Raw genomic sequence first — 71,531 nt, forward strand, 5'->3', positions numbered from 1 at the left:
TCTCTGATTGGGGACCATACTTAGGCAGCCTATTGGCACTAGTGGGTTGTGGGATCTTGTTCCGTGTTAGGTATGTTGTTTGTGTACCTTGGACTTCACGTTTCGTTTCTTGTTTTGTAGTTGTTTATTCGAGTCAAATAAACATGTATGCATATCACGCTGCGCCTTGGTCTGACCCGTCGATGAACGAACGTGACAGAAGATCCCACCAGACCTGGACCAAGCAGTGTGCCGAAGAGGAGCAGAGAGGATGGACTTGGCAGGAGATGAGAGAGGATCTGGCAAGAAAGAGGGAGGCCCTGATCAGGGTGGAGAGGCAATCCCCCCAAAACATTTTTTGGGGGCACACGGTGTGGACGACGAGGCAGCAGGAGGCTGCGACAGGGCGGATCTGCTGGTTAGGAGAGGAGGCCACCAGATTACGGGGGCCATTGGTTCAGAGGGAGCAGAAGGAAGGTGTAGAGGCACGGCGAGAGGAGCTGGTTAGGCAGCAGAAGGAGCGGGGGTTAATAAAGGAACCCAGTCCCGCTCCTCGCACCAAGCAAGTGGTGCGTGTTCCCAGTACGGCCCGGCCCGTTCCTGCCCCTCGCACCAAGCCAAAGGTGCGCGTCGCCGGCCCGGCCTGTTCCCGCACCTCACACCAAGCAAGTGGTGCGTGTCGCCAGTCCGGTCCGGCCCGTTCCTGCTCCCCGCACTAAGCCAGTGGTTCGTGTTCCCAGTACGGCCCGGCCCGTTCCTGCCCTTCGCACCAAGCCAGTGGTGCGCATCGCCAGCCCGGCCTGTTCCTGACCCTCGCACCAAGCCAGTGGTGCGCGTCGCCAGCCCGGTCCGGCCTGTTCCTGTCCCTCGCACCAAGCCAGTGGTGCGCGTCTCCAGCCCGGCCCGGCCTGTTCCTGCCCCTCGCACCAAGCCAGTGGTGCGCGTCGCCAGCCCGATCCGGCCTGTTCCTGTCCCTCGCACCAAGCAAGTGGTGCGTGTTCCCAGTACGGCCCGGCCCGTTCCTGCCCCTCGCACCAAGCCAGTGGTGCGCGTCGCCGGGCCGGCCTGTTCCCGCTCCTCACACCAAGCAAGTGGTGCGTGTCGCCAGTCCGGTCCGGCCCGTTCCTGCTCCCCGCACTAAGCCAGTGGTTCGTGTTCCCAGTACGGCCCGGCCCGTTCCTGCCCTTCGCACCAAGCCAGTGGTGCGCATCGCCAGCCCGGCCTGTTCCTGACCCTCGCACCAAGCAGTGGTGCGCGTCGCCAGCCCGGTCCGGCCTGTTCCTGTCCCTCGCACCAAGCCAGTGGTGCGCGTCGCCAGCCCGGCCCGGCCTGTTCCTGCCCCTCGCACCAAGCCAGTGGTGCGCGTCGCCAGCCCGATCCGGCCTGTTCCTGTCCCTCGCACCAAGCCAGTGGTGCGCGTCGCCAGCCCGGCCCGGCCTGTTCCTGTCCCTCGCACCAAGCCAGTGGTGCGCGTCGCCAGCCCGGTCCGACCTGTTCCTGTCCCTCACACCAAGCCAGTGGTGCGTGTGTCCAGTCCGGCACGGCCCGTGCCTGTTCCACCGGTGCCTGGTCCGGCACCGGTCAGATGCTCTACTCCGGAGCCAGAGCAATCCGCTTCACTGGGGTTCAGTCCAGCTCCGGTCAGCGGCTCCACTCCGGAGCCAGAGTAGTCCGCTCCACCGGTGCCTGACCCAGCTCCGGTCAGCTGCTCCAGTCCGGAGCCTGAGCAGTCCGCTCCACCGGTGCCCGGTCCAGCTCCGGACAGCGGCTCCAGTCCAGACCCAGACGTCAGCCCCTCTCCAGGTTCGGGGTCTCCCACACTAGGGTCCAGACAGGGCTTGGAATATAGTGGGAGGAAGGAGAGGGGAAGCAACGCGCCGAGGTCTAGACCAGACCAGGGGCGCAACAGGGAGGCGAAGAGTGAGAGGTCGTCACGCCCTGAGCCGGATCCGCCTCCGAGGCGGAATGCCCACCCGGCCCCTACCCGGCTATGTTTATGTTGTGCGGTCGGAGTCCGCACCTTTGGGGGGGGTACTGTCACGCCCTGACTCAGAGGACGCTTATATGTTGAGTCAGGGTGTGTATTTTCCTTGTTGTGTTTTTCTATGTTGTATTTTCTATGTTGAGATCTAGTATGTCTAGATCTATGTTGGCCGGGGTGGTTCCCAATCAGAGGCAGCTGTCGCTCGTTGTCTCTGATTGGGGACCATACTTAGGCAGCCTATTGGCACTAGTGGGTTGTGGGATCTTGTTCCGTGTTAGGTATGTTGTTTGTGTACCTTGGACTTCACGTTTCGTTTCTTGTTTTGTAGTTGTTTATTCGAGTCAAATAAACATGTATGCATATCACGCTGCGCCTTGGTCTGACCCGTCAATGAACGAACGTGACACAACTACTGTTACGGTCATATTAATCCAGGGATTAAAAACATGAATACACATTTCCCTGTATCCTGGTCGCCTTGCAATCATAATCCTATAAAAAGCACCACATGGGAAACAATAACTGTTCACATTTGTACAATACAAGCTATTGACAGACTCATAAACGTCCCTGGTATGGATGTGGCATGGAAGATAACCAAGAGCATAACAACTGTACTGGGACGGTGGTGTAATATCATAGTTACTCACCTAGTGATGCCAGCACTGCCACTGCTATGATGAGGAAGGCAAAGAAACCGTAGAGCACTTTGACGGCCAGCTGCAGAGAACATGTCTGCTGGCATTTCACACAGCCACCTCTGGTTCTTCCTGTAATCAGAAGCATGGGGCTCTAGTCTCTCTTACATAACATCAGCTGGTTAGAGGGCAGAGGGGAGGGGAAATACCTGTCTTAACCCTGACACTGTGTAGACTGTGCATGACTAATTACTGGACTAGCGTCTGGTTTTGGTCAGCAGAGCTGCTGAAGTTGTGTGGAGAAGGACTAAGGAGGGATATCTATAACAGATGTACAATGCACGCATATAAACAAAGCAGTGATTACATACGTACTGTCTGCAGACACACGCAGGTCTTTACACACACGAACACTGTACACACATAGCCCAATGTGTAAACAATACGCCCTAGATGGATATTCTGCCGTTATTGTTCAAAGTGTTGTTTTTAGGGGACTCCAAAACCACTCCATAAAAACAAAGCGCTGTCTCGATTGCCCCAAATAAGTATTGCTTGCCTAGCCACATAACAAGGCACATATACAAAAATGCACAGCAATATAAAATGTCTGTGTGTGGTAGAATTTGGGCCATGTTTCTCACCTCTAAAGGAAGGCATCTCTTCCTCTTCCCCAGTAAGATCATCCTCTGAAAAGCAGCGAATAAAAATGACTGTTATGGAAATGTCTGATACCTCACGCAAGCTCAGCTCATGTCAGCATTCATTCACTTTTTACTTAAACACAGCTTCCCACTGGGCTCCTTAACCCTCTCCTTAATCCCACTACTTCCACCATACAGGCATGCAATAGTAGGCCTACTAGATTTGCCAAAACCAGGATATCAACAAACAGATTTGTCACACCATTCTGGCCAAGGACTAGAGGATAGTTTAGAAAACTGACATGCATGTTTATCCTCACCTTTAAAGAGATGGTTCTCGTATCCAGAATAGCTTTCTGGAAAACAGATGGAGAGACTTGAAATGCATGTTCACAGATTAAGGTCAATAGTCTATAACTTGAAGCTTTCTTGGGAGAACACACATTTTATTACTGTGCTAATAAATCACAAAATACGAGGCGAAAGTGAATAAGCCCCCTCAGCCACCTCTACCATTCAACTCAGGGCTCAATATGAGTGTGAGATCATACTTGACTGCCATCTTATATAAACATTATTACGCGAATAGAGAAAGTGTTTTGTTTTTCTAGTAAGTAGGGTCGGCTGGATTTAAAATGTATGAGCTGTCAGATAAAGGGCACCATAGCAGCCCAATATGAAACACTAGAGTGAGGCTGATTGTGTGTGTTGCTAGCTGGGCTGGATGTAATGGTGACACCCATTTCCAGTTCAACGTGGTAGAGGGGCCAGCAGGACACAGCAGACTGATGCCAAAGAGAAGCTTCAAGTCAAGACCTGAATTTGGATTGAATTTGGGTTTAAATGGCTTCTTGCTGGGCACAAATAAACTGGTAATGCTGACATAATAGAGCTATAACTTTACTGTATGTAATTTACTCTAACACAGTGCATACCTGTACACTGGACCTTCAACTGATTAATGGTATAAGCAGTTTTAGGCTACAAACCTCAGTAATCCTTCAGAAGATCCTGTCCACAGCTCCCTAACTAAGGTACAAGAGCCCCAAAAGTAAAGAACATCACACAGTTGAGTCTCTGTTCAGTCTTTTCCATCACCGTCTTTTTCCCTTAATATTAAATTCAGCTTATGATGCTGTATTATTCCAGCTCTGGAGACTTCATCTCTGCTGGGCTGGGCTTTGCGTGCAGGGGGAGAGGAATACAGTGAACTCTGAGGTGAGGGTGTTTATGTGTGCTGCCTGCTGGAGCAGCTGAAGTCAGGCCTGATGAAGAGGCTGAGTCTGAAATGCTGAGATGTGCGGACCAGTGGAAGAGGGAGAGAAGGGGTCTGGAATGGGCCCAGCTGCCTGCTGCAGGCCTCAGACTTGACATTTCCCAGTCAACCATACAGTGAGGGAAAAAAGTATTTGATCCCCTGCTGATTTTGTACGTTTGCCCACTGACAAAGAAATTATCAGTCTATAATTTTAATGGTAGGTTTATTTGAACAGTGAGAGACAGAATAACAACAACTAAATCCAGAAAAACGCATGTCAAAAATGTTATAAATTGATTTGCATTTTAATGAGGGAAATAAGTATTTTACCCCCTCTCAATCAGAAAGATTTCTGGCTCCCAGGTGTCTTTTATACAGGTAACGAGCAGAGATTAGGAGCACACTCTTAAAGGGAGTGCTCCTAATCTCAGTTTGTTACCTGTATAAAAGACACCTGTCCACAGAAGCAATCAATCAATCAGATTCCAAACTCTCCACCATGGCCAAGACCAAAGAGCTCTCCAAGCATGTCAGGGACAAGATTGTAGACCTACACAAGGCTGGAATGGGCTACAAGACCATCGCCAAGCAGCTTGGTGAGAAGGTGACAACAGTTGGTGCGATTATTCACAAATGGAAGAAACACAAAATAACTGTCAATCTCCCTTGGCCTGGGGCTCCATACAAGAACTCACCTCGTGGAGTTGCAATGATCATGAGAACGGTGAGGAATCAGCCCAGAACTACACGGGAGGATCTTGTCAATGATCTCAAGGCAGCTGGGACCATAGTCATCAACAAAACAATTGGTAAGACACTACGCCGTGAAGGACTGAAATCCTGCAGAGCCCGCAAGGTCCCCCTGCTCAAGAAAGCACATATACATGCCCGTCTGAAGTTTGCCAATGAACATCTGAATGATTCAGAGGAGAACTGGGTGAAAGTGTTGTGGTCAGATGAGACCAAAATCAAGCTCTTTGGCATCAACTCAACTCGCCGTGTTTGGAGGAGGAGGAATGCTGCCTATGACCCCAAGAACACAATCCCCACCGGCAAACATGGAGGTGGAAACATTATGCTTTGGGGGTGTTTTTCTGCTAAGGATACAGGACAACTTCACTGCATCAAAGGGACAATGGACGGGGCCATATACCGTCAAATCTTGGGTGAGAACCTCCTTCCCTCAGCCAGGGCATTGAAAATGGGTCGTGGATGGGTATTCCAGCATGACAATGACCCAAAACACACGGCCAAGGCAACAAAGGAGTGGCTCAAGAAGAAGCACATTAAGGTCCTGGAGTGGCCTAGCCAGTCTCCAGACCTTAATCCCATAGAAAATCTGTGGAGGGAGCTGAAGGTTCGAGTTGCCAAACGTCAGCCTCGAAATCTTAATGACTTGGAGAAGATCTGCAAAGAGGAGTGGAACAAAATCCCTTGTGAGATGTGTGCAAACCTGGTGGCCAACTACAAGAAACGTCTGACCTCTGTGATTGCCAACAAGGGTTTTGCCACCAAGTACTAAGTCATGTTTTGCAGAGGGGTCAAATACTTATTTCCCTCATTAAAATGCAAATCAATTTATAACATTTTTGACATGCGTTGTTCTGGATTTTTTTGTTGTTATTCTGTCTCTCACTGTTCAAATAAACCTACCATTAAAATTATAGACTGATCATTTCTTTGTCAGTGGGCAAACGTACAAAATCAGCAGGGGATCAAATACTTTTTTCCCTCACTGTACAGATGGCTCTAAGCTAAACCTGGGCCTGCACTGCTTTCCCGGCTCTGCCAACGGAGGAAAGGAGTGGGCCGCCCTGCCCTCCCTGTCTAAAGCCCGCGTTACCCTCCTTGGAAAACATGCCTCTCACGTCAATCAGGAACTCTAGCTCTCCAACCTACACAGACGAGAGCAGACCGCTGCCTGCCTGCAAGGCCACAGCAGCACTTCACCAGCATAATCACCAGACGTGTTTTTAAGATAGAATCAGGCACACAGTTGAGGGCTCTATTGGTAAGTGGTCATTAGAATGGAAAATATTTGATAGTTATTTAATGTGGTGGGTTTTAAGTGTATGTCGAGCCAGTGTTCCATTGCAAATATGAGCACAGGTACATTTGGAGGAAAAATCTTCATGAATCTCCAAAAACCTTTAAATATTTAGAGATGTGTCAGTGTGATGCGGTAGGACGAAGTCAGGCGCAGGACACAGAGCTAATCGAAAACGTACTTTACTCGTAGGTAACGTAAATAACATAACCTCCACGCAGGGAGGAAACAAACCCGCTCACCAGACGACAACCAAACATGAACAAACACGCACAAAATACAGTGGGAGCCAGAGGGTTAAATAGGGAAGTAATCAATACATAATGGGAACCAGGTGTGAACAATAAAGACAAGACAAGTAGAACACAGAAACATAGATCGGTAGCAGCTAGTACTCCGGCGACGACGAACGCCGAAGCCTGCCCGAGCAAGGAGGAGGAGCAGCCTCGGCTGAATCCGTGACAAGAACTTTGTAATACAATAACGTATATGCCGGGGGAGCGACATTTCTATATAGTATGTCCAGCAGGGATGTCCATCAGATTTTCTTAATTAGAGGGTCTGTCATTCTTGCAATGCTAAGCTAAGAACCCAAGTACCCACTTTGAATGTGCCTGGTAAAAACATCAAGGTTCTCCACTGAAAATAAAATCACCCCTACCTATCATTCGTTTTGCTAATAGATAATTTGGAATGTGAATTTGATGATGTTCTCTGTTTTGACAGTGTATACTGTATATAAAGCAGGGACCATGTAACCCTGTCACGGTTTCGGCCGAGGCTGCTCCTCCTCCTTGTTCGGGCAGGCTTCGGCGGTCGTCGTCCCCGGAGTACTAGCTGCCACCGTTCGATGTTTCATGTTTGTTTGGTTTTGTCTGTTTGTACACCTGTCCCTTGTTAGTGTTTGATTTGGTTGCCTATTTAGTCTTCGTGTGTGGGGGCAGGTGTTATGTGGTATTGTTTATTGTCAAGCTGTTGCTCTTTTTGTATTACTCTCGTGTTTGTTGTTTTCCGAGAGTCCGCACTGTGTGCGCTATCTTCATTTTACGCACTGTGTGTGTTGTGCGTAATTTGTATTTGGCCTCCCGGTTGGGTTGGCTGTTCGCCTGTTTGGTGCTGCTTTTGTTAACTAAAGTCTGTTGACGAACGCCCGTGTTTCCTGCGCTTGATTTCCTCACCGCATCTACACTCAGCTACTGACAAACCCTCTGTCCACTATAGTACTTGCCTAAAATACCTCTCAGGTTCTGTGCTATAGTTCTTAAACTGTGGTAATGTGTTAAAACCTTTCTTTAACTGAAAGTAATGAAAATAATCTTTATTAGGGTTAAATATTCATCAAAATACTTCAGGCATGCCTCAGCTACAACTATGGAGACGATTGAATTTCAACAGCTGATAAAAGTGTAAGTGGTGAGAAATTGATACAGCGATGGTACTGTATGGAGAGGATTAGAGATGAAAAACATTCAGAATGTTTCAGTTCTAGGGCATGAAAGAATAGCTTTGACTCTAAGAAGGAGGAAGCAATACAGTTAATTTGTCTCACGGCCAGATGTCTTACAGTACGCAGCCACCTATGAAAACACATGTTGAGCTCTGTTAAAACACCTCGGCAAGAACATTAGAGGCAGTGATTGCGTTATATACTGTAGTCCTCTTTGGTGCTACTCAAAATATAGTTGATTATTTGTAACCACATCCACATGAATACCTACGTAGTAGGTATGAGGGTACATTTGACAAGCTGGCTAATAATCTAGTTGTCACACATTAGGCTAAATAGTTTAATTATTTAACACTAACCTAGGGAGAGGAACTGGAGTCAGCAAAGGGGGTTCTGTTCTGTTTCCACAATAGGACAGCCACCTAGTAGGCTGACCCATATCTAATGATTGTATGGCTATATAATAGCATATTCCTTTGTAAGTCTAACCTGACACCTCCATCAGCATGACATGGCCCAATGTTTCTATTCCCAGTGCATTTGTTCTGCATATTAAATAATCACCAATGTGCATGTAAAACACACAGTGAACAAAGAGAAGGTTAGTGGTCTTTCATTGGCAACATGAAGTCTGTCCTCCCACACTCATTGTTATTGTGAACTTTGGGCCACACAGAGCAAGAACATGACACCAGTCAACTCGCTGCAAGTCCACAAACCTCATGATTTGTCAATGCTTGTGGTTACCCTACTGTGTTCCTTAAGTTTACATTTGGCAGTGGATTTTCAAACACTACACTAACAGTAATCTCTTCATATTAACCTGGAAAAGCTGCTGAATATGTAACCCACAGCTTGGATTTCACACACATTCAAATGTGGAGCAGGGAAAATTCAGTTTTGTTTGACTATTGACCTAAAGTACAAGCTTTGGCTCAAAAGGTTATGTTGTCCTGTCTTTTAACAGAGGCAACTGAACTGGCAATCCATCCTCCAAATGAACAAATGCCAAGACTGAAAACTAATTATATAGTGTACTGGTTGAAATGTCCACTTGATCGGAGTTGGCTTAAAGCTTTAACATGAATACCTAAAACCCCAAATTGAAAACAGAGAAACGAGATGGGGTTGCTCCAAAACCAAAGGGGCCTCAACTAATAAAGACAAGTGTCTCCCCAAGCCCCTGTTGACATCCAACTGTTTTAGATGCACTTAAAAGGGAATGTGTGGTTCCTTTCAAAGCAATGAAATGCCTGGAATGTGTTGATCCAAATGGTCTTGCTCCAAGTTATGGAGAAATGATCTCAAACACCCCCCTTTATTGTGGTTCCTCTGTAGTGGAGTGAGAGAGTTTACTTGAAATCAAATGACACCATAAACCTGCCCTCTTTTTTTCTCTAGGAAAACGTTTTGGACATCTCATGATAGAAACAGCCTGGTAATACTAACAAGGGTCTTGTTCTGTAATCTAACAAACTTATCTCCTGCAATCTCAGTAGTTTTGTATAATACCAACCTTTCATTTTCAAATCACCATCTGATAACTGTCATGTGCCAAAGAATTCTGATTGAATGTCTCTGTCGAAGGAATGCATCTGTCTTTCCAGATAAGACGTGCTGTGTTGAACAGTGCTATTCATGTACTTGTATGACAGTCTGTGTCTCCAGTCAGAGTTCTCTTTACTTTACTGTACTATATGTGCCAACCACACACCTGCTGCTTCCACTACCGAGGTGCCTCTTTCCTGTTTTACATTAGGAATGTGTTAGACTGCATGTTTAGCAGCCCGGCTCCAATGGAGCACGCTCCTAACAAGAGATGAGGAGACCTCCTACCTGTGTGTTCCTCTGTAAATACCTCAACACTTAATAAGATCTTCCAAAGCAAAAGTCACATGTCGCTACTCCCAAATTCTCCAAGAGGACTCCGCAGATTTCTTAGCCTCTTCAAAGCCCCTTAAGAGTCTTATATCATGCAATGTTGACAAAAGTTAGCAATAAAATGTTATCCTTTCAATAGGGCTCATATAAGATTTTTTTTAAAAGCCCAAAAGCAAATGTGTGGCTGCTGGAAACTGAGAGCTTTTGAAATAATGAGCTTTCAAAGCAAAGGGGTGGATGTTCCACATCCAAGATCAACAAACCAACGTTTTCACTGGATCCTGAGAGGTACTGGTCTTAAAAGCAAGCTGTCTGCACATTTGTGTGCAACCGGTGCACTTTCAAGTCTCCTACATAATATATTATATTCCTCCACAGCAAGCAGTAGTCTGAAGTCTAATAAAGCATCAACAGCGTCATCAAAAGCCACTTTACCTTTCATGGTGATTCTTCAAGGCAGCTTTGGTGAGGATGTGAAGAAGTTGTTGTCCAGACAACAGCCTCTGACTGTCCTAGTCTCTCTTCTCTGCAGCACAGTCTCCTCCTGGACAAGTAACGGAAGAACTGTGTCTAATTTACATTAACAATGTATACACTCATCCATAGGACTTACTTGTTAATTTACAACTGCTATATATCCAGCCAGACTTTTCTCTAAACAACTACAGTAGAAATTCTTCAAGCATGGGCTCTCTCTCTTACTAGCAACTTCTCACTTGAACTGCAGTTCACATACATAAAACAGTCTAGGTCTATTAGTGAATGGAGACTACCCATCTACATGCTACAGTTAATCTGCTTAAAGGCAGCTACTCCTCCTGCCTCTCTCCCTCAGAGCCAGAATAAACTAATACCCTGGACAGTAACCATATGCAGCTTGGGGAAACATGACTGGGAGGGAGGGAGGGAGGGAGATGGAAGGGGGACTGAGAGAGGGAAAGAAGAGGGAGGGACGGAGGGTGCATAGAAAGTCCGTTCTGCAGGTCAGGCTAATTGCTAACAAATGTTTTAACATGGAGGAATGGGCACCTTTACTGCCTATGGCCTCCCTCCGCTGTTTAAAATGAAATACTTTCCTCCATGTCTGACATGTCAGGGCTAATTCATGTCCAGAAGAAAAGAGGCAAACCTCAAGTCATTTCAGAAAACATGTAGTTGGATGGTTATAGACCACTTTAGAAGAAGAACATCAGCTTAATTCACTTATAATACAATGTATCCATCAATTTGTCTTGGAGTGAGATTATATGTCAGTAGACTTATTACAGCACATTGGATTTTCAACTCAGCCGTACTTACTTACATACAATACAAAGTATTACCTTTTATCCTGATTATGAGGGAGGAAAGTACATTTGCTCAAATTAAATCACCAACAGTCGTCTTTGATCATTGCAAGGACATTGGATATTATTTTGGAATTTAAATGGAATAGTTTCTCAGTATGCAGTTTCCTAATTAATAACAAATACCATCTAATTACCCTCCATATGGCTGCATTATTAGCCATGGGTCATGCAATGCCAACTATGGTATCAATTATTCCCAACAATGATATCATGATGCTATAATGTTAGCAGGCTGAACTCTTGCACCAGACCAGAGGAAGAGCAGATGCTTCTCTGTGAACCATATGGGCAGTAGTCACATCAACAGTCACCAAGACACGGATGACTGAGGAAGTACAGAGAGGATCTGGACAGGGCAGGAAGAAGTTATCCCATCACTGAACAATTTTAAGATTATTACTCTACCTAAATGAGGTCACTTTTCTCTAACCTCTAAGTAAACCTTTTGCTTGGCTCCTAGTACCTCAGGGCCCATACAGAGTAAATTATCTAGTTGCTCTATGGAGTCCATCTATACGTTCAAACAGAAACCCTTTCATTCCTTTTGTCCACTTTGGTCCATTCTCAACATATTTTAGTGATTGTTTTACATTTTTACATTTTAGTCATTTAGCAGACGCTCTTATCCAGAGCGACTTACAGTTAGTGAGTGCATACATTTTCATACTGGCCCCCTGTGGGAAACGAACCCACAACCTTGGCGTTGCAAGCGCCATGCTCTACCAACTGAGCTACAGTCTTATTCTGCTCTACTGATGTTTTTCTAAATGCAGTGACTGCACAAAATGTTGTGACCTTGGATGGGAATCCTAACAGCTAGTAAATCAATGGATAGATAAGCATTGCAAGATGCTCCAAGAATCCTTCGTTTGGAAAAGGTTCTGAAAGCAATTTGTTTCTTAAGAAATGGGTTCCAGCTTGATTTGATAAAGCTCCATCTTTAGAACATGAGCTGAAAGAGATTTCAGAAAGAAAGAGCGTGCGAGAGCGACAGCGACAGTTGTATGATTAAAGACATTTTACATTTTAGTCATTTAGCAGACGCTCTTATCCAGAGCGACTTACAGTTAGTGAGTGCATACATTTTCATACAACAGACATGTGTTTTTGCTTCAATCGCATAAGCACAAGGTAAGAGGTTGCCCTCTCCCCACTGTGAAATGGCCTTTTGAGAGCGGACATAATATTATAATCACTAGTATAATCTAACGATATGCATGATGTTAGCCCCTATGCAAACAGCTTCAGTCAGCATTCATTTAAACACTTTCCTCTGGTTATTTATCAAGTTAAATAGAACATCACATCTGTAGTTGAGATGAATAAACCAATGTGTTTTAAATGTATTTTCATTACTGTTACTGGGGCGGCCATCTTGTAAATAGCCTACATTCCAGTTTCATGAGTTTATTATGAGAGGCCCTTTGTTTCAATCCATAACAGATTAAATCAACGTAAAACTGCTATCAAATAAATAGCCTGGCCACTGATTAATGGGAAGTTCATGACTGGTTTGATTTGTCAGTGATGCAGAGAGAGGCCATATTGGCTAGAGTTTAGAAGCCACTATTTTTAACAAGTTTGTGTTTACTTACATACAGATGTTGAGGCCTGCATGTTTCTAATAGTAGCTGTAATTCAGCTGTTTGGAAGGAGATCTATTAACCCTATCAGTCCGAGACCCCAGCAAAAATCAGCTTTTCATTTATTTATCTGACTTTCATTTATATTTGCAGCAATTATATTTAGCCTCACGGACAACCAGGGCTACCAGTAGAACACAAAACAATTTGACATAAACAGTTGCATTCATGAGTTTTATTGGTAATAAGGTCTGCCAAAGCAAAAACCTGATAAAAATGAATTTATATGAATGAAGTAAGTACAGAAATTGTTTTGCTCACTGGAAAATGAATATCCAACTAGTCAGTGACAATTGTGTGGAGTTTGTGACAGCAAGTTTGTGAGCTTATTACAGTATTATAGACACTATGTCCTGGTTCTACATATGATATTATTTTTAGAAAAACCCCTTACCTGCTAATGACTCTTTTGAGCATCATAGAGCAAAACACGTTACATGTGCATGTGCATGAGGTTTGTAGCTCAAACCATTCGGACTCAGCCCCCGTTCATCATACAGACTTATGGTTGGTATCTACGGATGCAGAAGAAATAAACAAAGTCCAAAACGCGCAGGCGTCACGTGGGTCTGTGGGAGTTAATGACGTGTATAAAGGTCAGAACGCTATCACCCTTAGGTTTAAGACCAATAACTGAAGTTATGTAATGTAAACTATGGAGGGAACAGGAAATGTGGGACATTGACTTCCAATTATGTAATGTTATGCATTAGTACTGTAGGATACATTACAAAAGCAGTAGCTGGTAACACAATATTGAGCTAAACTGAGGACATGTGGATCTAAAGATTAAGTGTGAATATCAAGTTAGAGTTGTGACGTGTGATAGGCGCATAATTACTTCAAGAAGGACACTTTGATCTCAATGCCAAACTTCAGAGACTGTCAAAACAAATGGTCCATGCAGTCAAATTGAATGGCTTAACATGAGGGACTAGGCTATAACCCACAGTGATTTAAATGCCTTGGCCGATAAAACAGAACAGTGAGAGAAACAATCAAATAAAAAAACACTGTTCTGCTTTATAAGTACTGAAGATTACATTTTTGTAACACGTTTTGTAGCATTTTTATGGTTGTGTCTGGACTGCATTTGAAAAGAGAACAGTTTTGACACTCAGAGAGAGAGAGAGAGAGAGAGAGAGAGAGAGAGAGAGAGAGAGAGAGAGAGAGAGAGAGAGAGAGAGAGAGAGAGAGAGAGAGAGAGAGAGAGAGAGAGAGAGAGAGAGAGAGAGAGAGAGAAAACATAAACGTCTCAGCAATTCTTACATCAGATCTACTGCCACCCAGTGGACACTATGTGAAGTTACCAGGAACCTTGATTAATACTGTAGGACAATACATTATGACAACACTGAGAGTCAGCATGAATCAGCAGAAAATGTATATTACCATGTCTGTCCCTAAAAATAGATTTTGGCTTAGTGAGCATAGACCCTGATACTAATGGAAAGCATCATTGCCAAAGGCACTTGTATTACATAGACATCATAATCTTTCATCCAACCTGCCAGGAGAAGCCTGTATATTGAGGCTAAAAACCCACTGCTGTGATCAGCCACTGTATAACAAGGCATGATTAAGTAAAGTGATACAAATCAACAGCATGCTTTGCAATCAGTGTTATTATGAGAAGAATAGAATGCAACTGTTCTCAGAGGGAGCAGCTGTTGTGATTCCCAGCAGCACTTTATCGCTGTGAGAGAGACAGAGTATGTACTGCATGCCTCCACAGACCCCTGGCTGGGTCTCAGTCTGTGGATGACCTTGGCTGGTCACATACATTGGTGAGGAGAGGTGGATGTGAGGAAGGAGAGGAGGAGAAGGATGGAGACTCCGGCACGTCGTACTTAGCCGTGGGTCCGGCTGGAGGTAGACACTAAACTTGACTGGGTCCTTCTCACTGGGCACAGACGTCAATTTAACGTTTATTCCATGTTGGTTCAACGTCATTTCATTTAAATGACGTGGAAACAACGTTGATTCAACAAGTGTGTGCCCAGTGGGTTTTCTCTTCTAAAACGTACCTATGCCAAGGGCATTATTCAAGTTTGTTTATATATTATCTCACTTCTATGCTTAAAACTGTTGTGTCAAGTTCATACCCACATTCCCAAAAAAAAAAAAATATATATATATATATATATATATATATATAAAACTAGACCAATTGAGGTCTTGTTGCTAGGACACTCCAGCTGTAATGTCCTAGACAACTGAACTTTTACCTTTCCTCTTATTTGAAACCACAAATCAGCCCTTGAAGACTGCCGACACAGTGCCAAACCCTAGCAGTTATTCAACATTAGGGCCCAGAACTTATTATTCTCTGTGTGTTTTGGATGGGATGCAGCCAGAAATCTAGTTTTTCCATTTCCTCCTTTTAGATCATTTCAATTCTGAATGAGCTTATGTAATGATCTTGCGTCACAGGAAAAAATAAAGCATAGTCATAACTGGATACATCTGGTCACTGGCCTGACCGTAGAGCTCAGCTTGGCAACAGTACAATTAGGGCGTGAAGTAACAGATTTAACGAACCCTTTTATAACCTTTCAGATGCAGCAGGTTCCCACTCGAAACACACCATTCCCGTAAGTACATGTGCTTGGTCAAGCATTTGTGTGAGGCTGAAGCCTGGGACTGTTGTGCTTGAGCCAAGTGTGGGGATATGCTTTGAATTAGAGCTACAGGGTGTTACAGTAAATGTATGCACTTGTTTGGCTGATGCCATTATGATTTGAATGGGACTCATTTTGCACTATCCTTCTGTGTGTGTATGCTGATGCGTCCACGTTATTCAGTCATTCAGCCCTGAGTCATGGGGATGAGTGATAATATAAAGAGCAATCATCTTTAAAGCACCCTCCCCCACCCTTGTTTACTGACCCACACAGCTCACACAATCATCCTTCTATTTGGTTTGTCTCCCATGAGCCATGCAGAGAGAAGCTAGAGGGAGCTTAGTGACACACAGTGCAACACTGCCCACTCCTGGCTGCTCCATGGCTCAGCTCCGAGCTCTGGCCGGAGATTATACAAGTTCTAGAAAAGTCCAAAGCCACAGGGCATTTTATGGGAGTGAATCACAGTGCTAACATCACCGCTAGGTCCTGTATAAATACCTAGCGGCGGACAGCCTCACTGCGCTTCATCCGCTCTGAAGAGGCAAGATCCACAGGGAGGTGAGTGGTCCTTGGCTGCCTGGAAAATTGTGTCTCATGTTTCAGGGTACCAGCACTGTGTGCAGATGCCTTTTGCTGCATATTAGGATATGGTTATCGTTGGAATGCTAGATTTCTCTTTCGAATTCTACCTGGGGCTCAAGCTTTTATTGTACCATAGGTTGTTTATTATTATCAATATGTTTAACTCTTGACCTTGCAGAAATGTTGCACAGTGATGGGACTGTATTTCCTGATTCTTACTCATGGGTGACCTCTAGTATCAACACTGCTGCATCTGCCTGGAAATGACCCAGATATGTACTGAGTATATCAAAATATTTTAAGGCTGCAAGCTTTATCCAATTTGCTATAAAGAGTGTACACATTTGGATAATTCAGTTCACCATCTTTTGCTCAAAGGCACAAATTCACTCTGAGTTATAGAGAATTGTTATTGAGTTGATATTCTAGCTGCGCAGGGCAAGTTTGTGTGAGATGGACAGAGCAGAGAGTAATCAAATCTGGACGCTGCAATTCTCTGACCCCATGTTTTTCCCTGTTAGGAGGTTATTAACATGTGCAAATCCCTTCTAATACAGGACTCAGTCCATCTGTGTGATGGACCAGAATTCTGTGTTCTACTTTTGAGTTCTATAATTAGAGTTCCGACATACCATTGAATATCTGGTGCCAAAATTGGAAGGATGCGTCATTTTTTCTCCAAATGAAGAGGACTTTTGTTTCTCAATGATTCAGTGTTTTCTTGTAAATTGCACTGTGAGTGTTAAATACACAAGGGATTATAGGGCTGCCTGGAATAATCACAGAGATTAGTGGAGAAGGATTTGTTTGTTTCTGTTCCACTCCAACAGGAGGAACGTACAAACATTTATCTGTCAGATAAATGTCTCCTAATCCTCACATTGTATCCATGTCTACAGGGCTCGTCTGACTCTATTGTCTGTACCTTTATTAACACAATTTGAAAAGTATCAAACGTGACAAAGGTATATGATGTAATGCAGATTAAACGCACTGCATCCTTTGAATAACATTTGCTAACGTTAGCAAAAGGTTTTAAGTTATGCTGTGTCACACTTAGGGTTGCAAAGGGAGGGCATATTACTGGAAACTTCAGAAGTTTACCAGTAAACTACCAGAATTTTGGTATCTTTCAAGTATTTTATGTAATCTATCACAAGACATCTAGTGGCCTTTTGGGTACTTCTATCTCTGGCCTTCTGTGTGGCCTTCGCACATGTAAAATATATGAAATAATTAAATAAGATGATATTCAAATAAAAAATGTAATGACAAAGCTGTAAAACATTATCTTTAATATAAACCATCAACTTAGTAAATACCATTGGTGTTTAATATGAGGGTTTCAGAATGAAATATCCTTTATATATTTATTTTTTTCACACTTATTTATTTTACTATGTCAGTATGTATTTGTATTACCAAAGTTACGATAGATTGCCATAGATTTTCTCTTAATTACCAAAATTACTGAAGATTCCGGTAACTTTGTAACCCTAGTCACACTATTATTATTGTTAGATGTGCAACATTACCCTCTAGTGGGTATAATCAACATCACAACAACACCAAAGTCAGACGTGGACTATGAGGTCATTTTGCAGTGCTTTTCCTGAGGCGTAATCATTACATCCAAAATACCCTCAGCCCCAAGTAGCTTCCATAGATTTTCCCCCCCATAAATGTATTAGATCTAGATTTGCCAGTGACATTGTATCATATCTGTTTTTCAGGTTTGTACTGCATCAGTCACTTGGTATATGAGAAACAGTAAGGATGAAAGTCTTTGGGTCAATAGTGGGCCTCGCCCTGCTCCTTGTCTCTGCTCAGTGTCTGCTGCCTCCATCCAAGGACGATCTAAGCCGTAAGTCATCTGAGAACTAAGTATTTTTTAAATACTGATGCGGGATGTTCTGTGAATATTGAGTCCATTGGAGTCACTGTGGAGATTTATTTTTAAGCAACAATTCTTATTGGCAGAGATTTCCCTCCTTGGGATGAAGTACCTGGACAAGCAGATAGAGAATGCTATCAGTGGGGTGAAGGAGATGAAGACCATGATGGAGAGGTCTGGAGAGGACCACGAGAAGTTCCTGAGTGCCTTGGAGAAAACTACACAGCAAAAAGAGGTACAGTGCATTTGAGCATCATACTGGACATGTTGAGCTTTTGTCACTATTTTGGCCAAAAATAAGTCAGTGATCAACTTGCACATTGTGTAAGCAATTCATCACCTAATACAGGTTCCTGGGTGAGTGATTACAGTAGTTCCAAACCACTGACCCTGTTGCTGTGCTTGTTTGTCAGGATGCTCTGAAGGCAGCTCAGGAGATGGAGACGAAGCTGAGTGAGGAGCAGGAGGTGTGTAATGGCACCATGCAGTCTCTGTGGGAGGAGTGCAAGCCCTGCCTGAAGAACACCTGTATCAAGTACTACTCCAGGACCTGCAGTAGTGGCGCCGGACTGGTCGGGAGACAGGTACCGCCTCAACTACACAGAACTATCATCAATCAATCTCCACATTGGTTTGCAATTGTAGCTCAAATATGTTTTGTGAGCAAGACTTACACAGGGACATGCAGTACAGCTGATCAATGTGCTTAAGCTATTATTATACAATCCTTCCAAATAAAATAGGTCACTGTTGTACTAGCTGCTTTGTCCTGTCTTCTCTCAGCTGGAGGAGGTTCTGAACAGGACCTCTCCATTCTCCATCTGGATCAATGGGGAGAACATGGATGTTCTGGAGCGGGAGGACCAGGAGCAGAGCTGGAGGTTCCAGAACCTGGAGGAGCGTTACTCGAAGGTGGCCGATGGGGTGGACAGCATCTTCATGGACAGCATGAGGGTGTTTGACCACATGCGCTCCCTCAACCCTCCCATGTTCCCCAGCCCTTTCCGCATGCCCAGCATCTGGGGTCAGGGTGAGAGGGCCAATGAGAGAGCAGAGAGGGCAAAGGCAGGCGAGGTGCACTCCCGTGTGGTCAGGTCCCCTCTGCAGGACCCAGACTTCCATGGGTTCCACAACATGTTCGCTCCCATGATGGACATGGCCTGGAATATCTTTGGCTCCATGGGGCCTGTCATGGACACAGATGCTAACTTTGACATCAACCCCTCAGAAGGTATGCCTCAGTCCTAATTAAACAATTGTTATTAGACCATAATATGTTGTGAAGATTCACATAAAATTACCTTTGGGTCTTTTTTTCCACAGATGGGAGTGTGAATGAGGATGTTGTTGTGACAAAGCCTTCCGGTATGACCTGCAGAGAGATACGTCGCAATTCTGCTGGCTGCATTAAACTGCGAGGAGAGTGTGAAAAATGTGTAGCGATCCAGGATATTGGTAAAGCCCTTCAGATTTGTTTGTCTTTTCTCTTTTGCAACATTCACATAACCCAATATCTTCATAACTCAGAGGTCAGAACAGGTCTGAACAAAAGCAAGCAGGATTATCCTTGGCACTGACATCATAGGGAGTAGCATTCATCATGCAACATGCACTGGCTTGTACACCTACATTTTCAAGTCTCTATGATACCACAAAGCCATGCCTTGGCTGAGTCAAGTACAACAAGTTGCTATTACATCACACCAGAAGTTGCTGACATAGGGCTAAAGGGACACCAGCGAACCTGTTGACTATTTAGTTGTGTATTACATTAAGTGCTGTTCTCTCGTTCAGACTGCTCGGGGAAGAAGCCTCTGGCTGGTCCTCTGAAGGAGGAGCTGGAGCAGGCCCTGGCCATGGCTGAGAAGTTCACCCAGGAGTACAGCAGGCAGCTGAGGAGGTTTGAGGAGCAGATGTCAAACACCTCCAGCCTGCTGGACCTGTTCAGCAAGCAGTTTGGCTGGGTGTCTGCCCTGGCAAATAACACCGACAGCAAGGATGGAATCTTCAAGATCGAAACAGTGAGACTCCATAGTCTGCATGGGGTTTCTATTACCAAGTATCTTACATCGTACCCATTTCTTTGTATCATGGTCTTATGAATAGACGTATGTTTAATTGTCTTCATCTCCTCCAAGGTCATGTCCAAGGACACGGAGGCCCCTGAAAACCCAGGGGACACCAACGTGTCTGTGCAGCTGTTTGACACCCCTGCCATGACCTTCAGTGTGCCTGGAGACATTCCCTGGAACGACCCTAAGTTCTCAGAGGTGGTGGCACAGGAGGCCCTTGACCGCTACAAACAGACCACTGTGTGAGTGCTGCTCTGCTACTGGACAAATAATATTGCAAATCAAACCAGGCTTTATTTTAAAAAATGTGTTCAACTGCACCATGAGACAATGACAAGAAATGTATTTTAACTTACTTTATTCCCTCTCCAGAGTCGTGAAGTAGACATCGGAGGGCACCCCACCGTGCATCGCTAGTCAAAGCAGAATGTTCAGGATAATTTCACAAGTCAACTATAAGAGAAGAGAATAGAAGTAAAACCTATGTCCTCATCATTGTTGATATTACAAGTTATTGTATTGCTATATGTTCTGTGTAACTAGAGTTCATCCTGCTGTAAAAACCTAACTATAAAAGGCGCACCAAGTCCTGTTTTCGTGAGGAGAAAGAAGAATATAGTACTAATGTTACCCTTGACTAAAACCTGCTCACTGCTCCTCGTTTCAAGTGAATTGCTACTTTTCCTTTTGTATTTGTGCTCTTCTGCACAGCAGCTTACTACCAAGCAATACACATAAACAAATGACCTGACAAAAACACCACCACTTTCTCTGATTATTTTTTATGGTAGATCAGCTTTAATATTGTGGCTTCCATCAATGTAATTGTCTGCATCATTTCCAATCCCCCATATCTTTTTTTGTAAATATACAGTACCAGTCAAAAGTTTGGACACACCTACTCATTCAAGGGTTTTTCTTTATTTTTACTATTTTCTACATTGTAGAATAATAGTGAAGACATCAAAACTATGAAATAACACATATGGAATCACATAGTAAACAAAAAAGTGTTAAACAAATCAAAATATATTTTATATTTGAGATTCTTCAAATAGCCACCCTTTGCCTTGATGACAGCTTTGCACACTCTTGGCATTCTCTCAACCAGCTTCATGAGGTAGTCACCTGGTATGCATTTCAATTAACAGGTGTGCCTTTCCTTCTTAATGCGTTTGAGCCAATCAGTTGTGTTGTGACAAGGTAGGGGTGGTATACAGAAGATAGCCCTATTTGGTAAAAGATCAAGTCCATTTTATGGCAAGAACAGCTCAAATAAGCAAAGAGAAACGACAGTCCATCATTACTTTAAGACAGCCTTATTCTAAAATTGATTTCTTTTTTTTAATATCCTCAGCAATCAACATATAATATCCCATAACGACAAAGCTTAAACAGTTTTTTAGAAATGTTTGCAAATGTCTTAAAAATAAAAAACATAAGTATTCAGACCCTTCCCTATCAGACTCGAAATTGAGCTCCGCTGCATCATGTTTCCACTGATCATCCTTGAGATGTTTCTACAACTTGATTGGAGTCCACCTGTGGTAAATTCAATTGATTGGACATGATTTGGAAAGGCACACACCTGTCTATATAAGGTCCCACAGTTGACAGTGCATGTCAGAGCAAAAACCAAGCCATGAGGTCGAACGAATTGTCAGTAGAGCTCCGAGACAGGATTGTGTCGAGGCACAGATCTGGGGAAAGGTACAAAAAAAGGTCTGCAGCATTGAAGGTCCCCAAGAACACAGTGGCCTCCATCATTCTTAAATGGAAGAAGTTTGGAACCACCAAGACTCTGCCTAGAGCTGCCCGCCCGGCCAAACTGAGCAATCAGGGGAGAAGGGCCTTGATCAGGGAGGTGATGGTCACTCTGACAGAGCTCTGGAGTTCCTCTGTGGAGATGGGAGAAACTTCCAGAAGGACAACCATCTCTGCAGCACTCCACCAATCAGGCCTTTATGGTAGATTGGCCAGACGGAAGCCACTCCTCAGTAAAAGGTCAAAAGGCACCTAAAGACTCTCAGACCATGAGAAACAAGATTCTCTGGTCTGATGAAACCAAGATTGAACTATTTTGCCTAAATGCCAAGCGTCACGTCTGGAGGAAACCTGGCACCATCCCTACGGTGAAGCATGGTGGTGGCAGCATCATGCTGTGGGGATGTTTTTCTGCGTTAGGGACTGAGAGACTGGTCGGGATCAAAGCAAAGATGTACAGAGCAAAGTACAGAGATCCTTGAGCGCTCAGGACCTCAGACAGGACAATGACCCTAAGCAGACAGCGCAGGAGTGGCTTCAGGACAAGTCTCTGAATTTCCTTGAGTGGCCCAGCAAGAGCCCAGACTTGAACCCAATTGAACATCTCTGGAGACCTAAAAATAGCTGTGCCAAGAGTGTGCAAAGCTGTCAAGGCAAAGGGTAGCTACTTAGAAGAATCTCAAATATATTTTGATTTGTTTTAACACTTTTTTGGTTGCTACACGATTCCATGTGTTATTTCATAGTTTTGATGTCTTCACTATTATTCTACAATGTAGAAAATAGTAAAAATAAAGAAAACCCTTGAATCAGTAGGTGTCCAAACTTTTGACTGGTACTGTATACATATTGTATATGTGTATATATATTTATTTTTTTCCCCCTATCCCTACCACCCTTCCCCTAATTGGAGTAAACTAATGGACAACAACACTTAGGCTTATACTTCTAGCTTATACATACTATATATATTTTACTTGAGAAATGTTACATCAGAGGAGAAGTTATCTTGGATGTCAGACTGGAATGCATAAATTGATATCAAGTGTTAAAATGTAGCAATACACATGTTTGTAAGTTCTTCCTTGTGACTGCCTGAGTCAAATCAGCAATACAAAAAAGAAGAGTACTGGAAAAAGGCTGTTAAAATATTGTGCCATTTTTATTTTGTGTAAAAATCACACAGCTGCTAGTTCATTCTGCAGATACATCCATGCAGTTAAACATCTATGATCACACAGCCATAATATAAGCAATTAAATAGAATATTTGCTGTTAATCAGCAATTAATGCAAATGTACATATGAGATCAAAAGGTGTGTATCATATACAATATACAACATACCCCTTATACAGTACATCAACCTGAACAGCAGGGAAAAGAAGGCTCAACTTGGTTCAATACAGGGAGAATAGATTACAGCGGAAACCTGAACGCCAGGAGTAAGGCTTTTGAGGACAGGTTAAGAAAACACAGGAAGTTCCAGGAAAACAAAAATAGACCGTTATACAAGGTGTAAGTACCAACACAAATGTCAGACTAGGTAAGATACAGTATACAGGTAGAAATCAAGTGGTTTGTATTTAAGCGCCGTCTTCATACTAGATAAGAGCATGAACAACATGCAGGACAAAAAGAAAAAACGGGGGAAAAGTGCAGTCGTTCCATTCAGGTCTCACTTCCATAGTTGGTTATCATATCTCACAGGGAACTTTGTGTTTGGGGCAGGACTGATTCAGATTATGTTCCGTGGGAGGCACAGGCAGCGTCAGCATGAGCAACTACAGAGCCAGGAGCGAAAACAAAAAAGTGGTCTGTCATCTGGGGGTCAATCACTTTACATAGTAACACAGCTCATTTTGTTACAGATTAAATTGCAGAAGACTAGTGGAAGAAGAAAAAAATGCATACATACACTCGTTTCATCATGCCGTTTATGTAACCATTGCCTGCCCACATAAATCCACACACACACACACACACACACACACACACACACACCATACATACAGTACACACACGTATACACAGAGATGCACATGGACAGAATAGACCTCCACGTAGTGGGATGCTGTAATAAACTGGAACATGAATGAATTCCTGTCACATGATCAGTCCAAGGCGCTCCAGGATAGAGAATAATCTCCTATAGACTCCTCCCCTCTCCTCTCCCAATGCCTTCACTGGCATGATTATCTGTCCTCGACAGGCCCCAGGCGATCAGGCCCACACACAGCACAGGCAGACCACAGAGTGCTCCTCTACTGGACACTTGTCATCATGGGGAAGAATCGGGGAGGGAACTCGGCCTTCAGTACCCCATGACTCAAGTTCCAGTTCAGTGCCTGTCCGCCTGGCCTCGGGGCCTGTGCTATAGTATAAGGGATTGACGTCTACAATCATCTTTGTTATTTCTTTGATAAATAAAAGTGCCAATATTTGTAACATTCCCATCCCAGCCCCTTTGGAAAGACTGTTCTCTGTCTGATGAGAGCGACCGCCAGACAGTCAGACAGACCGCCAGTCAGTCAGCTAGTCAGTCAGACAGACCGCCAGTCAGTCAGACAGACCGCCAGTCAGTCAGTCAGTCAGACCGCCAATCAGTCAGTCAGACAGACCGCCAGTCAGTCAGTCAGACAGACAGACCGCCAGTCAGTCAGACAGACCGCCAGTCAGTCAGACAGACCGCCAGACAGTCAGTCAGTCAGACAGACCGCCAGTCAGTCAGTCAGACAGACCGCCAGTCAGTCAGTCAGTCAGTCAGTCAGTCAGTCAGTCAGTCAGACAGACCGCCAGTCAGTCAGTCAGTCAGACAGACCGCCAGTCAGTCAGACAGACCGCCAGTCAGTCAGACAGACCGCCAGTCAGTCAGACAGACCGCCAGTCAGTCAGACAGACCGCCAGTCAGTCAGACAGACCGCCAGTCAGTCAGACAGACCGCCAGTCAGTCAGACAGACCGCCAGTCAGTCAGTCAGACCGCCAGTCAGTCAGTCAGACCGCCAGTCAGTCAGTCAGTCAGTCAGACCGCCAGTCAGTCAGTCAGACAGACAGACCACCAGTCAGTCAGTCAGACAGACCACCAGTCAGTCAGTCAGACAGACCGCCAGTCAGACAGACCGCCAGTCAGACAGACCGCCAGTCAGACAGACAGACAGACAGACAGACAGACCGCCAGTCAGACAGACTGCCAGCCAGTCAGTCAGACCGCCAGTCAGTCAGTCAGACCGCCAGTCAGACAGCCCATCTGGTTCCCACAGAAGGGACAGCAGAATGCAGAGGGAGTGGCCAGTGGAGATAGAGGGAAACAACATGTGCATCACACAAAAGGCCTCTTCAGGTCTCTCCTATCTTCTCTCATGGACTTGTCCTCCTCACACACACAGGTTACAAATGGGAAAATGGTCTGAGCTGTTCCAGTTGAACCTCCAAAGATATCCTCTCTTCTAGTAAGTCCTATGAATTAAAAACAACAAGATAAACAACCCTCAAATTAAAATTAAAGGACTAAAGTTTAACCTTGTTAAAGACTTTGATTTCGTGAAGATAACATTTTCCAAAACAAGCATCAGGTTCATTTTAGTAACAGTAGCTCACATGCATGTATTTTTGTGATCACTCCTATACCTTTAGCTGTTGCTGTAATTCACTGTTGAGTCTGGCCAAGACTGTGTTGGTTTCCTTGTTTCTTCTGATAGAGGCTTGAATTGCTTTTTTATCCTTACCAATAGACCTGTAAAAAGTATTCAAGGGATTTTCATTTCGTTGCTAATGTCAATTACAAACTTTAATGTATAATCAACAACCACAGACCAGTCACTATTCAGATTCCTTTGAAACCCCTGTTCCTACCTGGGAATGGATGGCAGTGTAGCTAGAACAGTGGCTATGACGTTAGACTTCGGGGGGAGGGCCTCATCCTGGAGTTCGTCCTCGGACTTCAGTCTCCGGCGGACAGGCTTGGGTGGGGGGGCCATGATGGACCCTTTGGCCTGACAGGGAAAAAACAAACATACTGTAGAAATCATCTGAACAAATCAGGACATTTAGGCCCCCAGTATTGGCATCATGGTCTCAGTAAGTCCACTACTTACAGAGTTCACAGTAGCTGCAGCTCTCTCTTCCTGGTTGTCAATCTTCACAGTTCTCAAAGGCCCAGCCCCTTCTGTAGACTTCTCTCCCTGTGAACGGAGCACACACAGTCTGTCTCTTTTCTTATCACAGAGCACAGCTGATAGAACAGGTTCTGTATTGTACTGTATGTCTGACTCACTGGCAGACTCTCTGGGTGCTTCTCCTCGTCGTCACTGGGCTGATCTGAGGCAGCAAATGCCTGGAACTGACTGAAGTCAGCGAAGTTGGGCTGCTCTGGGATCTGCTGGGGCGAGGTAGTGGAGTGAGTTGCCAGGCCCTCATCTGAGCGATGCCCACTATGTGGACCAGAGGTCTGGGGACAAAGGGGATAGGATAGACAGAGTTCAGACTTAACACTGCATGTTGAAAACAACCTTGAACTGGAGAATACATGCTAAATGACTTTAAGTAGTCTGTGTAGAGTGAAGAGCGTACGAACAAGATAAAGACAAAGTGAGGAGATTTCAGCATTTCAATATGTACATTTCCTATAAAAGACTACCCAGAGGAGGCAACATCTCTTCTGCTATGAAATTGACTTATGTTTTGGCTTTCTACCTGCGTGGGTAGTGGTCTAGGAGGTATGGCTGGAGGGCAGGCCACGACTCCGGATTGCTGTGGCCCTGTGGGGTGAGCGGCAAAGTTTCTGTTCATGTCTAGCGAGGAGGAGCGGGAGTGGGAGGCGTTGGGTCTGGGAGGGGGTGGTGGGGGGGCAGCCACCACCTTTAGACCTTCAGGAGAGGTCCCAGAATTAGACCTACAACGCAGACAACACAGCTAGTGAGCTTAATGTTCAAAAGCTCTTCAATAAACAAAGCATCTATTATCGCCAGACATTGAGACCAACTTACCTTTGTCTTGTTACAACACTTGTAATTGGGTCTTGATCTGAAGTATATGAATCTGAACTGCTATAACCATCACCTTTAGGAGAGAAAATATGAGTATTGTATGTTAAACCATGCCTCAAGGAAATGCAATATAATTATGGTCACATGACATATTTTCTACAATAGATCTACCTACAAATTGCCACGGTCCTAAGTTCTTTATGATAATGACACATCCCTTGACACTTACCAGAGTTAGCAGTTACAAACTTCATAGAGGTGGCAAGCTTGGTTTCTTCAGAGAGCTCAGGTGGTTTAGCCATCAGAGGACTGGTAGGATGTGTGTGGTCTGCAGGAATGAGAAAGAAAAACAGTAAATTCCCTTAACAGTATTTATTTTATTTTTTTTAAGAAGAAGGTCCCTTCACTACTTCCCAGTAAAATTCTGGAGAGTTGCTAGTTGGAGTCTCAAAAGTGAACACTGCTTTAGAGGACAGAGCTCAGTGTATGTTTACGCGCTCTTATCATATGGGGAAACTATCTTACCACTTCCGGTTCTCTTCAGCTCCATCTCTTGCATATGGATCTTGCTTGGGGTCATGCGAATGGGAACAGGGTGGACAATAGCTGTATCCTGTAAGGACAAATGTGTCTTGTTTGATCATTAGCTCACAATAATAATGCCTTAAGGAATCTATCCATTCCCCTTCTGGCTGTAAAGATAACTATTTTCATACTGTCAGAACAGTTTATAAGGTTAGAAAAGGCTTATATGTGTGGCAATTATGCAGATTTAATAAACCAGAAGATATGGAAAATATGTTTCATACTGCTATAAATTATCAAATAGACCGGACCTTGACTTGCCTAGTTAAATAAAGGTGAAATAAATAAATATATTGTAGAGCCCACAATGTCATATTCTTAATATGGGACAGAAAAAAAGTAGAGTATCCAATAAGCTAAGCAAGCAAAATCACATTGACACCGGTGTTGGGGCAGATTCAGTAGAATTAAGTACATGCACTCTAAGAGAGAGATCTCAAGGGGCCAAGGGTTAATATCATAATTAATACTGAAACAGGCAAACTAAGTGATTGACTTACAGGGTCAGCTGGTGCAATGTTAGAATCAAATTGGGTCAGAGTTTGTGAGCTGGAGGAGCGTTCACTAAAAGTCTCCCACTGCTAGAGAGACAGAGCAGAAATAAATCAGCACCACAGGCATTTCAATGGATCATCACACACAGGATGATTCCCAACCCAGTTACAAACCCCACTGCTCTCCCACAGGAGGGGTGATGAACTGCATTTATCATCACATATCATCCATTAGTAGTGAGGATGGGATGGATGTTGGCTGAAACCTGGTTAGTGATAACTAGCTAAACGGAAATGGAGCAAACTGACTTTGGGACTGATTGAGAATATCAACAATTGCAGCTTTCTGACAAAACAGCTACAGTATGTAAATTAAGTAAGTACTAAGTGGTGTTTCTCAGAAACGGATAAGAAAGGTACTGAATCAGGAAAGTCCTGCAAGAGGATAGGTACTAACACCTCACAATGGAAAGAGCCTTTTTGATCACTTAATTGAGAAGTCATTTACAAAATGCTTGAATGGCAAAAGTTCAACTATGTCCATTTCTACAGTGATAACATGGGGTGATGCTGTGTCCAACCTCGTTGCCCTGGTTGAGATCAGGCCAGGTCTGGTTGAGTGAGGGCATGGGGGACTTGTTGGGGGTCACCTCCACGGGGGAGCCCGAGTAGCCCACATCAGGGGCCTGGTCTGGAACCTCTAGAACATGGAACATTTATACCATCAGGATGACTGTTCCATTCAATCACACTTATTTCTCTCCGTGTTTCATAAATCAACTGTCTGCAGCAGATGGTCCCCCAGGCCAGATTTTGACAGATTCTGAATATATAGCAGTAGGAGAGTACAAGCTATTACCTGCTGAGTCATCCAAGTCAATAAGCTTTGGCATAAGACTCTCCGGCAGCTTTTCGGGAAGGTCATAGCCATTTTTCCTAGCAACAACCAGATGAAATGCAGCACAGAACTCATCCAGTGTCAACGCCCCGTCTTTATCAAAATCTGACAGCTCCCTGTAATGCAAAGAATGTGAGAAAAAATGTTTTATGTAAAAACCCACTCATGCATTGCAAACTGCTGGAATCCCTTGTGAACTCATTAACTGAGCAAGAGGTAGCCAAATTCATTCATTGAAGAGGAGTTATTGAAGGTTATATTTTCCATTCTTTAGTATTGCTTCCTGGATTAAAACTAATATAATTTCATCATTACATATCTCACCTAAAGCCAATAGTACACCTTTGAATACTTACCAAATGTGGGATAGTTCAAGAATAGGTAGCTTTGATTTTGTGAAAAACTCTTTTGCGGCAGAACCTGAAATATAGACAAAGGGAAAAGGTCAGTTAGTGATAGGTCAATCACTGTAGTGTAACAGCCAGAGTCCCTGTAACCTTTAACAGGAACAAGTGTAAAAGGTGGTTCCAAACTAGGGTTGCAAAATTCCTGTAACTTTCCTTAAATTCCCTGGTTTGCCAGCAATCCTGGTTGGAAGATTCCTGATGTCCTGCTCATTCCCTGCAGATTCCAAGAATCCTCCAACCAGGATTTATGGAAAACCTGGGAATGTTGGGAAAGTTACAACCCTATTTCAGACAAAGCTCACTCTACTTACCAGGAATGAAACCGTTGAGGTCGGGCTGGATGGTCTTGAACTGATTGATGTAATACTGTCTCTGCTCGTCTGTGATTTTCCAGGGGTCGTCATAACCACTACTGGACTGTCTTTGGATTTCATTGGCTGTAGCAACAGACGCAACCGTTCGTATCGAAGAGTTCTCCTAAAGGCAGCCAAGTGAAACATTTAGAGGAAAATAACAGATTGAAACAATCCTTTGGAAGAGTCGTGATAGTACTAATAGGCAATGAATACACAGACTGTGGGACAATGGGAAATAAACAGAAGAGTAGCAGAAGAGGGTTTGCAAGTGTTCGTTTTCAAATACCTCAACCCACTTACAGTGAATCTTGCTTGTTTGGACACAGAACTGTTCCTGATTTATTGCAGTGAAATATGTATTTTTATGAGGGGGAAACTGAAGCCATCAAAATAGAGCATCTAGTGAAGTAGGCTAGACAAGAAGTTAAGCTAAAGCTCCATCTCTGCCTTTAAGCCATTACGTGAGAGAGATGACAGGTCCATGGAAGCATTTGCTGCACTACCTGGACCGGCGAGAGATGCATTGGTGGCAGTGTGCTGGAGGGGGGATGAGTATCTTTCAAACTGACCCAGCTTTCCTGAACGGGGGGAGGTGAGTGGGCAGACCACATCCCATCACCTGCCACCACAGGTCCTATGGAGAGAGGATAGTTACACAGCCTCAGACAGGGCAATTAGATTACACAAAGATCTTTCTAGCTACAGCAGAGAGCATACTCAAGAACTGCTGAAGGACTACAGAGACACTTACAGTGCCGTGAAAAAGTATTTGCCCCCTTTCTGATTTTCTCTATTTTTGATACTGAATGTTATCAGATCTTCAACCAAAACCTAATATTAGATAAAGGGAACTTGTTTACATATAACAAAATTGATACTTATTTGATTTATTTCATTAAAAAATAAGTTCTGCAACACCTAATTCCCCTGTGTGAAAAAGTAATTGTCCCCTTACACTCAATAACTAGTTGTGCCACCTTTAGTGCCAATGACTGCAACAAAATGCTTCCTGTAGTTGTTAATCAGTCTCCCACATTGCTGTGGAGGAATTTTGGCCCACTCTTGCATGCAGAACTGCTTTAACTCAGCAACATTTGTGGGTTTTCAAGCATGAACTGCTCATGCAACAACATCTCAATTGGGATTAGGTCTGGACTTTGACTAGGCCATTCCAAAACTTCAGATGTGTTGCTTTTTAACCATTTTCATGTAGACTTGATTGTGTGTTTTGGATCATTGTCTTGCTGAATGACACAGTTGCGCTTCAGCTCACAGACGGATGGCCTGTCATTCTCCTGTACAATTCCCTGACACAGAGCAGAATTTATGGTTCCTTCTATTAAGGCAAGTTGTCCAGGTCCTGAGGCAGCAAAGCATCCCCAAACCATCACACTACCACCACGCTTGACCGTTGGTATGAGGTTCTTACTGTGGAATGAAGTGTTTGGTTTTCACCTGACATAAATGGGACCCATCTGATCCAAAAAGTTGACTTAAGTTTGCCAAAAAGCACCTGGAAGCACCTGGATGATCATCAAGACTCTTGGAAGAATGTTCTATGGACCGAAGAGTCAAAAGTATAACTTTTTGGACAACTTTGTTTATGAAATAAATGAAATAAGTACGTAATTGTTGTGTTATTTGTTCACTCAGGTTCCCTTTATCTAATATTAGGCTTTGGTTGAAGATCTGATAACATTTAGTATAAAAAATATGCAAAAGTCTGGTTCGAGTCCAGGCTCTGTCGCAGCCGGCCGCAACCGGGAGACCCATGGGGTGGCGCACAATTGGCCCAGCGTCGTCCAGGTTAGGGGAGGGTTTGGCCAGCAGGGATGTTCTTGTCCCATCGCACACTAGCGACTCCTTTGGCGGGCTGGGCGCAGTGCACGCTGACACGGCCGCCAGGTGTACGGTGTTTCCTCCGACACATTGGTGCGGCTGGCTACTGGGTTAAGCGGGCATTGTGTCAAGAAGCAGTGCGGCTCGGTTGGGTTGTGTTTCGGAGGACGCACGGCTCTCGACCTTCACCTCTCCCATGTCTGTACAGCGATGGGACAAGACTAACTACCAATTGGATACCACGAAATTGGGGAGAAAAAAGATAAAAGATAAATATAAAAACAATATGCAAAAGTAGCTACAATTAGAAAGGGGGCAAATACTTTTTCACGGCACTGTATGACATCAACATCATTGTCAGGAAACAAAACATTTATGTTTATTGGCTGAACCTCTCATTTATTTAAGACATGCCATAGTTGCAGGATGGTGAAAGTCAATAAGATGCATTATTGGACATCTCCAACTGAAACATTGCCAGATTGTCATCTTCGCAGAGGATACAGTTTGCAGAGTAGTGTGTACCTGATTGTGCTTCTCTGAAAGGTGTCCAGACAGCACCTGCCACCACCACAGGAGGTCTCTCTAAGTTCCCCCCGCTGGCCTGCCGTTTGTGCTTCCTCCAGGCATGGGGCGAGGTGGGAGGGGACTGGTTGGGAGACACCACTGGAGAAGTGGTGTCGGGCTGCAGAGAGGGGTAAATAACATTAGATAGACATACAATGTTTAATCAAAGTTAGATCTGTCAGAGTTACAGTACTACTCTTTAAAAATTGATATAATACAAATTGTTTTGCATCAAATGCATTTCTCCACCAGAGATCTGTTGATAAGATAAATGTTTCTTGCCTTGCCTTTGCCAACATGTAGGCTTTCAGCACTATAAAAATAACAGCTCTTATTGGGCATGATATCTAGCCTACATCTCCAGAGGGGAATAATTATTATGACTGACCTGTGGTTCTACTGTGGGCACACAGGGCTGGATGACCTCGTGGGCAGACACCTTCTTGACCTGCCCTCGGCCCGGGGGTCGTGGAATCACACCCTGGTAAGGCCCCTGGTTCTCCAAGTCGGGGTACATGGCTGTGTGTCTGGCCTCCTGCTCATTTTTGGCCACAACAAAGCGAGGCAGAGGCAAGTCCTTGACTGTGGATGAGAAACACTATTAGATAACAGCACTGCCTCAAATCCCCTCCAGCTAGTTGTCTTGACTATGGGCTTGAATGGTCCGTTGTTGTAGTCTAGCATGGCTTATCACAACAAAAGTGTTGATATTGATAACCACATTTGTTTTTTAGCTGCATTATTAACCAGATCAAGTTAAGTGTTAGTAAACTGACTTAACGTACAGTACCAGTCAAAAGTTTGGACACACCTACTCATTCAAGGATTTTTCTTTATTTTTACTATTTTCTACATTGTAGAATAATGGTGAAGACATCAAAACTATGGAATAACACATATGGAATCATGTAGTAAGCAAAAAAGTTAAACAAATCCAAATATATTTTATATTTGAGAATCTTCAAAGTAGCCACCCTTTGCCTTGATGACAGCTTTGCACACTCTTGGCATTCTCTCAACCAGCTTCATGAGGAATGCTTTTCCAACAGTCTTGAAGGAGTTCCCATATATGCTGAGCACTTGTTGGCTGCTTTTCCTTCACTCTGCAGTCAAACTCATCCCAAACCATCCCAATTGAAAGTGGGTTAAGGTGGTGGGTTAAAGGAAAGAAAGACCACTACATTGTTTAGAAAAAGAGACGCCTCCTTAATACTAAAAGACTGTTTTGTCAAATGTGTGTGAGTGTGTGTGTGTGTGTGTGTGTTTGGGGGGGGGGGGGGTTAAAACAATTTTATATACAAAAATATTCATGTTCTGGGCAACTTTGAGTCTTTTCCTCCAATCTCACTGGCCCAGCATCCCGTTTGGGTTGTGCAATTTCCTGTTGACTTAAGTCTCTATTCTTCTCCTGTATCTTAAACCCTACAGGGATGCCTTTATTTCCTGCAAACTCACACTAATGCTCTACCTCTGATCCATCCATATCTTTGCATCCTGTTGCTTATTAATAGACTCAGATATGAGACTTGGGTGACTCGCATAACTGATGCACGTATCCTCCATGTTTTGACAGTATATTATGCATTTAAAAACAGCTCATCTCTAGGGAGAAAATTCAGTTCAATACCTAAACACACCTCATTTGTATTTTAGGCCAATTATAAGATAAAAAAACAGAAAACTTGAGCGTGCATAACTATTTACCCCCCCAAAGTCAATATGTTGTAGACCCACCTTTTGCAGCAATTACAGCTGCAAGTCTCTTGGGGTATGTCTCTATAAGCTTGGCACTTCTAGCCACTGGGATTTTTGCCCATTCTTCAAGGCAAAACTGCTCCAGCTCCTTCAAGTTGGATGGGTTCTGCTGGTGTACAGCAATCTTTAAGTCATACCACAGATTCTCAATTGGATTGAGGTCTGGGCTTTGACTAGGCCATTCCAAGACATTTAAATGTTTCCTTTTAAACCACTCAAGTGTTGCTTTAGCAGTATGCTTAGGGTCATTGTTCTGCTGGAAGGTGAACCTCCGTCCCAGTCTCAAATCTCTGGAAGACTGAAACAGGTTTCCCTCATGAATTTCCCTGTATTTAGCGCCATCCATCATTCCTTCAATTCTGACCAGTTTCCCAGTCCCTGCCAATGAAAAACATGGTGTTCTCGGGGTGATGAGAGGTGTTGGGTTTGCGCCAGACATAGCGTTTTCCTTGATGACCAAAAAGCTCAATTTTAGTCTCATCTGACCAGAGTACCTTCTTCCATATGGTTGAGGAGTCTCCCACACGCCTTTTGGCAAACACCAAACGTGTTTGCCTATTTTTTTCTCTAAGCAATGGCTTTTTTTCTGGCCACTCTTCCGTAAAACCCAGCTCTGTGGCGTGTACAGCTTAAAGTGGTCCTATGGACAGATACTCCAATCTCCGCTGTGGAGCTTTGCAGCTCCTTCAGGGTTATCTTTGGTCTCTTTGTTGCCTCTCTGATTAATGCCCTCCTTGCCTGGTCTGTGAGATTTGGTGGGCGGCCCTCTCTTGGCAGGTTTGTTGTGGTGTCATATTCTTTCAATTTTTTTATAATGGATTTAATGGTGCTCTGTGGGATGTTCAAAGTTTCAGATATTTTTTTATAACGCAACCCTGATCTGTACTTCTACACAGCTTTGTCCCTGACCTGTTTGGAGAGCTCCTTGGTTTTCATGGTGCCGCTTGCTTGGTGGTGCCCCTTGCTTAGTGGTGTTGCAGACTCTGGGGCCTTTCAGAACAGGTGTATATATACACTGAGATCATGTGACACTTAAAGTCCACCTGTGTGCAATCTAACTAATTATGTGACTTCTGAAGGTAATTGGTTGCACCAGATCTTATTTAGGTGCTTCATAGCAAAGGGGGTGAATACATATGCACACACCACTTTTCCGTTATTTGTTTTTTTGAAACAAATTATTATTTTCATTTCACTTCACCAATTTGGACTATTTTGTGTATGTCCATTACATGAAATCCAAATAAAAATCCATTTAAATTACAGGTTGTAATGCAACAAAATAGGAAAAACGCTAAGGGGGATGTAGTTCGGAAAATAAATAAATGTGACTCTGGATGACAACATAAGGATATTTGTTTCCAACATTGGGGCTGTTTTCCTAAAGAAGTTAAATCTGCTTGGTGTTTTGTTTCCTTGCCACGATACTAACGAGTATCACGACACTTGTATTGTCTTGGCCCTACTATGTGTCCATTGATTCAAAATGGGAAAGGGGATACCTAGTCAGTTGCACAACTGAATGCATTCAACCGAAATGCGTCTTCCACATTTAACCAACCCCAAATCAGGGAAGAAGTTGGTAAGTAAACCGTGAGCTGTGAAGGAGGTCGACACATTATTTGTGGTAGGTAAATGATTGGTTCTTTCATACTCTTTTATCTGAACAGATAATACAATCAGGAATGCATAGTGATGGGGAAACGAATGTGAAGCATTGAGGCTTTCCTGACAGTTGTGTAGGTTCGTTACACGAGGCTTTGATCAACACTGTAACATTTCACTAGTCAATGAGAGAAGTGAAAAATTATTCCTTAGTTGTTAATTTTCTCGAAATGTAAAGGAAAGGCACAACCTAGATTTGAGCCAATCTTTTATGTAGTTGAACATGTTAGTACTCCAACCTCGTGAAAGCGACAAACTGACACGTTTTAATTTTCGTCAAACACAACTTTATATCGAAGGACTGCCTTTGAGTCAGGGTTGCCAGGTTTAGCAAAAATGTCTAGCCCAAGACATTTTCCATCAATGGATTTCGATGTAACTTGTTTTGATTGCTATGATTAAGCAATAAGGCCCGAGAAGGTGTGGTATATGGCCAATATACCACGGCTAAGGGCTGTTCGTTGGGACATAGCCCTTAGCCGTGGTATATTGGCCATATACCACAAAGAACAGCCCTTAGCCGTGGTATATTGGCCATATACCACAAAGACCAGCCCTTAACCGTGGTACCAGCCCTTAACCGTGGTACCAGCCCTTAACCGGGAGACCCATGGGGAGGCGCACAATTGGCCCAGCGTCGTCCAGGGTAAGGGAGGGAATGGCCGGCAGGGATGTAGCTCAGTTGGTAGAGCATGGCGTTTGCAACGCCAGGGTTGTGGGTTCGATTCCCACGGGGGGCCAGTATGAAAAATAATGTATGCACTCACTAACTGTAAGTCGCTCTGGATAAGAGCGTCTGCTAAATGACTAAAATGTAATTGTAAATGTAAATGTAAGTGTAGGCTATCCTTATTCCATCTTTGAAGTTATGCAAACAGCTATGCTCTTGCAACGTTTGAAGACAAATAAATGTCATTGTAAAGAACACATGACTATGCTACTGTCCCTTAAATATCGTCAGGTTGATTTTAACTGAAACCGCACCAAACCAAAGGCAAACAAAGATTTAAACATTGTCCGGTGCCATACCCTGCCTCATATTTTAGGGGTCCATTTCTAATAGATGGAGAATTCTAGACATGTTTACTCACCAGAATTTAGGCTCTCTACCCGGAGAGGCAGTCCAGACTGGGCTACAGCGATGAGTTTCAGTGCAATGTAAAACTGGCTTCTTCCAAAATGGCCCAGGCGAGTGGCTCCACAGAGCTCTGTTATCTGAGACAAAGTATTATCAACATACAGTTGAAGTCGGAAGTTTACATACACCTTACCCAAATACATTTAAACTCAGTTTTTCACAATTACTGACATTTAATCCAGGTAAAAATTCCCTGTCTTAGATCAGTTAGGATCACCACTTTATTTTATGAACATGAAATGTCAGAATAATAGTAGAGAGAATGATTTATTTCAGCTTTTATTTATTTCATCAGAAGTTTGCATACACTCAATTAGTATTTGGTAGCATTGCCTTTAAATTGTTTAACTTGGGTCAAACGTTTCGGGTAGCCTTCTACAAGCTTCCCACAATAAGTTGGGTGAATTTTGGCCCATTCCTCCTGACAGAGCTGGTGTAACGGCCACTCCAATACCTTTACTTTGTTATCCTTAAGCCATTTTGCCACAACTTTGGAAGTATGCTTGGGCTCATTGTCCATTTTGAAGACCAATTTGCGACCAAGCTTTAACTTCCTGACTGATGTCTTGAGATGTTGCTTCAATATATCCACATCATTTTCCTTCCCCTGATGCCATCTATTTTGTGAAGTGCACCAGTCCCTCCTGCAGCAAAGCACCCCCACAGCATGATGCTGCCACCCCCGTGCTTCACGGTTGGGATGGTGTTCTTCGGCTTGCAAGCAACCCCCCTTTTCCTCCAAACATAACGATGGTCATTATGGCCAAACAGTTCTATTTTTGTTTCATCAGATCAGAGGATATTTCTCCAAAAAGTACGATCTTTGTCCCCATGTGCAGTTGCAAACCATAGTCTGGCTTTTTTATGGCGGTTTTGGAGCAGTGGCTTCTTCCTTGCTGAGCGGCCTTTCAGGTTATGTCGATATAGGACTCGTTTTACTGTGGATATAGATACTTTTGTACCGGTTTCCTCCAGCATCTTCACAAGGTCTTTTGCTGTTGTTCTGGGATTGATTTGCACTTTTCACACCAACGAACGTTCATCTCTAGGAGACAGAACGCGTCTCCTTCCTGAGCGGTATGACGGCTGCGTGGTCCCATGGTGTTTATACTTGCGTACTATTGTTTGTACAGATGAACATGGTACCTTCAGGCGTTTGGAAATTGCTCCCAAGGATGAACCAGACTTGTGGAGGGCTACAATCTTTTTTCGGAGGTCTTGGCTGATTTCTTTTGATTTTCCCATGATGTCAAGCAAAGAGGCACTGAGTTTGAAGGTAGGCCTTTAAATACATCCACAGGTACACCTCCAATTGACTCAAATGATGTCAATTAGCCTATCAGAAGCTTCTAAAGCTATGACATAATTTTCTGGAAACTTCCAAGCTGTTTAAAAGGCACAGTCAACTTAGTGTATGTAAACTTCTGACCCACTGGAATTGTGATACAGTGAATTATAAGTGAAATAATCTGTCTGTAAACAACAGTTGGAAAAATGACTTGTGTCATGCACAAAGTAGATGTCCTAACCGACTTGCCAAAACTATAGTTTGTTAACAAGAAATGTGTGGAGTGGTTGAAAAACAAGTTTTAATGACTCCAGCCTAAGTGTATGTAAACTTTCGACTTCAACTGTAGAGCAATATAAACTCATTCTGTTAATGCACTACTGTTTTGTGCCAAATAGTTTATAATGGGGGAGAATGTTGCAGTCTCTCACAGAGAAAGTTCCAAGGACGTTGCTTCCTAACACAGGAAGAAAGCTGTTGCTTTGTGTGCTTACTGAGCAATGTGACTTGTGTCTGCACAAAACGGCCTGTCATTTCTAAAAGGGACATGCACGATCTGAATCTGGAGAGGTATATGACTTTACCATTGCGGTGCTATAAGGTAAGACCAAGGTTGGTAAGAAATTATGTTACAAGCCTAGGCCTAGTGAGTCAGCATCATTTCAATGGGAAATAGGCTGTCAAACTGACCCAGGAAACATTTCACATCTTAGATATGGATCATGTATAAAGCCTATTCTTCAGTATACTAAACATCCATAGCAGAAACTATTAGTCTTGTGTTTCTGAAGGAGGAAGAAATCATGGCCCACAAAATAGCAAAGACACAGTAAATGTTTAAAACAAAAGTGTGAGTCAGAAATACAGACCCCTTCCTATCACATGAATTCTATACACCAGGACAAGTGGCTTAGGAATTAGACTGAGCTGGTCAATAACTGACACTTTGAATGAAAGACAGCCCAGCAATCCTTCAACTGTGACAGTAATGTTGATGTTAGCCCGCAAATGGATAAATTGATAATAGCATGAATATACAAAGAAATAGGCAAGCTGAACATTCCTATGTTCAAGTAACTCAGTCTGTGCTACAATGCACATTATACGGACTTCACATCTTGGATTTGATAAATCATTCAAATGAGCACTTTTGACTTTTGGATAGGTCATTATCAATAAACCGTCACAATAAGGTGCAGCATGTTCGATTTGCCTGCTGGGGGGCAAGGAGACCCCCGGCTCAGATAAAACCATTGACAACAGCGTGCCGTTTTCAAGGGATTGTTCAATAAATGTTAACTATTTGGTTGTAATATAATCACCTCTTGAAGAGCATAGTCAGAATTACACATTTCATATTATTCCATGCAAAACAAATACGCACATTTATCTCTAGCCCAAGATGTACTCTTAAGGAGCCTACCGTTATTTCTTAAGGTCCAAGGACCTTATATGTTATTTTCAGAGGTAGACTGGCTCTGGCAGCCAAAACAGCCAAATACTCCACCTAAACATGAATCGATTCTCAATTGCGATACGGTTCTAGAAACATAAATCCCTTTACTTTTATATCACACCAAAATAATTTCACAAATGTTTTAACCGGCTTTATCACAGTTGCAGCTGACAGTATTTTTCAGTGACTACAAATTAGAGGCCTTCTTGTGTTACACACAGGTGTTAGGAGCCTGCTAGATAGCTAATTAGCACAGGTGGTCCCTGTCTTCCGTAAACACGCGTTGTAACATGGAGATATGGCAGTGTGGGAACACTAACCCTATAAAAAAGGTGTGTATGAATTTAACCTTTCCTTTATTATTATTTCTCGCTGATATTAAAGATACCGTACCGCAAGTGACGCATATTAATGTTCAGCCCAAACTTCTGGGCTCTTAACATTTAGCTACATACCAAATTGATAGGCTACCCTCACTTATCTGAAAATACATGATCAATGGATGTTTACTGATCATGATTAAGCATGCAGTTACTTGCTGATTAACTCTGATAGAGCAAAACATTTGGAATAATCGTAAATGTGTATTTCTACGTTCTTCAATAGGTGATATTAAAACCAAATAGTTCAAACATTTATTTAACAATCCCTTGAAAACGACACATAGTTGTCGTTTATAACGATGTTGGGGGCTGCCTTGCCCCCCAGCAGCCCAATCGAACGCTCTACACTGTATTATGTTTTATTGATAAGGACCTATAGAAACAAGGTGATACAAATAAGATTGTGTCCGTATAATATGGACAATATTATTGTAAACTTTGTATCCAGTCCAGCAAGCAACAAAGTATTAAATGCACAAGGAAGGAAGTAGGCTATCGACTGTTAACTGACAGCTAGGTAGCTAATTATTCAAATGTTAAGACTATCAAGCATAAAGATAGTTAGAAGAACATTGAAAATAAATATGGTGTTGAATATCTATTGACATCAGTTTGCCCATGTAGAAAGTGTAATGCTAGCAACTTGCTAACTTCCTTCTGGGAAGCATACTTGGCTAGCAGTTAGCCAGCTGCAAAGCTCCTTTTCACTTTGCTAACTGGCTAACGTTAGTAAAAGGTGTCTTGTCACGTTCACCAGTCAACAAGCACGCTACATACAACATGTATCTATCACATTTTACAGATTGATACATTAGCTAGCTTAATTTAGGTAGCCTAAGTTACCTGCAGGACAACCTCACTGGGTAGTTGGGCCGCCCGGAAAAGGTCAAGAACTTTGCCGTTGGAAGCCACTTTCTTGGTGTTGTCCGTATCGCAATAAACGAACAAATCAGAGTAATACTTCTGCTCCACATCAGTTAATGTTAAACTTTCCATTATGGCATCAAAAGTACGCTATCAGCAGACTAATTGGCTGTTTTGTTATCCTTACTTGTGAGAACTGGACTCAAAAAAGGCGAGAGAGGAGCGACGTTGCTGGTTAGCTTTGCTAGTTTCTCAGCTTAGCTAAGTGTTACTGTAGTTAGCTAGCTATGGCAAGAATGGGTCTTCGTGAATGTCCTCAGAAACCAGCCTAGTAGCAATATTACGTACCGACTAATTAGAACAATGATTTATTATTTCGGATAATTATTAATGTATCAATCAATACAATTATACTAAATAATGACTGGCGTTAATACCAACGTTAGCTAAACAAGCTAGCTACAGGCTATTAGCTAGCTGTCTAGCCAGGTAGGTAGCTTAACTAACAACGTTAGACTCAAGTCAGCAGTGCCAGTAGTAAACTTCCCGAGACTGGACGTCGGTATTGAACAGAAAATCAAACGGAATTCGAGTTATTCTGGTTCTATTCCATTGCCGTATGTTGCTTCAATCAATTTTGAATCCTTCTTAATGATGTTAGAAGTAAAGTTTCAGGGTCTTTTGGCTCTTTCCTCCATCAGCCAGAGCCGCCATTCCTATGCCCCGTGATGTCATCGTACAGACAGTGAGAGTCAGCGCGTGTCTGCATGGCAGGGGGGACTAACCGTGTCCCGGATGTCAACCATAGAAATAGAATGAATAGAACGGGGCTCCCCAATCAATTCAATGGCCTTTTCTCATTTGAAAAAGTCCATCCTTCGCCGTCTGTCCTTCGCCTTGTCTCCTCCGTCCTCTCTCCTCCGTGACCCGGAAACCGATAAGTGTTGTGGTCGAGGAGTTGTTTCAATTCGTTTGTAGGCAAACCGAAGACGGTCCTCCCCTCCTCGATAGCCTCCTTTTGTCGAGGAAGCAGAATCGTATTCTACCGGAGTCCTGCCACACCCCCTTTGAATCAGTTATTGTTTTCTCGAAGGAATGCATGCAAACATTAAAAAACGATATGTTACTTATCCTTTTGTCTAGAAAATGTATTGCACAACTAGCTACATTTATTTTTTATGACTTTATACATTTATTTTGGGGTTCCACCCTCTAAACGTTATTTGCCTGATGACACGCGTTGGAGAAGGAGAGTCTCATTTCATACAAGTACATTTTCGTCCACTTTCCCCTCTCCTGGCTGCCTCTCCTTTTCTCAATTGGTTTGCTTAACTCCTGCGTCCACTCTAGTCTCCTTTTGAAAAGGGTCAAAGGTAATCGAGGAAAGGCAGCGAGGAGAGGGAAAGTGGACAAAAATGTGCTTGTATGAAATGATACTCTCCTTCTTCAATCATGAGGGTGGAAACAAACCCAAAATAAATGTATAAAGTGGTCCCTTCACACAGACAGTGTGGTGAAGAAGGCGCATCAGTGCATCTTCAACCTCAGAAGGCTGAAGAACTTGACTTGACCCCCAAGACCCTCACGAACTTCTACCAACGCACGATTGAGAGTATTCTGTCATCGGGTTGTACCAGCGCCTGGTACGGCAACTGCACCATCCACAACCGCAGGGCTCTCCAGAGGGTGGTGCGGTCAGCCCAACACATCATCGGGGGCACACTGCCTGCCCTCCAGGACATCTACAGCACCCGGTGTCACAGGAAGGCCAAGAAGATCATCAAGGACCCCAGCCACCCGGGCCACGGCCTACCATCTAGAAGCCGGAGACAGTACAGGTGCATCAAAGACTGATAAACAGCTTCTATCTCCAGGCCTTCAGACTATTAAACAGTCACCACTAGCCGGCCTCTGCCCAGTACCCTGCCTTGAACCTCAGACACTGTCATTACCTGGCTACCACCCGGTACTCAGCATTAAGGAGATATATTGGGGGTAAGGCCCTGCGATAGACTAGAGTCCTGTCCAAGGGCTATACTTGTACATCAAGCTGCATCGCGCTACAGAAACAGCAGATAGGCTCCTGCCCTATGAGCCGTTTCAGGTTTGCACAAGCCAAGGCTTGTGCAAGGCTACTTACACCCGGTACTCTACCCTGCACCTTAGAGACCGCTGCCCTATGTATATAGAGTCATTGAACACTGGTCACTTTAAAATGTTTACATACTGTTTTACCCACTTTACATGCATACAGTGTGGGAAAAAAGTATTTGATCCCCTGCTGATTTTGTATGTTTGCCCACTGACAAAGACATGATCAGTCTATAATTGTAATGGTAGGTTTATTTGAACAGTGAGAGACAGAATAACAACAACAAAATCCAGAAAAATGCATGTCAAAAATTTTATAAATTGATTTGCATTTTAATGAGGGAAATAAGTATTTGACCCCCTCTCAATCAGAAAGATTTCTGGCTCCCAGGTGTCTTTTATACAGGTAACGAGCTGAGATTAGGAGCACACTCTTAAAGGGAGTGCTCCTAATCTCAGTTTGTTACCTGTATCAAAGACACCTGTCCACAGAAGCAATCAATCAATCAGATTCCAAACTCTCCACCATGGCCAAGACCAAAGAGCTCTCCAAAGATGTCAGGGACAAGATTGTAGACCTACACAAGGCTGGAATGGGCTACAAGACCATCGCCAAGCAGCTTAGTGAGAAGGTGACAACAGTTGGTGCGATTATTCGCAAATGGAAGAAACAAAAAATAACTGAAAAATCTCCCTCGGCCTGGGGCTCCATGCAAGATCTCACCTCATGGAGTTGCAATGATCATGAGAACGGTGAGGAATCAGCCCAGAACTACACGGGAGGATCTTGTCAATGATCTCAAGGCAGCTGGGACCATAGTCACCAAGAAAACAATTGGTAACACACTACGCCGTGAAGGACTGAAATCCTGCAGCGCCCGCAAAGTCCCCCTGCTCAAGAAAGCACATATACATGCCCGTCTGAAGTTTGCCAATGAACATCTGAATGATTCAGAGGAGAACTGGGTGAAAGTGTTGTGGTCAGATGAGACCAAAATCGAGCTCTTTGGCATCAACTCAACTCGTCGTGTTTGGAGGAGGAGGAATGCTGCCTATGACCCCAAGAACACCATCCCCACCGTCAAACAAGGAGGTGGAAACATTATGCTTTGGGGGTGTTTTTCTGCTAAGGGGACAGGACAACTTCACCGCATCAAAGGGACGATGGACGGGGCCATGTACCATCAAATCTTGGGTGAGAGCCTCCTTCCCTCAGCCAGGGCATTGAAAATGGGTCGTGGATGGGTATTCCAGCATGACAATGACCCAAAACACACGGCCAAGGCAACAAAGGAGTGGCTCAAGAATAAGCACATTAAGGTCCTGGAGTGGCCTAGCCAGTCTCCAGACCTTAATCCCATAGAAAATCTGTGGAGGCAGCTGAAGGTTCGAGTTGCCAAACGTCAGCCTCGAAACCTTAATGACTTGGAGAAGATCTGCAAAGAGGAGTGGGACAAAATCCCTCCTGAGATGTGTGCAAACCTGGTGGCCAACTACAAGAAACATCTGACCTCTGTGATTGTCAACAAGGGTTTTGCCACCAAGTCATGTTTTGCAGAGGGGTCAAATACATATTTCCCTCATTAAAATGCAAATCAATTTATAATAATAATAATAATATGCCATTTAGCAGACGCTTTTATCCAAAGCGACTTACAGTCATGTGTGCATACATTTTTACGTATGGGTGGTCGAACCCACTACCCTGATCATGTCTTTGTCAGTGGGCAAACGTACAAAATCAGCAGGGGATCAAATACTTAATTCCCTCACTGTATATACTGTATTCTAGTCATGGCTCATCCTATATAACTACTGCTATCCACACCTTTTCTATTTACATACTGTCCATACTGTATATACACAGCATTCACATACTGTACATCCAGTATATATTATTTATATTCTGGAATCCGGTCCTGAAGCAAATTTTCTGCAATTCTATCCATCCATGTGTACTCTACCAATAAACTTTGATTTGATTTGAAAAGATGTGCCAAGTGTGGAGGGGAACATGATTATGGTTACTGTGGGAACAATGTGAAGTATAAGTGTTGTAATTGTGGGGGGACACAGTGCAGCATTTGGTGGATGCCAGGTGCAGAGAGAGGCTAGAGAGTCCCAGAGATATATACTGAACAAAAATATAAGTTACAGTTTATATGAGGAAATCAGCCAATTGAAATAAATAAATTAGGCCCTAATCTATGGATTTCACATGACTGGGAATACAGACATGCATCTGTTGGTCACAATGGGCCTCAGGATCTCGTCACAGTATTGCAATTGTGTTCGTTGTCCGTAGCTTATGCCTGCCCATACCATAACCCCACCGCCACCATGGGGCAATCTGTTCACAACGTTGACATCAGCAAACCGCTGATGACGCCATACACGTGGTCTGCGGTTGTGAGGCCGGTTGGACATACTGCCAAATTCTCTAAATTGACGTTGAAGGTGGCTTATGGTAGAGAAATAAACATTCCCCTCTCTGGCAACAGCTCTGGTGGACAGTCCCATAGTCAGCATGCCAATCGCATGCTCCCTCAAAACCTGAGATATCTATGGCATTGTGTTGTGTGACAAAACTGCACATTTTAGAGTTTCCTTTTATTGACCCCAGCACAAGGTGCGCCTGTGTAATGATCATGCTGTTTAATCAGCTTCTTGATATGCCACACCTGTCAGGTGGATGGATTATCTTGGCAAAGGAGAAATGCTCACTAACAGGGATGTAAACAAATTTGTGCACCACACAAGAAATAAGCTTTTTGTGCATATGGACATTTTCTGGGATCTTTTAGTTAAGCTCATGAAACATGGGACCAACACTTTACATGTTGCGTTTATATTTTTGTTCAGTGTAGAATCAATCATGATCTCATATGCAGAGGCTGTAAGGCAGATTGGTGGAACTACTAGGCGGACTGATGGAGCTACCATGGCTGCTCCCATAGTAAGTGGACCTATTGTCAGAACTGGTGCTTCTACTAGTACTGACATGGTTTCGAGGCCTGTTCAGAAATCTTGCTCCCATAAATGTGCTTTGTCAAAGGACACTTTGATAGTAAATAAAATTGACTTAATAGCTTTTATTGGAAAGGTTATCAACACGACTCGATTATTATGGATAGGGCAACAGAGTTATTAGGGGTAACATGTTACTGTCGACATGATTTCTGAAATGCTGAATAATCCTAAAGATGGATTGTCTCAGCATGATAGAGATAAAGTTTGAATAGGTCGGATGGGGTTGGGGGGGTTTGGGAGGGTTTTTTGGGAGGGGGAGAGTTTGTTAGAAGTTAGTAGGGATTTATTTGTTTATACATTTTTCTTAGTAGTACAGAATTAGGCAAACCATGATTAATCGCATAAACCAGCACAGTTGGTGGCGGCATGCACCTGTTCCAAGCCCACTCTATTAATTATATTTATTTTATGTCAACACCCCCCCATCTGCGTGGTTCTGGTACCGGTTCCGACCGCCATGTTCGCTTATAAATTGATCTGTGGACACCGTAGATCGAAATGGCTTGCATTGAGCGATAGCCCTGGTTCCCACAGACACAGAGTATATTTTTGGAGCCTGTGTGACATAGGATATGAAATCTGAAATCACTTGAAGCTGGGATGTCCCTCCTACCATTTAATTCGCTCTTCCGACTGTCCATCAACTCTTGGCTGAACCCTATTTAACAGCCACTGACAAAGCACATGACTGCAATCATTACATAGTAGTGCAGCAGGAGAAAGTGGTTTCATCATGATAGCACATTCAGAGATCGATTTATAGCCATTAATCTATCTAAATAATGTATAGATTTTCAACAAAACAAAAAAACTTTCTGTTTGTCATAGACAGACAAGATTAATATGAGATGAAAGGCGAGTTCCTAACGAGTTCAGAAAGCCAAGCTAGAGCTCTGTGAGGCGTTACAGCGATAGGGGCAGACATTTTGCTCAAGAGAGACCTTTAGAAAATATGCACATTTTCTCTAACACTAAACATACAAATATGTTTTTTACAGTTATAAGGAAGGTGAAATCTTATAATTAGTAGTTTTATAATTTGACTATACTATGTTTAGAAAGCACATAAGTCATTTCAAGCCGTATTCATACAGTTTTGTTGAATAGGAAAAAATATTTCAATATTTCAGATTTTAACCTTTCTTTGAGTATGCAGCATTATTAGTTATTGTTTATGGCCCTCTCATAAAAAATAATTACTTTTGGGGATTATGTAGATTACATTTTCGATTAATTTAGTTACATTTAACCGGTTTTAAAATGGACCAATAGAAGTATAAAGAGGGGTTCCTGCAGATGCAGGAATGCCCACATGCAGGAACGCCCCGAATAAAGGGCTGCAGTTCTCCAACATTCTGGAATACATCCTTTAAAGAGGGATCAATTCCACATGTGTTTTCCTGTCGCTCATTAAAAGTGTGTTTGATGTGGCAGTTACTCATGTTTTTCCCCCATGAGTCACCATAGGCACAAAGCCAGTATCAATTCCTGACAATAGTCAAAATGAATCTAAGATAACTCAAGAAATCTGTAATTCATTTTTTCCGAGGAGGTTTTAGTAGAGCAATTTGACATCTAGCTAAGGTGTTTGGTGCAGTATTTCTCAAGTAAAAAAATTAGCGACGTGTTGTCTTATGTAAACAAAGTCCGATTTGCTGTGCTGCTGGGCAGGTCTGTTTCATTAACTAGGTTTCCATCCAACCTTTTTATGCGAGTAAAGTACGTTGGATAAAACATTTGATGACATGCCTGATGGAAACAATTTTTTTTGGTAAACTTTCCAAATGTTAACAAAACAAAATACGCGAGACATGGTGGGATCATTTTGTGTCTGTAAAATGAATTATGCCAGAGCTGTCGGTGGAAACGCTTGGTTATTATATCAATACCCTTACAAAAAAGATTGCTGTTTTGAAACTGCAGTAAAAGTGCAGTAACTGCAGTCAACTGTGGTATTTTGGACGCAGTAATTGTAGAATATCTGCAGTTATACTGCACTCTGACTGCAATCTTTTTTCGTAAGGGTATTTTTATGCGCAAATATTGATATAATAACCATCATGTCGAAGTGAATTTGGAGTCAAGTGATGACATGTCTTGTGGTCCTCCCACTTTGACTCGTTGGGAAAGCATGCAGTTTTTTAGGCTACAGATTAAATAAATGATGATGAACTTCACAGGGTGGTGAAAGTGCAAGGTGATGAGCTTGATGCTTCTTTCCAGTAAATATCGAGGGTCTTATTCTGGTGACATGATAATCAATGTTTGGCTGCCATTTGACAAATAAAAATAATCTCGCTCTTTTGTCCATAATAATAATCACATCCATAATAATAATCACATCATGTAGGCTTTAGGTGCGCTCTAGCCGGCTAGAGCGCATCTGCCAACACCAACATGTTTTGTGAGAAAACCATCAGTAGAGTTGAAAATTCGATGGAAACCCATTTAACTTCCATCCACAGTTTTTATGCGAGTAAAGTCATACCGTAAAAAAAAAAATATTCATGACAGCTTTGACGGAAACAGGAAGTTTCAGTACAATTTTATAAATGCTGACAGATCATTTGTTTGCTCGACATGGTGGGATCTTTTTGTGTCTGTAAAATTAATTATGCGAGAAACATCTTTATGCGCAAATATTGATATAATAACCATCATATCGAAGTAAAGTTGGAGTCACATGATGACATGATGTGTGGTCCTCCCACTACGACTCAGGAAACCATGCAGTTTATTAGGCTACAGATGAAATAAATTATGACGAACTCCACAGGTTGGTGAAAATGCATAGTATGAGGTTGATGCTCCTTTCCAATAAATGTCAAGAGTCTTATTCTGGTGACACGATGATCGATGCTCGACTGCCGCTTTGACAAATAAAAACGTATCTATACAGTCTCATCATGTAGACTAGTCGACCCACACAGCCTACCCACAATGAATCTGCAAGCTGTTGGCTAGATCGCAGCAGTGGCGGCTCCTGAAAAAATTCTCAGGAGGGGCAATTTTTCTGATGATTTAGGTGACCTACACACATTTTAAAAAAGATATGTCCAGCAACAACATGAAGACAGGGGCAGCATATAAGTCAATACCAGAAGCATTTATTGACTGATCTGGGGAGATGGATTCCAGTTTCTGTGACAGATTATAAATAATCTCTGATGCCTTTGTTATATTAGCTTTTGGTTGAATGTACTGTCGTAGTAAATATATAATGTTATAGCTTGGTCTGACTAAAATCTTGTGCATGACCCATTTTGTGTTGGGCCTTTGTATTCAATACAATGAACAAGAGTCCTATCTTGTCAGCCTTGTCAGCAGGTGGCTAAGGATAACACCCACGCCATAGGTCTCTCAGTTCTTCCAACTCACGAGTTCTTGCCCTGAGGACACACACACACACACCCACCCACACACACACACACACACACATCATCACTGATAAACACACACACACACATCATCACTGATAACAAACACACACACACACACACACACACACACACACACACACACACACACACACACACACACACACACACACTGATAACAAACACACACACACACACACAAATCCTCTTCTCTTAGGCTGAACATCTGAAGACAGAGAACCCGACTCAGAGCCAATGCAACAGTGACACTAGCCTGGAGGTGACCTCGCCCAACTCATCAGGACCAATCAGAAGATCAGAACTACTAGATTCAACCTACTTCATTTTATTGTATAAAATGTCAGCACACAATGTTTAGGGGCTCTTCTGATAAACTCCCTACGAGTTTGACGAACGGGTCCGTGCACGCGATTCCAGATATCTTTACCTCTGAATAAACTGCCTTATATTATACAATTATCCACCTTGTCCAAAAGTCTCTACTTGGTCTCCGTTCTCCAGTAAACTTGTTTTATCAACAATAGTAAGGTTCAATGACACAGAAAGCAGTTCAATGTCGGGGTACAGAGTCGCTCTCTTACCAGGATCGCGGTCCGCTCTGACCAGGGTGAAGCCGGCCGGCTCCACCTCTCTGTCCGGGACTCTGTCATCCAGCCAAGTATCCCAGCTGTATTGGGATTCCGCTGCCAGCAGCGTTTTCATTATTTAGTCCGTTCGTAGCGGGTATGTACACGATCAACAAGATCAGTCCAAAACCGAAGATCAGTCCAAAGCAGAATGTTTGCAGAATGTTTGTAAACTAAGTCTACAAATTAAAAACATAAAATAACGCCACACTGCAGGTCGCAACATAGACGCTGTTAGCCGCCATTGTCTTAGTTACGTTCAACGTTACGTCACGTATGACGAAAGCGCGTAAGTGCATGCCCACAGACACCCATAGAGAATGTATTGAAAGCTTTGAAATTTGAAAAAAATAGATTTTACATGACAGGCTATGAGAGACTTCTGGGCGATTTTCAACCTGACTGAAATCGCCCAAAAAACGGGCGGGGCCATTTGAAGCACGACTTTAGCCTGATTTGACATTTAGTGGCTGGCAGATCAGACGTGAACACTGATAACTGCTGTTGCCGTGATATAATTGATTAGAAAAAAAATCCCTTCCTTTTCCCGTTTGGCAGTGCGTCGCCCATATCGCCCTATTGAACAAGCCGTCCCTGGATCGCAGAGTAGGCACATTTGCTATTTAAAGCAACAGTAGAGTTGAAAATGCAATGGAAACACATTGAACATTAGATTTTTATTCGGTACATGAAAACAAGCGAAAAGTTAATTTTGTGTGCACTACGTCAGCACACACTGATTTTTATTTGCAACAAATCCGTTTGGTGGAAACACACCACTGGTGGGAAAATGCGCATATTGTCTTTATGCAGATTTTTGAATATTCGCATGAAATCTGTCGCCAATTGGATGGAAACCTAGCTAATAGCTATGTTCCCATTAACTTGTCCTGTGATTTTTTCCTGACATTTAGAAAGTTTGCATAGAAAATAGATACAATTGCCTGCTAGGGTGTGTTTCCATTTAACTATCGTGTCGATAAAAACAGCTGGACGTAATGATGTCACACCAAAAACCTACAGTGTTGAATAATTTTTTTGTGATTGAAGTGTTTCCATTACTCATTTAGGCAAATTGCGCATTAATACATCGGTGACTGCCCTCCCACCTATCTGTTTCATGTCTCAGGTAGCCTTATTCTAATAATTCAAGTGCCAACGTATTGGCACGGTCCTTCAAATTGTGAAACTTGCATTCCTGTAGATCTGAAATAATTGAATGGTAAAACAATTCAGGCATTCTTGAAAGAGAAATATAATTTTTTATAGTTGCAATTCAATGTGGAGTGGAGCTTTATAGTTACGCGGTGACGTCACGTGTACCTTCCAAAATATTCAGCAATCATCCTTTATTCGAAAAAAAACTGTTTCCATCATAATTTGTCTTCGACATTGTCGAACGGATAAAAATAGCTATGTTTCCATTAACTTGTCAAGTGATTTTATGTTGACATTTAGAAAGTTCCCATAGAAAATTGCCTGCTAGGGTGAGTTACAGTTGAAGTCGGAAGTTTACATACACCTTAGCCAAATACATTTAAACTCAGTTTTTCACAATTCCTGATATTTAATCCTAGTAATAATTCCCTGTCTTAGGTCAGTTAAGATCACCACTTTATTTTAAGAATATTGAAATGTCAGAATAATAGTAGAGAGAATGATTTATTTCAGCTTTTATTTATTTCATCACATTCCCAGTGGGTCAGAAGTTTACATACACTCAATTAGTATTTGGTAGCATTGCCTTGGGTCAAACGTTTCGTGTAGCCTTCCACAAGTTTCCCACAATAAGTTGGGTGAATTTTGGTCCATTCCTCCTGACAGAGCTGGTGTAACTGAGTCAGATTTGAAGGCCTCCTTGCTCGCACACAGATTTTCAGTTCTGCCCACACATTTTCTATAGGATTGAGGTCAGGGCTTTGTGATGGCCACTCCAATACCTTGACTTTGTTGTCCTTAAGCCATTTTGCCACGGAAGTATGCTTGGGGTCATTGTCCATTTTGAAGACCAATTTGCGACCAAGCTTTAACTTCCTGACTGATGTCTTGAGATGTTGCTTCAATATATCCACAAAATGTTCCTTCCTCATGATGCCATCTATTTTGTGAAGTGCACCAGTCCCTCCTGCAGCAAAGCACCCCCAAAGCATGATGCTGCCACCCCCGTGCTTCACGGTTGGGATGGTGATCTTCGGCTTGCAAGCCACCCCCTTTTTCCTCCAAACATAACAATGGTCATTATGGCCAAACAGTTCTATTTTTGTGTCATCAGATCAGAGGACATTTCTCCAAAAAGTACGATCTTTGTCCCCATGTGCAGTTGCAAACCGTAGTCTGGCTTTTTTATGGCGGTTTTGGAGCAGTGGCTTCTTCCTTGCTGAGCGGCCTTTCAGATTATGTCGATATAGGACTCGTTTTACTGTGGATATAGATACTTTTGTACCGGTTTCCTCCAGCATCTTCACAAGGTCCTTTGCTGTTGTTCTGTATACCTTCAGGCATTTGGAAATTGCTCCCAAGGATGAACCAGACTTGTGGAGGTCTACAATTTTTTTTCTGAGGTCTTGGCTGATTTCATTTCATTTTCCCATGATGTCAAGCAAAGAGGCACTGAGTTTGAAGGTAGGCCTTGAAATACATCCACAGGTACACCTCCAATTGACTCAAATGATGTCAATTAGCCTATCAGAAGCTTCTAAAGCAGGGGTGTCAAACGTCCGGCCCGCGGGCCGGATCAGGCCCGCAAACGGGTTTAATCCGGCCCGCGAGATGATTTTGTAAAGTATAAAAATGCGCTGCAAATTTTCTATAAAATAAACTGCTGTTCCAATTGCGTCCACTGGATGGCGCAATAGCAATTGTGTTAAGCAAGCAAACTGTTTATACCGGGGCAGAGCAAGTAGGTCAAGTCTGTGTTTACTCACAGCCGAGACATTGTGACGCTGCAGTGAAAGCTAGCTACCTCATTGCTAATGAAATCGCAGTGGCTTCAAAACCATTTAGTGAGGGTGAATTTGTAAAAACATGCATGATGAAGGCAGCGGAGATTGTGTGCCCTGAAAAGCGTCAGGCTTTTGTAAATATCAGCCTGACAAGAAACACAGTTGCAGACAGGATTTCCGATCTTTCAGTGGATTTGGACAGCCAGTTGAAGCAAAAAGTAAAGTCATTTATTGCGTTTTCGGTTGCAATTGATGAAAGCACGGACATTACAGATGTTGCACAACTGGCCATTTTCATCCGCGGAGTTGATGACACATTGACCGTCACCGAGGAGTTCGTGGAGTTGGTGCCGATGACAGATCCAACGACAGCAGCTGATATTTTTACCGCACTCGTCGGCGCGCTGGACAGGGTCGGAGTGGACTGGTCCCGCGCTGTCAGCCTGGCTACAGATGGTGCGCCCTCAATGATCGGGAAAAAAGCAGGCGTTGTGACAAAGTTCAGAGAGAAAGTGCAATCTGCAAATGGAGGACGTGATTTTTTGACTTTTCACTGTATTTTGCACCAGGAGGCTTTGTGTTGCAAGTCATTAAAGATGGATAACGTCATGAAGGTGGTCATCCAAACTGTTCATTTCATCCGATCCAGAAGCCTGACTCACCGTCAGTTTGACAGCCTTCTCAGAGAGAAAGACCACATCTATGGCCTGCCATACCACACTGAGGTAAGATGGTTAAGCCGAGGTGCTGAGGCGTTTCTTTGATTTACGAGAAGAAATTGAACAGTTCATGGAAGAAAAGGGCAAACCAGTGTTAGAATTCCATTCCGCAGAATGGATGCAGGACCTTGCATTTATGGTGGATGTTACAGAGCACCTGAATAACTTGAACAAACAGCTGCAAGGGCGCAACAAAGTTGTCACGCAGTATTATGACAGCATACGTTCTTTCAAGTTGAAGCTGTCATTGTGGGAGACGCAACTTGCCGGTGGTGATGCAGCTCACTTCCCCTGTCTGAAAAATGTGTGCGCGACCCAACATGTGGCAGACATGAAGCGGTTCAAAGATAAAATAACGGGACTGTTACGGGAGTTTGAGCAACGCTTTCAGATTTTTGGTGAACTGGAGAAAGACTTCAACGTTTTTTGCTCGCCAATCACCGTGAATCCCTCTGATCTGCCCGTCAGCATCCAACTTGAAATAATAGACTTGCAGTGTGACTCGGATTTGAAGGGCACATTTGCTGCAGCTGGCTTGGACACATTTAATCAGAATCTCTTGCCAGGTTACCCCAACTTGACAGCCCTTGCTGCAAAACTGTTGTGCATGTTTGGAACCACATATCTTTGTGAGCAAGTTCTCTCTGTAATGAGCATAAATAAAACAACGCTGCGCTCAAGGCTCACGCACATGCACTTGAATCACATCCTGAAGTTGGCTGCCACTCAGGATTTGACGCCTGATATTGATGCGCTGGTGAAAGCTAAAAGATGCCAGGTATCAGGAGTCAAATAAACTATGCAACCCCACTTAAAGTGCTACATGAGACACCCTGATATAGTTCTGTGATCTGTGATATACTTCTGTGAATCACTGAGGCATTGTGTGTTTGTGTGTTCTTTGTCCTCAGAACTTTCAAATAACTTGAGGTGTTTTATGATTAATAGTGATGTTGTGCTTTTGGACACACTGTCCTCAGGCTCCAGCTTTATGTTTATATGTTTTTATGTTGATGTGCTATTGTTTTTAATTGTTTTTATTTTATTTGTATATTTAACCTATTCTTGACTCTGTGGTTCTTGCACTTGTTTGGGGAACAGGATTTCATTATTTTTTATCTACATTTCTGCCTGAGAAATGACCCCCTGATATAGTTCTGTGATCTGTGAAACAGTTCTGTTAATCACTGAGGCATTGTGTGTTTGTGTTCTTTTTCTTTAGAATTTTCAAATAAACTTGACGTGTTTTATGATTAATAGTGATGTTGTGCTTGTACTATTTTGGACACACTGTCCTCAGGCTCCAGATTTATGTTGTATGTTGATCGTATTAAAACAAAGAAAACAATCTGAAGTTGTTGTTTTTAAGTTATATATACCATGATTTTTCCGGTCCGGCCCACTTGGGAATAGATTTTCCTCCATGTGGCCCCTGAGCTAAAATGAGTTTGACACCCCTGTTCTAAAGCCATGACATCATTTTCTGGAGTTTTCCAAGCTGTTTAAAGGCACAGTCAACTTAGTGTATGTAAACTTCTGACCCACTGGAATTGTGATACAGTGAATTATAAGTGAAATAATCTGTCCATAAACAATTGTTGGAAAAATTACTTGTGTCATGCATAAAGTAGATGTCCTAACTGACTTGCCAAAACTATAGTTTGTTAACAAGACATTTGTGGAGTGTTTGAAAAACCTAAGTGTATGTAAACTTCCGACTTCAACTGTAGGTGGTGTGATCCCTGCAATAGGGGATGCACTGTATTTTGAAACCTATAAAATTCTCTCCAATCAACAGGGTCTGCAGACTTTTTTCCAGCTAAGTTCCAACACGCCTGATTCAAGGCCTTGGTGGATTGTTGAATCCGTTAGTACTGGGCTGTAACCAAAGTCTGCACACAATGTGGATCCACAGAATCATAATGCTATTAATATCTGTAATTAATTAGTACATTAAAAGTAAGCCTGTTTTGTCTTCATTTGGACACTTGCTCTTTATCCTCAGGCATTGCAGCAACCGTTTGTGAACTCATCTCGGGCTGTTCCACCTCATATTAGCTCCACTACCTCATGCTCTCTCCTGCTGTTGAAAATCCCCTGGCTTTAATGTTTGTTTACAGAGCCATGTTTCCCCTTATTTGCTCCTCAGCTACCACAGCCTATTTTGGAGTGTATCGTTTTAGTGTGATCCACTGTTTATCTGAACTGTATATACTAATGATGAATGTTTCTGAATGTTTTGGTGGGGAGATGGAGCTAGGTGGGGAAGCCCTGCCATTACCATGCAGTGTTAGAGGAAACTAAACATAATACCATAGACGTTCACAGGAGTTTTAGGAAAGTTGATTTATCCTCACGCCTCTCCCCTATTTGACCTAGATAGTTTGTGTGTATGTATTGATATGTAGGCTACGTGTGCCTTTAAAAACATGTATGTAGTTCTGTTCTTGAGCTGTTCTTGTCTATTAATGTTCTGTATTGTCATGTTTCATGTTTTGTTTGGACCCCAGGAAGAGTAGCTGCTGCTTTTGCAACAGCTAATGGGGATCCTAATAAAATACCTAAAATACCTTACTGAACCTTGCTTTGTTTTACACATGCAGATGGACAAACTAGTGTCAAATTTGGTGTCCTGTTCAATGACGATAAGTGTGTCAATATCTTTGAGGCTTTAGTTGGGACTCTGAGGGCTGCCAAGAGGAAAAAGATCATCGCATTTGAAGGGGAACTGTTGCTGCAAGGTGCCATGACAATGTTGACATCACACTCCTACAAGAATGAAGCTGATGGTGATCATTATTCTATTCAGGTGATAAGTCAAGCGTTTCTTTGAGGCGTTACTATTACATCTACCAGGGATCCAGTGGCGGCTCCTGAAAAAATTCTCAGGAGGGGCAATTTTTCTGATGATTTAGGTGACCTACACACATTTAAAAAAAGATATGTCCAGCAACAACATGAAGACAGGGGCAGCATATAAGTCAATACCAGAAGCATTTATTGACTGATCTCAAAAGTGTTGGCTTACCAGGGTTGGTGGAGCCCTCAGTTTCATCTTTGCCTCGCAAAGCTAACTCAAACACTCCGCAAAACTTCACACACTGGATTAGCCGGCTGAGGATGTGGCGGTTCTTGCTAATGTCGTAGTAAATATATTTGTTATAGTGAATATGGAATATGATATGTTGAGTAAAATGTTGTGCTAAGATCTATTTAGGTCAGGAGCTGGTTATAAGTTCTGTTCCTATCCAATAACAATGGACAAAAGGGTCCTATCTTGTCAGCCTTGTCAGCAGGTGGCCAAGGACAACACCCACGCCATAGGCCTCTCAGTTCTTCCAACTCACGAGTTCTTGCTCTGAGGACACACACACACACAAACACACACACACACACACATCATCACTGTTAAACACACACACACACATCATCACTGTTAAACACACACACACACACACAAAAATCCCCTCTCTTAGGCTGAACATTTGAAGACAGAGAACCCGACTCAGAGCCAATGCAACAGTGACAGTAGCCTGCAGGGGACCTCGCCCAACTCATCAGGACCAATCAGAAGATCAGAACTACTAGATTGAACCTACTTCATTTATTGCATAAAATGTCTGCACACAATGTTTTGGGGCTCTCTTCAGATAATAATAATAATAATAATAATAATATGCCATTTAGCAGACGCTTTTATCCAAAGCGACTTACAGTCATGCGTGCATACATTTTTGTGTATGGGTGGTCCCGGGGATCGAACCCACTACCTTGGCGTTACAAGCACCATGCTCTACCAGCTGAGCTACAGAAAGTGGATACTCATGGATGCGCATTGCAATTGTAAAATGTCAACACAATTGGAGACACCACGTCATTTTTGGAGACATGTTATTGACAGTAAACTATTGTAGATGCGACTGCTAACTAACTAAAACATTTTAGCTGGCTAGCTAATCATCTTAGCTAAATGTGGGGCAAACAATTCAGTTATTTACCGTTAATTTGAGGGATTGGGGTGAAAGAAATCGAGTTACATAGTGATACTTTACGATATACTGTATTGACAATATCGCAATATTTTAGCGCTAGTTGGCTGTACCTGCACCAAAACACCATTATTGTTCCTTCATAGCTTGTTCTCACATTGGGAGCCAATTTGTTTTCAGCACTTTTATTTCCATGACTGATCAAAACTCGTTCTCATGGCTTTCTGATCCCTCTGCAACAGACATATGGTGCGCAATAAAATCACAGTATCGAATCGCAATACGTATAGAATCATGAGACTCGCAATGCTGATGCATATATCTTATCGTGAGGTTCCTGGCAATTCCCAGCCCAAGTTCATTTTTAAGAGTTTGACGAACGGGTCCGTGAACGCGATTCCAGATATATTTACCTCTGAATAAACTGCCTTTATTACACCATATCCACATCCAGTAAACTTGTGATTATCAACACTAACCTCATCGTTGTGGCGGCGGACAGCTAGCCTGTATCCCTCGTCATCCAGTTGAGTGAGTGGCAATGTCTTTTTTCGTTCGTACCAATTTTTGGAAAATCCTCGGGTGTAGGACTTTCCGCCTTTAGTAGAAACCTGTTGAATTATTAAATTTGGTCTGGGAGGTCCTAATTGTTTCGTTGCCAATTTATCTTCATTTGTTCGCCGACAAAAAGGAACTTCTTTCAAACAATCCACTCTTTTCTCAGTTACGTTCATGGTTACGTAACGTATGACGAAAGCGCGTAAGTGCAAGCCCACAGACACCCATTGAGATTGTATTGAAGGCTCTGAAATTTGAAAAAAATAGATTTTACATGGGAGTCTATGACAGAAGTTCTGGGCGATTTTCAATCTGACTGAAATCGCCCCAAAAGGGGGTGGAGCCATTTGAAGCACGACTTTAGCCTGATTCGACATTTAGTGGCAGTGTGGCACTGTGGCAGATCAGACGTATAGATTACAACACTGATAACTACTGTTGCCGTGATATAATTGATTAGAAAAAAAATCCCTTCCTTTTCCCGTTTGGCAGTGCGTCGCCCATATCGCCCTATTGAACAGGCCGTCCCTGCAGGGATCATAAATCAACATTTCTATACATTTTTAGGACGACAAATGTACATGCCGAGAATGTAACATTTTGTAAGGTACATTAGAATATTGTATTTTCTAGGGGATTAAATACGACTAGACTTTTTAGGAAACAAATTCCTTCCGTTTTAACCCTTAAAGGAATCACCAAATGGCAATTTCATTTATTGTTTACATGGTAATTTTGCTACCACTTGTGGAATTCTTTAGAAAAACTAAGATAGCAAGTAATAATAATATACCATTTAGCAGACGCTTTATCCAAAGCGACTTACAGTCATGCGTGCATACATTTTAGTGTATGGGTGGTCCCGGGATCGAACCCACTACCTTGGCGTTACAAGCGCCGTGCTCTACCAGTTGAGCTACAGAGGACCATATTGATTTTGCAAAAGCCTCTCCTGAAGCTCTTGCATTTTAGTTTCTCTGGTAGGAGAGAAATGTGAAACTTGATATGGGAAGCAATCGTAATTCTTCAAGAAAATGGTTATAAAAAATAAAAGAAACTATGACAAATTTAGCCATGCACAATTTTTCTCTGAACTAATACAATGCATTTACATTATCAAACTTCATCAAAGTGCAGTTCCTTTCCAAAGTCCGTTATTGTCTTATAATGGCAATAATACATTCCTAAGAAAGCAATGGGGGGTTCTGAGGATGGTGAATAAAGAACAAACCTTCACTTTGCAGCCTGATTATTAGCCCAATACAACAGATGCATTGCATACATGTATCTATCTTTTTGTAACCTTATGCTGTGTTATTACATTGCACTCTGCCTCTACTGTATTACTGAATAACATTTGTATTGATGAAAAGGACAGTAGGCAATGCAACTGCAGACTAAGTCTGCACTGCTGACTGCACTGAAGTAATCAATCTATTGTTGGCAATGCCATAGAAAATGATGACTGCAACTGTAGCCTCAGATAAACCAGATAAAGCATTGACTTGATCCTGAGGTATTACCGTGGATTCCCCTTCCTACCAGGCCCCTTTACTTGGGACTCCCTTGCTAGATCTAATAATAACTTATAGCTATGGGTTGGGGGGCGGGGCCGTGTTTCGTCATAGAGGCAGGAGGAAAACAGAACAGCGCCTGACCGATCTATTCAGAGCAGGAATCAAAACAAGAAACGGATACGCCTTCTTCGTGGGTTACCTTTGCTGTCACAACTGCAGAAATCTGGATGGTGATATAGCTGCAAAAACAGTACCACCTGCAATCAAGAAGAGAGAATCATTGCATTTCAAGTGGGATTCAAATGGAATCCGCAGAAATGTCAGACAGTCGTTTATAGGTTGACATTATTAATATCAGGATCAGTAAAATGCCCAACCAGAAAAGCAACAAGGGGAAGAGAAATAAACGCACTAATAGTAGTGGAGATGAGCAAGAAAATGGAGCCAGTGCTGCCGCAACAGGGGGAGCACCAGGGGTAGCAACATTATTGGGGGCTACAGCTGCACCGTTAAACGAGCATACAAGTGGTAAGAGTAAAATTGTGTCAAAACATGCGTGACCAAAGTTATTGCAATGGTTTTTATTGTATTATTGCATACGCACGAGACGACATAAGCTTACGTTGCTTCACATTTCATTATTGTCATCGACTGTACCTAACTCACGTGTTATTGCCTAATTGGCAACGAGCATTATGCATTGGTCATTTAATGATGCGTTGACATGGAGCTCAATGCACTGCCATATCACTACGCACGTATTCAGCCTGGTCTCGTAGACTAGAGTAACATAGTAAACGTATTTCCGGGACACTTAAATTAGTACGATATGTTACGTTTGGTATGGCTACATAAGACAGAATGTTACTTAAAGCAAAAACGAAAGTAAAGTGATTGGTCAGGGTGGATGGGTGAGCATATAACGCGAACATCTAGCAACCCAAAGGTTGCATGTTCGAATCTCATCACAGACTATTTGAACTAATTAGCAACTTTGCAACTACTTACTACTTTGCAACTACTCAGCACGTTTGCTAACCCTTCCCCTTCCCCTAAACCTAACCTTAATCCTAAGGTTAGGGTTACTTTGCAATTGCTTAGCATTTTAGCTAACCCTTCCCCTAACCTATAATGCGAACATCTAGCAACCCAAAGGTTACATGTTCAAATCTCATCACGGGCAACTTTAGTATTTGAGTTAATTAGCATTGCAACTACTTACTAGTTTTTAGCTACTTTGCAACTACTTAACATGTTAGCTAAACCTTTTCCTAACCGTAACCCCTAACCCAGCCACAACAAATTGGAATTTGTAACATATCATACGTTTCGCAAATTCATAACATATTGTACGAATTGCAATTCGTAACATATCATACGAATTGTAATTCATAACATATAATTTGAAGTGGTTGATGGACATTCACAAATTCAGACATACCATACAAAATGTAACATATCATACTAATTGGAGTGTCCCGGATTTACTTTTATTGTGTTAGTGTGATATGTTGTGTTTCATATGGTATGTATACATTTGTGGAAGTCTATCATCCATTTCGTATGATATGTTACGTTTTACAATTCATATGATATGTTACAAATTGCAATTTGAACAATATGTTACAAATTTGCTAAATGTATAATATTTAACGGATTCCAATTTGTTGTGGTTAATGTTAGCTAGGTAGCTAGGTGGCTAGGTGTCTAATATTAGCTAGGCTAGGGTTAAGGTTAGGAGTTAGGTGAAAGGGTTAGGGTTAGCTAACATGCTAAGTAGTTGAAAGTAGCTAAAAAGTAGTATGTAGTTGCTCGTGATGAGATTCGAACACGCAACCTTTGGGTTGGTAGACGTTTGCATTATACGTCTATTCATCCACCCCGACAAGCCACCCTGCTTTAATTTTTGCCTTAAGTAACCTTCTGTCTTATGTAACCATACCAAACGTAACATATGGTACTAATTATCCTGGATTTACATTTACTATGTTATGTCTAGTCTATGAGACCAGCTGATCTAGAACCTGAAAGGATTCTTCAGCTGTCTGAAGAACACTTTGAATAACCCTTTTTGGTTCCAGCTAGAACCCTTTTGGTTCAATGTAGAGCCCTTTCCACAGAGGGTTCTACCTGGAACCAAAAATGGTTCACCTATGGGGACAGCCAAATAACCCTTTGGAACCCTTTTTTCTATGAGTGGAGTGCTTCTTTAATTACTTTTTTAAAGGTCTCCCCTGAATCGTTGAAGGCCATATTTTCATGAAATCTATTTATTGGACTACTTTCCCACTCACTTGGCTGCACTGATGGGTTTCCCTGTCTGATGTGTATTCAGGCGCCCTTTCTCAGTGATCCATGCTCAATGATGATGGTTCTTATGTTGCAAGATAACACAGATGCCATTAGCATTCTTCTTATTTTTGAATGTTCACACAGTCCATTATTGTTTAATGTTAAGTTCCAGACAGGCTCTGCATTGATGTTTTAGTCCTGAATCGTTCACTCACTAACAGCATGGAATATTGTCAACATTGCATTCCAAGGAGTTAGTCTTTATAGCATGAATGAAAATCTATTATGTTTAATATCATTTTGTTGCTCTGGGATATGTCCAAAGTGAATTTTGTGCCTCAAAGCTCATGTTTGTTTTTATTTTCAAGTCATACTTCGTATGAAGATGTGATAATATGTTTATGAGTGATATAGTAACTCAGTTTTGTTTTGTGTCCAGCAGAGGCCCCCTGTGCTACCCCTCTTGTGTGCAGTCTGGCCAGAGACATTGACCTTGAGAAGGATGACTATCAACGTGTAGTGTGCAACACTGATAGCTGCCCCTATGGCAACTGGATGCACTTGCAGTGCTTCTATGAGTGGGAAAGCAGCATCCTGGTCCAGTTCAACTGCATTGGAAGGGCCCGCAGCTGGAACGAGAAGCAGTGCCGGCAGAACATGTGGACTAAGAAGGGATATGACCTGGCCTTCCGCTTTTGCTCCTGCCGCTGCGGCCAGGGGCACCTTAAGAAAGACACGGACTGGTACCAGGTGAAGCGCATGACGGAGGTAAAGAAGAAGGTCCCTCTGGAGAAGAGCCTGGGGAAGTTGAGCAGCTCAACTGGAGCTGTAGGGGGTGCATGTGGAGGCGGGTTGGATCCACCTGATGACCCTAAGAGGGGCAAGCTGCATGGGGGCAGTAAGCTGGCTCACAGAGCATTAAGTCAGGAGCTGCCTTGCCAACAGTCAGTGGATCGGCAGAACTCTCAGGAGAGGGGCCACGTAGGCCTGTTCTGTGGAAGCAGCCTGGGGCCCCGCTCACCCTGTGAGTCCCCAGGCCAGTCCCCTCCATCAGGCTTCTCCTTCTTCTCCCCACCCGCCTTCGCAGGGCCCCGCAGCTCCCGGCACCTGGGGGAGTTCCTGAAGAATGCAGTGCACATGGACAGCCACCGGAAGCACATGCTGGCAAGCGGCATGCTGGGTCGCGGAGGCCACCTGGATCACACCATCTGGCCTCTGCCCAGACTCACCCTGGGGGACAACCCAGTGCAGTTCCTGCGAAGGCTGGACCTCACAGAGCTGCTGACCCACATTCCCAGACACAAGCTGAACACCTACCACGTACGTATGGAGGATGATGCCCAGGCGGGCCAGGGAGAGGACCTGAGGAGGTACATCCTGTCAGCTCTGAGTGCCAGCCACAGGAACATGGTCAACTGTGCCTTGTGCCACCGCACCCTGCCTGTCTTTGAGCAGTTCCCCCTGGTGGACGGGACCCTGTTCCTGAGCCCCTCTAGACATGATGAGATCGAGTACGATGTGCCGTGCCACCTGCAAGGTAGACCTTTGGAACAATGTCTGTCTCTGAGGAACTGAATTTGAAACACTTAGGCTATCAGAATCAGCAGACAGCCAAAACATTGCACATGCCTCATATGTATGTTGTGATAGGCTACAAACTCAAATATTGCAAACGGAAAATTCTGTGGACATATTTTCCCACAAACAATCTCAGTAGACCTGTAATTACAACATTGAAAATGATTGGCTTGGACCCAAGCTTCCTGCTGAGGTAGAAAAAAAGTGTACGGTGAAAAGTTCAGGTTTACTGTTGACAGCTGATAAGGCCTCAGGAGCTACAGTATGTGGCTGCAAGCAAATTATTTAGACCACAGCTGTTTTCAGATTTGTATGTTTTAGTGTAACTTCAAAAGGTGTGTGGTGGGACAGACAAAGGTCTTCAGAATAACATTAATAATTTGTTATTCTGGTCTGCATAAAGGGTGTTATCTCTTGCATATATTTAAGATTAGAACACACCATAATAAACATGGGACAATACAATTAATGACTTTCATTGAGAACTAAATGAAATGATTATGCCACATGAATGTGATCAAGCATATCATACATATCAATCAAGTCAATCTATCCAGTTTTCCATGAGCAGCTTCTTGGTAGCTATTCACCACATGGATATGAATTAAAACAGTGGATGGATAATGTTGCTTTGATCTTCAGGCTTTGATATGCCTGATTACAGTGAAATCACTTTCATGCATGTATTTTTCACGCTCTAGGGCTTATTGTAGATTCTATTAAATAACACTATTGTCTCTCTTGTGAAGGGAGGCTGATGCACCTGTATGCAATCTGTGTCGACTGTCTGGAGGGAGTCCACAAAATTGTATGTATCAAGTGCAAGTCCAGGTGGGATGGGAGCTGGCACCAGTTGGGGACAATGTACACCTACGATATACTGGCCGCGACACCATGTTGTCAGGTGAGTAGGCTACTTAGTATTCCTCAACACATATTTTTCTTCTCATGAGGTTTTTGAAATTCATCTTTGGGTCACCATCTGCATGGTCAAGGGGTGTCATTCGGATATGGCAGGCTGCCATAAAGTAACTTCATGGGCCATAGTCAGTTCAAAATTCAGGTTTTGTGTTGTGGCTAGATCTCTTCCTATCAATTAGTCTCATTGACATTATGGATGGAAAAGTCAACTACTGCAGATCCTTAGCCATTTCCTCTCTTTGTTTCCTTAGGCCCGTCTGAACTGCAAGCACTGTGGCAAGCCAGTCATAGATGTCAGGGTGGGGATGCAGTACTTCTCAGAGTACAGCAACGTGCAGCAGTGCCCCCACTGTGGGAACCTCGATTATCACTTTGTCAAGCCATTCTCCTCCTTCAAAGTCTTGGAAGCTTATTGACAAATGTTGTGCATGTATGCTAGTGCTGTTTCTCTTGTTTAATTTTTTAAAAACTAGGCAACTTTATTTTGGGCCTTAAATACTTTTTTTCTGGGCTTTAGTTATTGTTTTCTTTTTTTTATGTATAGAAAGAATATGACTCCACTAAAAAGTTCCAAGACAGCATCTACATGATTTCAGAAAAAAGTATATTCATAAGACCTTAAACGGTTTGGAACTGTCTGGCACTTAAAAAGACGAGCAACACATATACCGTGACAAGTGAATGTATCAAATTTGCTTTTTTACAAAAAGATAAAAAATCTCTAATAAAGGAGAGAAAGAAATGTTGCATGTTCTTGTTCATCATAATTGTCAAACAGCAAAGAGTAGGCGGAAATTAGTCAATTTAAATTATCTCATTGGTTAATGCTTGGCTGATTGGTGCACAGTGATTGGTACATATTGAAGGTGTGTAGTGACGAATATATACCCCCCCCCCCCCCCCCCACTGTAAAAATGTTTTGCACACCCTCTCCCCTCATTGAATTCACTCAAAATAGTGTTTAAGACCACAAATAACAATAACTGTAGCGACCTTGTGTTTATAAACGTGGATATTGACTTTGTCACTTCAGCATGCCTTTGTGGCACGGTCGATGCCGTGCAGGGCTACAGGCCAGAAGGTTGAGGGTTCGCCGACCAACAGGCCAGAAGGTTGAGGGTTCGCCGACCACCATGGACAAGCTCACTCTCCCTGCCTGTTTCATTACACTACGATCAGAGTCGGCTGCAGACAATGATCATCTAGGGGGAAATCAGATTTTCTATATTTTGAGGCTATATTTCTATTTATATAAAATATAGGCAACACATTTTCCACCAACAAGTTTCTGTGCAGCCTGGTCTCATAGTCTAGACGTAACATTTTAAATGTAAATCTGGGACTCTCAAATTAGTGTGATATGTTACTTTTGATATGGTTACAAAAGACAGAAGATCAAGTAGAGTGGTTGGTCGGGATGGATGGGTAGGCGTATAACGCGAACATCTAGTGTGTTCGAATCTCATCAAGGACAACTAACGCTACATTTAACCTAACTCTTAACCCTAACCCCTAACCCCTAGGCTAGCTAACGTTAGCCACCTAGCTAACATTAGCCACAACAAATTGGAATTCGTAACATATAAGTTTAGCAAATTCGTAACAAATTGTACAAATTGTATTCGTAACATATCTTACGAAATGAATGATGGATAAAAAAGTACTATTTTACATCTACCCCTGAGTCTAGGTTCTTCTGTGCCAATGGACCAACCAACCAATAAGCAAAGCACACCGACTTCGGCGCTTCAACATCATGGTTTGCGTTTTCAACCACAATCAAATATACTATGTCAATCTCTACAAACAGAAAATACATCCCTCCCTACCTTGTACCCAGTATCGAAGACTTTGCGATCTCTGAATGTCATTCAACTTTTTGGTGTTTTGTAACAGATGCAGAGTGTGAATTATACCGTGACATTCGAGGGGTCTTCCTATTTGTGCACGCGCTTGCTCGTGCACAATTTTTTTATGGGCCTAATAGTAAAGATGTATTTTATAGGTAAACATGTATTACCTTTTAATGAGGCATGAACACAACCAGTCATGATGTTTATCTGACTGTCAAATAACTTCAAAAAGTAGGCTACATGCGCACGTTTGTCCACACCAAAATAATTCCAGCATCCAAACAGTGCTGGTGTATACAAAGCCAAGCTAAACAACAACAACAACTTACTTTGTGTTTACGCATTCCATGCACATAACTCCACCCACGATAACACCATCAGGCTCAGGGCAATATTTATACCCTTGCGGGAGCGTGCAACGGACCTGTCTGACCAGTGCAGGGCTAGCTATGAGCATCTGACCAATCAGAGAATGTGTGATCAGTACATGGGCAGAGTGTGGGGTGCATGGGGGGAGTCTGATTGGCTGAAACCACGAGCTGGGGGTGATCGATATCTCTCGCATGAGGGTGAGACCTAGAATAGGCAGCACTAACCAGATATAAACAAACAACACACATGCTGGAAATTAGTCCTACAGTGCCCTCGGCAGGGGGATTCTGTAACAGTCGCCCCTAAATATGTGCAGCATATTTATACAAATAAAATAATTCCACTGCTGTAATGTCAGTAGTGGTGGTCCCTGCCACCCCGTTTAGTTACTCCATCAGTGACAGGTCGTGAGCGGCCAAATGGATAGCACATCAGAGTAGGGCCAGCCCATTGTAACAAGAGGTGACGGGGGGAGGCTCCCCCGCGGAGGCGGGCCAAGCCCGGATGGAGGCCAGGATGGCACAGGTGGCAGGAGAAGAGAGCAGGCGAGGACACTCGGGAGAGAGGTCTGGGTGGTCGCCCCTGGTGAGGTCTGGAGTGTCCCTCACAGTCACGTCGGGGTTGAATCCAGTGGGTGAGATGGTGCTATCAGTAGCTAGCGGCATGGCTGGTTCCCCTAATGGGCCCAGGTCAGGGCTGGGCTGGTCATCGGAGTTGCAGAAGACAGATCCGGTGCTGCTGGAGGGTCCCATAGTGCAGGGACAGGCAGAGAGTCAGAGGCAGACGGCTCGCCGGGTAGCTTTGGCTGGTGATGATCTGGTGGCGGTGAGGAATAGGGTCCTGTCAGCAACTTAGGCTCACTACCGCATGCCAATGCTGCTGGAGTCGCATAGGCTTCCCAAGCTGGGGAGAGGGTTCCCCCCAGACTACACCGCATTGGAGGGAGGATCGGGAATGACATCTGGGGTGGGCTCAGTCTCTGTAGCAGGCAACTCCTGAGAACCAGCGGGGGCTGGGGACATGACGTGTCCCTGCCCAGTCCCAGTCGCAGCCGTGCCCGACAGCGGTGCTGGTGCTGAAGAGGCAGAATACTCACACCCTAAAGTTACATTAGTAGCCGGCAAAGTTGCTGGGGCTTGAGAGGCGGCATCCTTCTGCTGTACTCAATATGACTGTCCCATGTTCTCCACTGCAACCTGTTGAAGAGGGCTCCCCTGACCGGAAGAAGCCCGGGATCTGTTCTTCTGTTGCATAATGCGAAGAAGCCTCTGTTACATCCTGCTTCATATGAGCAAAACGTGCTTCCTGTACTCTACCGGAAAAGGGAAAACCATATGACGGATGCAGCGATGTGGCTCCCTGGTAGTCCACACATTGGGATGTTACTGTAGCCCCACCTGCTGCTGAGTAGTATCCCACAGGTGGACGAGAGGAGCCATAGGCTCCAGAGAGGGAGTATAATCCACATGGTAGTAGTACACTGGATACCCCGGAACCATACTCCACTGGACCGTGGGTGGGCAGTGTGGAAATTACCCTGTGTAGTCTCTGTGGGCCGCCATACTAAAGGAAAATACCTAGTCAGTTGTACAACGAAATGCATTCAACTGAAATGTGTCTTCCACATTTAACCCAACCCCTCTGAATCAGAGAGGTGCAGGGGGCTGCCTTAATTGAAATCCACGTCATTGGTGCCCAGGGAACATTGGGTTAACTGCCTCGCTCAGGGGCAGAATGACAGATTTTTACCTTGTCAGCTTGGGGATTTGATCCTCATGTTCATTTTTGTCAGTGTGTGTAAATAAAGTTCCCTGTATGTGTTAACTCTTGGGGTGCCTTATTCCCCTCTAACTGGGGGCGGTGTCAGTGGGTCACAGATCAACAAACACGTAGAGTCTGGTCGCTCTCTTTCAAGTACACTCGCATTACGAAACTTCTATTAGATCAAATAAGCCTCACATACCAAAATAACAAGTCATGTTTATCTTGACTAAATTCGACACTCATTGCCCCTCATACAAAAATTCCTCACCTGCTTAACGTGGATAGATTTTGGGCAGAGATACGGTTCTCGCGTTGCCTCCCTCTCTCTGCCTGAACCAACTGTCACTGGTTTAAACTAAGTGGGGGTGTTCGTTTAATTTGGAATAAGCTTTTATTTTCATATTTACCACTGTATCAGTACAATATAGCATTTTAAACAAATAAGAGAATGGTTTAATTAGAGACATCCCCCAAAGTTTGACTTTTGTTGACCTAGGGGAGCTCATGTTTCATTCAGGGGGCTGAGCCCCTTCTGGCCCCCCGTAATTTGCACACTGAACAGATGTTTCTTTCCATTCATCAAATGGCGTGGCCGGTGCACAGTTGCTGGAATGCTGGAATTATATTTTGGACAAACATGTGCAGGTAGCCTATAGGAGACTTTTGAAGTAGCCTAATCAGATTAAAACATTGTGACTGGTTGTGTTTATGCCACACATAAAAAGGTAATACATTTTATATTTAGGCTATATTGAAGCGTTAGGTTCTAGGTGCGCGAGGAATAGCTACTCGGATCGGAGAGGAGGCAGTGCAACATTAAGCTTTCCTGAATAACTTGGCATTCAGAAAGTATTTATTGAAATTAAATACAGAAATATCTAATTTACATAAGTATTCATACCCGAGTCAATACTTTGTAGAAGCACCTTTGGTGGCAATTACAGCTTTGAGTCGTTTTGGGTACTGTATGTCTGTATCAGCTTTGCACATCAGTGCTCATGGATGCCAAGGGAATCTAGGCTTCCCCCAAAAAATTACCAATAAAAAAACATTAAATAATGTATCTTTCGTCTCTCTGTGTTTCATAATTTTCCTTCAATTCTCAAGAGGCTGAATGTATCTCACCGGAGAAAGCATCCGAGCGAGCGAAACAGTGCCCCTCTTTCTCAGTATGTTTAGCCCACCTATCTGATGCTGTCTGGTCAAAAAGAGTATGACATTGTTGCCGCCTGTAGCGCTGAATGCAAGGGAAGCAAGCGACCATTTGGCCTCCCTTGATAATTAAAAAATAATAATAATAGCCAGGCAGTGTTGGGCTAAACTGAGTGAGCTCAAATGTGAATGGTCCTGACACACCAAAAAAAAAGTGTCAAGGGAAGCTAGTTTGGATTTGGCGTCACACCAATCACATCACTTCAAAAGCAAAATGTCATTCACAGAAAAAAATGGTGTCGTTGTCCTCCGGTGGCTAGCTAGCTAAAATTGTCCCTTTCCTAAATTAGCCATGGATAGAGATAGGGATTTGGACTTGTGGTTTTACTTAACACTCGGTACTGGCCAAAGATTATAAGGACGATTCTAATACAACCATAAATTCATTCATTGTGCCGCTGGCCTGAGAGGATGGAAGTTCAATTATGTAGCTAGATTTAGGCTAATGTTAACTAGCTGGCCTGGCACATTGTTGCCCATGAAAGGAAGTTAGGCTAGTGAGCAAACATTTTAGGCAGGTAGCTTAGGACAACAAAAACTAAAAGCATGTACTGTATGATTGAGTCAAAGACTGTTTCGGCAACATGAAAGAGAGAAGGATGGCATTGGCATTTCTCTACAGGTAGGGTGAGTCAACAGGTTTTTTTATACTTGCATGCACGCAAGCACACACACACACACACACAAATCAGTACCATCGACAGCCACATCATATTTAGCTTATGTTGATTAGATTAAATAGTTTTTGGTATCTTTTAGTTGTCATTGTATTAAACTAAGCATAGGTGATTTGATGATGTTGAACTGTTGCTGGAATAGTGGAGGCAGCTCCTGTTTTCTTTTCCACTTGCGGTAACTCTCCTTGGTTCTAAGTCAGTGGTTGTTTAGTAGTCCGAAAATGTTGGAAACATTAACTTGCTTGACCATGCTGTAGGTCATGTAACTGTTTGTTACATGCAAAATGCTTCGTGGACTTCACTGGACAGATGTTGCTCTCCGGTTTTGTGATGAAACAAAGGTGTGGTTGAATTTATTCTGCCACTGTGTCTTCTTATTTTATCGACCTCAGGCCTATATACACTACATGACCAAAAGTATGTAGACACCTGCTCGTCGAACATCTCATTCCAAAATCATGGGCATTAATATGGAGTTGGTCCCCACTTTGCTACTGTCGTGTCGCGTCTGCTGTTGGTGGCTTATTGCTGTCAATCAAAGAGTCCGCTTAGGCTGCACCGTGATTAGAGGCTTTTATTAATATCACAAGGTTACAGCATAAGTTACAGACCCGCGGTGTCTGGAGAAGCCCCGTCCCAAATTAATCTGAATGCTTCTGACTCTTCTTCGTTTTTCCCCCAGTATATATAATCTCCCCAAGATGTGGGTGGCTCCCTCTACTGTCCAATCCCCTGTCTACAACACACTTCCTGTCTGTTGTTTGTGGCGTTACACTAAAACATTCCCTCTTGATACTAAAATCAACGTCCTCTCCGGTTCCACTTAAAACATTAACAACGTCATAATCTTCATATACGATATTCCCCCCTTCGAGACTAAACAGTCTCGAAAACAAACAGAATAGGATTATGACAAGTGACAATTTATCTTATTGAGTATCTTTAACATTAAACCAAAAACATTCTTCTCTAGAGTGTAAATACCTTTCTATGAAATATGAATAAATCTTTATGGAGTGTGAGAGCGATAAACCTGTCCGGCAACCTTCGTTCCAAATATCCATCCATCAATCAAGACAGTAAAATTCTCTCACGGTTCCTCTGCCCCAGGCAACCACCTAGATACTCCAGATAAACTCATAAACCATGTAAATGCATTTGAAACTATGATGCAATTAAATACACATGTAAGCCCCTGCAAACAAAATACTATCCAAAAATGTCCACTCTAAGGCTGGTCAACCCATTGGACCCTACAATGGACCTCTCCCTGCCTAGACCCCCTGTCCCTAAGCATCACCGAAATAAACAAAAACATCTAAGTTCCCCACATGTATTCAATAACATCAAATATCATTCTACAAAAATTAATACCTAAGAATATGACACAATTATGCATTATACATGCAAATATGTCTATATTTTATTGCAGACACTGGAATGTAGTCCACTACACTTCATCTCAGCAGTGAGGAGAATGTGGCAAAGAGCTTCCTAGGGTTAG

General features: G+C 43.1%; 4 protein-coding genes across 6 annotated transcripts in view; 2 read left to right on the plus strand and 2 right to left on the minus strand.

Annotated features, from left to right (window-relative positions):
- LOC311108428 (scavenger receptor class A member 3-like) overlaps positions 1-10,360 on the minus strand; it is a gene marked incomplete at its 3' end in the record, with an annotated part of 21,930 nt that extends 11,570 nt beyond the window's left edge. The window contains exons 1-4 of the mRNA XM_084151052.1: positions 10,314-10,360; positions 3,566-3,601; positions 3,246-3,290; positions 2,614-2,733 (exon numbers count right to left, since the gene is read on the minus strand). Of these exons, the coding sequence (XP_084007178.1) occupies positions 2,614-2,733; positions 3,246-3,290; positions 3,566-3,601; positions 10,314-10,320 (208 nt within the window). The 5' untranslated portion in view covers positions 10,321-10,360. The remainder of the gene's footprint in view (positions 1-2,613; positions 2,734-3,245; positions 3,291-3,565; positions 3,602-10,313) is intronic.
- Positions 10,361-15,811: 5,451 nt separating this feature from the next.
- LOC311108535 (clusterin-like) lies at positions 15,812-20,807 on the plus strand. Its single transcript, XM_084151183.1, has 9 exons — positions 15,812-16,055; positions 17,813-17,943; positions 18,060-18,208; positions 18,387-18,557; positions 18,757-19,204; positions 19,297-19,428; positions 19,768-19,994; positions 20,112-20,287; positions 20,418-20,807. The coding sequence occupies exons 2-9, from the start codon at positions 17,856-17,858 to the stop codon at positions 20,428-20,430; spliced, it is 1,404 nt and encodes a 467-aa protein (XP_084007309.1). The 5' UTR covers positions 15,812-16,055; positions 17,813-17,855; the 3' UTR covers positions 20,431-20,807.
- A 2,145-nt stretch (positions 20,808-22,952) lies between these two features.
- Positions 22,953-41,211, minus strand: LOC311108660 (ralBP1-associated Eps domain-containing protein 1-like). Of its 3 annotated transcripts, none has more exons than XM_084151355.1 (19): positions 40,468-41,211; positions 36,451-36,574; positions 32,328-32,521; positions 31,898-32,057; positions 30,103-30,167; positions 29,489-29,654; positions 29,127-29,190; positions 28,732-28,886; positions 28,454-28,572; positions 27,879-27,959; positions 27,319-27,406; positions 27,023-27,121; positions 26,794-26,866; positions 26,501-26,699; positions 26,082-26,255; positions 25,903-25,989; positions 25,661-25,800; positions 25,436-25,541; positions 22,953-25,264 (listed from the first exon to the last, which is right to left on the minus strand). In XM_084151355.1, exons 1-19 carry the CDS (start codon positions 40,618-40,620, stop codon positions 25,196-25,198), a joined length of 2,316 nt encoding a protein of 771 aa, XP_084007481.1. In that variant the 5' UTR covers positions 40,621-41,211; the 3' UTR covers positions 22,953-25,195. The 3 variants fall into 3 exon arrangements, with proteins under 3 accessions (XP_084007481.1, XP_084007480.1, XP_084007482.1); XM_084151354.1 differs by having other exon boundaries at positions 30,037-30,167; XM_084151356.1 differs by lacking the exon at positions 27,879-27,959 and having other exon boundaries at positions 30,037-30,167.
- An 18,289-nt stretch (positions 41,212-59,500) lies between these two features.
- LOC311108429 (headcase protein homolog) lies at positions 59,501-64,884 on the plus strand. Its single transcript, XM_084151053.1, has 4 exons — positions 59,501-59,886; positions 62,093-63,187; positions 63,978-64,132; positions 64,401-64,884. Exons 1-4 carry the CDS (start codon positions 59,727-59,729, stop codon positions 64,563-64,565), a joined length of 1,575 nt encoding a protein of 524 aa, XP_084007179.1. The 5' UTR covers positions 59,501-59,726; the 3' UTR covers positions 64,566-64,884.
- The last annotated feature ends 6,647 nt before the right edge of the window (positions 64,885-71,531 follow it).

The sequence above is a fragment of the Coregonus lavaretus genome (genome assembly GCF_964263955.1).
Source record: "Coregonus lavaretus genome assembly, chromosome: 33".
Lineage (NCBI taxonomy): Eukaryota > Metazoa > Chordata > Actinopteri > Salmoniformes > Salmonidae > Coregonus > Coregonus lavaretus.

What these genes read in the sequence shown, in the direction of transcription:
- LOC311108535 (XM_084151183.1), top strand. Translation starts at nt 17,856, where the DNA reads ATGAAAGTCTTTGGGTCAATAGTGGGCCTCGCCCTGCTCCTTGTCTCT. An exon ending in ATCCAAGGACGATCTAAGCC is followed by an intron (nt 17,944 to 18,059) that starts GTAAGTCATCTG and finishes TCTTATTGGCAG; the next exon opens with AGATTTCCCTCCTTGGGATG. An exon ending in TGACATCAACCCCTCAGAAG is followed by an intron (nt 19,205 to 19,296) that starts GTATGCCTCAGT and finishes TTTTTTCCACAG; the next exon opens with ATGGGAGTGTGAATGAGGAT.
- LOC311108660 (XM_084151354.1), bottom strand. Translation starts at nt 40,620, where the DNA reads ATGGAAAGTTTAACATTAACTGATGTGGAGCAGAAGTATTACTCTGAT. An exon ending in TTTCAGAGAAGCACAATCAG is followed by an intron (nt 30,168 to 31,897) that starts GTACACACTACT and finishes CTCTCTCCATAG; the next exon opens with GACCTGTGGTGGCAGGTGAT. An exon ending in GCTGAAGAGAACCGGAAGTG is followed by an intron (nt 27,122 to 27,318) that starts GTAAGATAGTTT and finishes TCATTCCTGCAG; the next exon opens with ACCACACACATCCTACCAGT.
- LOC311108429 (XM_084151053.1), top strand. Translation starts at nt 59,727, where the DNA reads ATGCCCAACCAGAAAAGCAACAAGGGGAAGAGAAATAAACGCACTAAT. An exon ending in GTTAAACGAGCATACAAGTG is followed by an intron (nt 59,887 to 62,092) that starts GTAAGAGTAAAA and finishes TGTGTCCAGCAG; the next exon opens with AGGCCCCCTGTGCTACCCCT. An exon ending in TGTGCCGTGCCACCTGCAAG is followed by an intron (nt 63,188 to 63,977) that starts GTAGACCTTTGG and finishes TCTCTTGTGAAG; the next exon opens with GGAGGCTGATGCACCTGTAT.